This window comes from Ochlerotatus camptorhynchus, unplaced genomic scaffold (assembly GCF_037179485.1).
Source record: "Ochlerotatus camptorhynchus isolate MF236.1 unplaced genomic scaffold, CSIRO-AGI_Acam_v1.1 ptg000523l, whole genome shotgun sequence".
In the NCBI taxonomy this organism is placed as follows: Eukaryota; Metazoa; Arthropoda; class Insecta; order Diptera; family Culicidae; genus Ochlerotatus; species Ochlerotatus camptorhynchus.
Genome location: NW_027041007.1, coordinates 818,310 through 890,398, shown reverse-complemented (window position 1 = coordinate 890,398; position 72,089 = coordinate 818,310).

Sequence of the window (72,089 nt, the reverse complement as noted above, 5' to 3'; positions counted from 1 at the left end):
TTTTATATAATTAAGCTAAATGCCCACTTGTCAAGATTGGGATCCTCCTTTTGAGGTCCCAATTCTATTTTGTAATTTTTAAAAGAGATGAACTAGCCTTAGGCTAAAAATCTCTCTAATAAAGGAGAAAAAAAAATAAAAATCTTAAGTTCTATAATTGTAATTTAGCTGACTTTCTGTCGAGACTACACCACCCACCGCGCTATTCGGGGGCTTCCTCCTCTCCGAATGATCGTCCGGATCGTCCCAACAATGTAAAATTACCGACTCGCTATTTCACTCATATACTCTACCAATCTGGGAGCATGAATTCTCGTGCCACTTTTCAAAAGGTCATAAGTAACGAATGTAAACAAATCGAGTTAGCCGACACAAACTATTGCTCTGCTATCATTGTATGTGATATAAAAACACCCATCCAAATTTACTTTCATTTATCTCAGGTCAAAAATTGTCCAATGTACAGTTTGAAATGATGGGAATATGATTGTTGCTTCGGTCATTCGGACTGCCTATCATGATTGGTGCTCATTTTATAAAGGCGGGGCCAATCTAATGTTAGGTACTCTACTCTGAAATCTGTGTCTAGTATCATGTAGAACGAAACGTCCAATGTAACACTCATTGATTATGTTATTGAGAAAAATCGTCCAATATAACATGTCCGATGTACAACTTGACTAGTCAAAACGTCCTATGTGTTTTTTTTTCTATATTATAGCATGACATTCAAAGTAAAATTGTGATTTTACCTGAATTTTCAAGGTTACACACCTAGAAATAACTAATTTTACACGTGACGGAATCTATCTTTGACATAAAGTATGAGACAGAAACACACATGTCATGTAAAATTAAGGGCTCCGAGACTGAAAAGTTCGATATTCGACGAAAACTACGTTAATTTTTTACAATTTTATGTCAAAATTGACGCTCGTATATGTCAGTCTCAGGACACCTAAATTTACATGAATTATTCTAAGTGTGTATTATTCACTGACTACATTAAAAATGGTATTGCAAAATGTATTTTTTCTAAACAGTTAACAACAACTTCGATTTTCTCAAAATGGCGGATATGTTACAATGGTCTATTTGAAAAGTGACGCGAGAATTGTGTATTGTTCCTTCGGGAAGTCACTCACAGCGTGCCAGCCCAATGCCAATGGGTTGGCCTGGCACTGACTGTCACCGAGCGGTTTTCGGAGTGAACCGTAAATGGCGAGCACTGGCACATGATGTGTAGGTACCTGCCAACTGCAAACCGCTGCCGACTGCCGCCACATCGAGCTTGTTTTGGAATTCGATAATGAGCGTTTGTGTGGTTTGTGATTGTGTGGACGGGTGCATTCTAACGGCATGGGTGGTGGCAAATCACAGAGCATAATTGTTTCGAAAGGAATCTTCAGAATCGCATTGACGGCTTTCTAATCCGTGATTGGCGCTGCTAGAGTATAGGACATGCTAATTATTTGATCATTGCGATAAATTAGCGATAAGACAGTAGTGTGTGGCGGTGTCATTGGCGAGCTGATTGTAATACTTTAATTGAATTATAATGAATGCGTTGGAAAGTGCTTCACTTCACATTGTTAGGTGTACAACTTGACTGGGACTTGCACAGGCATCAGCAGCTTTAACTGAACAAAATTCACAAAAGCTTTCCTTCCATAGCACTGACTCACTTGGAATCTGATATCTATTAAGCAACTTAGAGTTCTTTGAGCATTTCCATAGTGCCATAGTGTTTATAATCCCATTAAAGCCCAAATTATAACACGTGACCTTCAGGGGTAGATCATTATAGTCCAATCACTTTTAAGGCTTAATGTACTGTCCTGGTAGGCCATATGAACTTGCCAATGCAATTGATAGGAAGACATGTTAAATGTTTAAAAAAATGTTCAAACTACGATGTACGGTACTTAAAAAAAATGTACACTGCCGATCATAAGTTTGGGGTCACCCCAAAAAACAATCAAATCTCAAATCAATTTTTTTTTCTCTAATAGGTCTTTTGAAAGGTGCTGAATAAAAATTACTTCGTAGGTATTTTTCTAAACTTTTTTTTCAATTTCTGGTTTACTAAAACTTTACCTAAATACAACATTTTCCAAAATTCACACTGACTGATCTTCCCAGAATTGGGCCGGTCAAATTTTGAAATGAAAGTGGTAGTACCCGATTCTATACCCATTAACACCCAACCGAGGGATGTAAGATTCGCTTACAATTATGTGGGATTCATCATCAGAGGATGTTAGTGGAGACCGCATGAACCGAGGATGCGATATACCTAGCTGCGGTCCAATGCAAGAAAATTGGAGACCGAAAAATGTAAAGTGCATTAGTGAGGTAAATTAGTTATGTCGAAAAAAATAGGAATCCGATTGCCGACTGGACTCGAACCAAGAACGCTTCGATTATCAGACCTGTGCTTTCTCCACTGTTCTCTCCATGCTTCTGAATATGGAGAGCCTAAAAGCAAACATGAAGCGCTCATTTTCTCGCATACTCGACTTCGTATGCTTTTTCTGCTGGAGAGATTCGAGGCAAGTGTGTGCGTAATTCTACAATGTTCTACAATGTGCGTCGTTCTACAAGCTAACTGGTATAGTCGAAAGCGTAGATAGAACACGAAATGAAAAAGAGAAAAACCATTACATCGCCTGTAAGGTCAACTTCTAACATTCGCTTCAATGTTCATGAACAGAGGATGATAGGAAACGGAACTAACATTCATTGTAATAGATTTTTGGTTTGCGTGCAGTAACTTTAGTGAAAAGTTGGTGGAAAAATTTAGAAAATATTTTAAATCAATACAATAGTAACTCAAGTCATTGCTTTTAAACCAAGCAACGTTTTATGTTTTAAAATAACTTTATAGCTGTCTGTATGGAATACATAATAAACTCGTATTAAAAATTAGTTGTATTGTCTGTGCTTCCTGACAACCATCAAAAAACTACATTGCATATTTATTTATTTATTTATTTGTCGTCAATCAGTGTAGACCGTTTAACAATTCTTCCGCTAGTTGTTACAATTCTACCCGCAGTGCTGCCTAACAACTATATTTTCAAAGGGCGTTTGTGTTACTTCAAACGTAAATTTTACAATTTTCAGAGTTGGCCTGAATAGGGTAGGTAGATAGTTCCACTAGAGTATGGCAGGTATGAAAATTGAATAGAAGTAGTGATCACTTTCCAAAACACATTAGAACTTACAACCCACTCCCTGCTACCCTCTCGAAAAAATGATAGTTATACAAGGATGCCGATTGGACCAAATTTAAAAATGTTGTCGCACAGAAAATTCCGGCAGACTAGGTTCAACGCATCAAAAGCAGTAGCTAGAAAAGCGGTGGGTGAAGCGAAAAGAAAATCTTGGGCTGAGTTTCAACAAATATTCACAAACAGTACACCAGGGTTGTTAATCGATAACTCGATAACGTATTTTCGTTAACGTCTGCAATGGGAAATTACCATAGCAAACGTTAACGAAAAGACGTTATCGAGTTATCGATTAATAACCCTGCAGTACACCCACGTCCGAACTATGGCAACGCTTTAATAGGCTGAATGGAAAGAAGAGTGCTAGGGGAAGCGGACTAATCATCGACGGAGAACATGTAAACGACCCTACAACAATCGCCGATCACTTTGCTAATTTTTTGCAGCCTCTTCCGCCACAAAAAAAATAAATAACCGGAAGCGTTTCTGCGATGTAAACAGTAAAGGGAAGATATCGAACTTAAGCTTGACACAGATGAACATACTGTCTTAAATAGAAACTATTCGATTCAAGAGCTCTTTCGAGCATTAGAAAGCACAGCTGGAACATCAGTTGGACCGGATGAAATAGCCTATCATATGCTAAAAGGACTTCCTTTCCATTGTAAGGCTTGTCTCCTAAAAGCCTTCAATCGAGTCTGGTCCAGTGGAGAACTCTGGAACTTGGATCCCCAAAGGTGTAGGAAACAGAAACGAAGCTGGTAACTTCCACCCAATCTCGCTAACGAGTTGTGTGACCAAACCACGGAACGAATGGTGAATCATCGGCTCATCGCGCACTTAGAGGAAAACGGTAATTTGCACCACAGACAATATGCATTTCAGAAGGGAAAGGGATCAACCTGTTACCTGACAGAATTTGATGACGTGATTACAAAGACTGCAAGAAAAGGAGAGCACAGTGAGATCGTAACCCTGGATATTAAAAAGACAACGATAGAGTCTGGCATCATGGAAGCGGTAGTGAAAAATCATCTGGGAAGTAAAATGAACAACTTCATTTCCAACTTCTTGCAGCAGCTTTCAGCAAAATTCAGTTTTGCTGGGCGCATGTCCAAAAGTACCCATCAAGAAAATGGAGTCCCTCAAGGCTCGGTTATCTCAGTATCTCTTTTTCTCCTTGCTATGAACTCTATATTCAAAATAATACCAAAATATGTCCAGGTCTTCCTATACGCTGATGACATCATTATCATCGCCACCGGCAAACAGGTAGGATTCCTTCGTCGTAGACTTCAAAAAGCAGTTACAGCAAGCGAGAATTGGGCTACTAGCATTGGTTTCGAGATGCCTCCTACAAAGTCATCAACCATGAACTGTTGCTAGGTTATCCGTCATAAAAACTGGCATTTAGAAGGGGCTAATTTATTGTTTGGGGACTCTGTTATCTCAAAGACCAAGTCTACAAGAATCCTGGGCGATATTTTTTGACAGGAAATGTAAATTTAATAGATACGAAGCAACTTAAAGAGTATTGCAGAAGTCGTCTGAATTTGTTAAGAGCTATTTCGAAAAAAAAGCAGACCGTAAGATCCTTCTTTACATAGGAAATGCAACGATAACATCAAAACTTTTCTATGGTATGGAAATTCTCAGGAAAGAGAACCTCGAAAACCTTGCCCCGATATTCAACCGAATTCTAAGAATCGCTTCAGGTGCCCTTCGTACGAGCCCTATCTTGCCTCTGGCCGTGGAATCGGGTTGTTTACCTTTCCAGTACAGGGTCATCCTCTCACTAATCAGAAAATTATATACCATGCTGGAAAAACTACCCAACGAGTGCAAACCCGTAACTGTTCAGCTTAGACCTTGGCACAAGCGGAAACCATCAATCGATTGGACAATCAAAGCGAAAGTCAAAACAGACTCCTCAGCTAGCAAGGGAAGCTTTCCGTGAGTTAGTAGGTCACAAATACCAAGAGCACAACCGGTCGTTTACAGACGGATCTTTGGCTGATGGTAAAGTTGGTTTCGGTGTAATTGGTCCTACAACTAGAATTGAACCTGGTCTTTCTGAACAATGCTCAGTTTTCACCGCCGAAGCTGCAGCTTTGTTATGGGCAACTCATGAAGCAAATTGCTAGTTGCCTACAAGCACTAGAAGCAGAAAAGTCTAAGAACCCGTTCGTTCAAGCTATCGTGAAGGAGGCAGATGGAAAGGATATTTGCTACTGCTGGATTCCCGGTCACTCGAAAATAACCGGAAATGATAGAGCGGCAAATAAAGGTCGACAGCGAGAGAAAGCTACAAACAATGTTCCAGCACACGATATTATCGAATGGAGTATAATTGAAAACACATCAGTCAACATGGGATGGATCAGCAAGGAATATTACTAGGATTGTTAAACTAACAGTTTTTGGATGGACCAGAAATAGTTCTGGTCAGAAGAGACCAAATAGTTCTTACGAGGCTTCGACTTGGACACACCTGGCTAACAAAATACCATTTGATCGAAAGGAAACCGCAAGAAGTTTGCAATACCTGTAACAGGAACCAAACTGTTCATCATATCCTAATCGGCTGTCAACAGCTCAACTCACAGCGTCACGAAGTGGGTTTTCCCGACGACGTAGAATTTGTAATAAAAAAAATAAGGATGCCGAAGTGAAAGTAATAAGTTTTTTGAAAATATTAGAATCTATAAGAAAATTTGACATGTTTGAAAAAAAAAAAGAAGTTGAATATGAGCGAAGGGCCATTAGTACTGTCGCATCAACGGCCCTTCGCTCATTTTCAACTTCTAATTAAATTTCATACCTGCCGTACTCTAGCGGAACTATCTACCTACCCTCTTTAGATCATTCTCTAGCTAATTAATGATCACATGTTTGATATCATTTCATTTTAGTGAGCGAGTGGGAGGATAAAAATTTGATCTTTTCCAGAATCTCTGGGCTGTTAACTCTTTGCGAAATTACATCGTTTATAAAAGCAATCATTGCGAACTCTCTTCGCTTTTTGAGCTCAGCTTAATTTATTAGCATACAACGCGATTCATTAGATGGAAGCGGAAAACTCGTCCAACCCAACTTTCTTAGAGCAAACAACAAGAACTGCTTTTAAACTGATTCAACATTTACATCTGACTTCCGACTTTTTCCAGAAGTTTCTTTCGTCTTCTCCAGGAAGTTCAATTAAATTTCTACCAAATGTATTTTCCAGAAATTCCGTTCGTCTTCCTCTGGAACTTTCTCCATAGGCCATTTTCCGTAGGTTTTTTTTCGGCTTCTATTGGAAGGTTTTTCTGAGCTTCTTTTGGCTTTTCCTGGAAATGTACCGATTTTTTAAACTGTCGTTATCGATAAACTGAAAAACAATCGAACAACGCTAGTAACCATAGTAGAGCAGTAGAAGAAATGTGTCGCCAATCCAAGCGTCTGTTCAGCACGGAGGTGCGGCTCAAACAGCGTCTGACTGGCATCCAGCGGCTGAATAACAAATGCTCTTCCCCGGAGGCTACACCTAAGACGGCAGCTCCATTACGGAGATAGGAGGGATGTGCAGGATACATAAGTAAGTAAGTAAGTAAGTAAGTAAGTAAGTAAGTAAGTAAGTAAGTAAGTAAGTAAGTAAGTAAGTAAGTAAGTAAGTAAGTAAGTAAGTAAGTAAGTAAGAAGTCAGATTAAGTTTCCGTGAAACAGCTTCAGAAAGAAACCAAAAAAAAAAAATCTATTCTGGAGTAAGTTTGAAGAAAGTTCTAAACAAGGTTGCAAATACTCATTTTAGCTTTTAGATGAAATGAGTAAATTTGCAACCTAGGATCTGAAAGTCGGAAAATCGTCCGGGGAGCTTCCTAGAAAAATATTGAGAATTTTCTGGGGAAAATTTGTAGAAGCTTTCAGAAAAAAATTGGATGACACCTCCAGAAGAAGCCAGAAAGGTTTGGAAATTAGGAAGAATATTCCAGGAGTTGCTATTTCCAGGGAAAGCCAGAAGAAGCTATAAAAAGTTCCAATAGAGATCGGACAAAAAAAAATTTCGAAGGAACGTAATGGAAAAAATTCCAGAGGAAGACGATAAAAACTTCTGGAAAAATTCGATGGATACTTTCGGTAGGAGTTTAAATATTCTTCCTGGAGAACACGGAGGAAACTTCCAGGAAACGTTGTAAGAAACATCCTAAGGTAGTTTGGAAGAAACTTCTGGATAAAGTTGGAAGCTTCTTCCGGTGAAAGCCAGAGGGCTTACGGGATAGGCGATAGAAACATTTACGTAAAGTTGGGAACAAAAATTCCGGAATAAAGATATTTCTGGGGGATGTTGAAAGAAATTTCCGGTGGAAATCGAAAGAATCTATTAGGAAAAGTTAGCACAATATTTCGGGGGAAAGTTAAAAAAAACTTGCGAAGAACCTTCCGAGGGAATGCAGGAAATAGTTGGAAGAAACTTCACAGGGAAAATTAATTAAACTTCAGGAAGTTAGCAAATTAACATTCTGATTGACCTATTTGGTCACTGTACAAAAGTATGTCACGATTCCCTGGAATTAGCTGTTTCCAATTAATGGATAGCTAAAATTGGCGAGAGAATGGAAACACTAGTCGAAAGAATATCAAGCATAAGACATTTTCAAAGATGAATAAGTTTTTGAGCATTTGAGCAAAATTTGCAATATTCATAAAGACACTTACAATAGTTTTCTCTGATATTTGAGCCGGCAAGAAATAATTATTTGGATTATTTCAAAAATCGTTATAAATCGGTTTAAAATCTCAAAAAAACGGTATTTTGTGGAACCTTTTCTGTATATCGGTATCAATTTCTAATTCGGTATAGTTAGGTGCACCAGCTACGTTCCTATTATGGTGTGTTCCAAATATGACATATGGGATTACCATATGTCATATTTGAAACACACAATAGTAGCAACGAATAGCCATAACTGGTACACATACCCTATCTGGCAATGAATCCAACATTCTCTTAGTGGCATTTTTTTTAAATTTGTTTAAGGTCTGTATCCACATTAATCCGGACACCTCAAAACATAAGTAAAACATAAATTTCGCAATATATTTATATTGTAGTTGTTTATTTCAGATTGATGGGATATGATTCAAAAATTCACGGAGTCAAAACATAGTTACTCGGTATTTGCAGCATATTTTCGAACTTTGCGCTTAACTCCATCCATTACGGTTTGTAAAGACTCCTCAGATACCGTGGTGGTCGTCTTTGTCCAAATTTGTTGAAAGTGTTTGATATCTTTGATTCCTAGTTTCTTTCCAGAAAGCTTCCACTTCATCTGAGCCCAATATCTCTCGATTGGACGTATCTGTGGACAATTTGGCGGATTTGCGATTTTTGGTACAATATTCACTTGATTTGCTTCGTACCACTCCATCACAGTTTAAGCATAATAGCATCATGCCAAATCGGGCTAAAACAAAGGGTTTTCTTTGTGGCTTTTGATGAACGGTAGCAATCGGTTCTGCAGGCACTCCTTCTGGTAAATTTTCTTGTTGATTGTGCCTGTAGTGACGAAAGATTTAGTCTTTCGGCCACACGTGCAAATTGCTGGAAATTTTTGAGAAATTTCGATGCCTTCTTCGTCCTGTAATACTCAGCTGTAGCAGTTTTTGGCCATAGCAGAATAGAAAACCAGCCCTGGAAGCTGCTTGAAATCCTCCGGGACAAAAGTTTCATCGTCCATAACAACGCATGAAAACTTCGTCAAATATTCGCAGCACAAACGTCGAGCCCGTGATTTTCCTGTCAAATTCTGTTTGTCGTTGCGATTTGGAACTGTTTTTACTTTATACGGCTTCTGCCCCAAACGCTGTTTAGATTTTTTAACAAAACCAGGTGACATTCCTATTTTACGAGCCACCATTCGAACAGAGAGATTCGGGTTTTATTTACATGACAGGATCAATGTTTTTTTTTATCACTTTTCGGTTTCCTCTCCTGGACCGCCAAACGTTCCAAAAATGATTTGAGCACACCGTGAACAGTGGATTTAGGTAAACCCATATTTTTGCAAGTTCTCATATTGACAAGTCAGGATTTGCATTACGTGTTTTTCATTCGTCGCCATCTTGAACACTAAACATGAAATGTAAACACCAATCATAGTCTTTTTTAGCAATGACTCCCAGTTATATCTCAGAGAAATTTTTCACTCCTTCGTGCTATATTTCAAAAGTTTCAGTGATTTCAAGGTGTCCGGATTTATGTGGATACAGACCTTAGATCCCTTGTAATTACCTAAGAGGAAGAGGAGGCAACTGGCTTCTTTTTGTCTGTGACGCGTTCTTCTTCTCTCGCGGAAATGACCGTGCATAGTCTATTTTATTATGGGCGTCTGTCAAAACACGAGAAAATAGATTCCCTGTTGTAAAAATTCTCGCGTTTCTATACGTTCGCCCGACCAATCAGGTGCTTGTTTCGCGTTTGACAGAAAGTACCCCTATTTTCTCCTCTTTCTCTTAGGTAATTACGGATATTAGATTTGAAGTATAGTTAGATTTAGTAGTTTCAACCAATAGAGCCAACCGTTTTGACTCAGCCGAGATCTCCGACGTCCAGGTTCTGTTGTATGCTGCAGGCTTATACCAACAATCAATACGAAACTAACGATTTTAAATTGGCTCACTACTTGACTAGCCTATTGGTCCCAAGCAAACGATTAACGTGCCCCATTCTTGTCGAAATTCTAGTACTACGCAATGTTTGTTTTGATTCGCTATGAAAGTTTGACAGATAAAATGAGGGGTTAGTGGATTTTCCTACACACAAAAAAATATCGTTGTTGAAATTAAAAAAAAACGTTGGTGGAATTAAAAGTTTGCGTTGGTTCTTTTTGGTAGAAAGCGGTTAGCTTTCAAAATAAAAGCAAGCCAACTGTCAAATCAAAAGTGGTCCACTCACTACTTTTAAAAGTTTAAACTATCAAAATGAATTGTACTACTGTCAAATCAAAAACATCACAGTGTTGAAATTAAAAGTGGATTATTTTGGATCCAAAACAAGCTATTAACATGAAAGTTCCTTACTGTTACAATAATATGTACCATTTCGATTTAAAAAATCAATATTTTCTGTATGAATACCAGCATTTTCAATCATAAGAATCAAATTTTTCATTTAAAAATCTATTGATTATAAAATTTCAAGTTCAATTTCAAGTTCCAAAAATAAATTTATGTTTTTGTATTGAATGTTTTTACAGTTTACATGATAATTATTAGATTTTTGTATGGTTAGATAGACGTCGTATAGCAGCAGTCAGATTTTGAACTGCATCATCCATGTCTGTTGTGGTCCAGGACGGAGCAACAAAACTCAGTGAACTGGTGGCTTCGCTGAGGACATGTTCTATGTGGGAAGCAGCCAGCGAAGCGTCGTTGATCTAATCTAGAATGGTATATAGAAATTAATGAGAGTGTAAAAGTGAGGGGTAATCTGAAATACTCTTGTCCAAGCAGGGGGAAATTTAAGGTCACTTACTGGAATCCTTGTCGGACATTTGCAAGGTTTGCGTCTGTTTGAGAGTTTCTTGTGCTCGTGTTCCATTCCGCTACCGGCATTGGTGAGCTGCTCGTTTCTAGAGCCGTATAGACGTCCTTCAGGTAGTTTCAGGTAGGTTTTCACGTTCTAATGGACGACCGGATTCTACTGAAAGATGCAATATTTTATTCGGGATCGAGACAGGGAATAATTTCAATACTGAACTGTTGCATAGGTCGATGCACAGGCTGGTGGCTGGTAAAATGTTCCACCTATTGTTTGGCGCGTTTTGTTCTTATATAATCACGCTGCCGTAGAATAACCCATAAAAAGGTAGAAATCTACCCATGAAGAAGTAATTTTGACAGTAAAACAATTTTTGATGTGAAAATTTGAGCTTTTAAAACTACAAGATAAAATCAAAACATTCGTTTTTGAATCGAAAAAACATTGTTAAATAAAATATCTTCTTAGTTAGGGCAACTAATTTTTCGATACTTTTAAATTGAAAGGTCAATATTTTTACTGGTACAATTTTTGTTTTTTGTGTGTATGTTTCGATGGGTGAATCGATTAGTTTGGGACCGAAGAGAGTACCAGAGCTGAGCCAAAAAGTTGAGCACGTTATTTCTGGACCTTCTAGTCTTAGAGTTACCTCTATGCTTATACCTTGTACAGATATACAAAGTACCCTGTGGTACCATAGAGATAACTCTAAGACCAGAAGGTCTCGAAGAAACGTGCTCAACTTTTCGGCTCAGCTCTGCTACTATCTTCGGTCCCAAGCTAATCGATGCACCCCTCGAAACATAAGAAAATACATGAACCTCTCATTTTTTCCGTCAAAATTTCATAGCGAAATGGGATACGTTACCGATTTGCTTGGGACCAATAGGCTAGTTAAGTAGTGAGCCAATTTAAAATCGTTAGTTTCGTATTGATTGTTGGTTGTACCAACAATCAATACGAAACTAACGATTTTAAATTGGCTCACCACTTTAGTAGCCTATTGGTCCCAAGCAAACGATTAACGTACCCTATTCTAGTTGAAATTCTATTACTACACTATGTTTGTTTTGATTCGCTATGAAAGTTTGACAGATAACATCAGGGGTGTGTGGATTCATGCAGAACATGCAGGGGTGAGTGAAATAGCTTGGGACTGCTTGGGACCGTTGTTCTGGTACTGAATGAGCCAAAAATTATAATGATTTTCATTTTTTAAGTTTGCTTCGTTACATTGCTTCTTTCGCAATCGGACAACTTGTTTGGCTGTTTTTCCAAACTTTTACCAAAGAAGAATACTAAGATGAAACAGTCGGAAGAAAAACTTTCTATTTTAGTGTTCTCTTTCACGGTCCCCTTCGTCCAGTGAATACCCCCCGTATGCAAGGTAATTTTGTGGTTTTGCTACCCCCTCGGTAGAGATGAAATTTTGCGCTCTTTTTTATCAAATCAATAACACCAAAATAAGAGATGTCCCATTTTTAAAATTATTCGATTAACATCTAATCGATTATTTTTTGTTCGCTGTGCTGTCATTTTTCCACCAATGAGAGTGCAGCGTATGTTTGAAACGATGGGTGATGATCCTCTGGAGAAGTTAATGCTTATATCAGCATTATATAACCGATTAAAAAAATATTTTACTTTTCGGTTCGTTAATTAGATTAGATTTCAAATTTAAGGCCGTAAATAAATAATGATACAATTTGAAAGGGACCGGGGCTAATCACAAATTACGTCCCCATGGTAACTGAAATAAACACGAGTGCGGACTATAGATACTATAGATTCCATAGATAAGCGGAGGCACAAAAAGTTGTTTTGGCGACCATGAAAAATTAATGTTTTTTACTGGCATCCGCGAAAAAAAGTTCATGCCATCATAGAGCTTTTCGTTGTGCAGTTTTGTTTTGTTTCGTGCGTAATGCGCCCATTACACATATCAATATATTGACAATAAATTGACATACTGACAATATTATTGAAAAGGTGATATTGAAGACGATGATTGATGAAAAGTATTGACGAAAAGTATTGACGAAAAGCTGATTTTAATTTCACTTTGTCAATACTCAGAATGTATTGACAAAAAAAAAACGGCAATTTCGCCATCAATATCATCAATATACGAATATTGACAACATTAATGGCAATACGTTAGACGCCTTTTTCCCTCAATGTATTAAAGCCAATATTACTTTCCTCAATTTCCCCACACAAGAAATGAAAGTTTGCATTCGAGTCCACACACAAACGATTTCTGGACCTGTATGTATCGAAAATACTAGCTACACACTGAATTCGGATCACCGAAGTCTGTAAATTTTGTCGGGTTTTTGAACAGCTGAAAAAATTGGAAAAATTTCATATGACTGTAACTCGAAGGAAATCAGTAAAATCGACAAATTTGATTTGTATCAATAAATGGGGTTAATTATTATTATTTAGCTTTATTAAGGAGGCTTTCAGCCTTGGGCTGGTTCGCCTCCATAAATGGGGTTAACTAAATCAGTATATTTTTGGAATTAATTTACAAATTTTGAAATTTTTACTGATTTGTAAACTTTTATCTATTCCAGGCCTATTCTTAAGTTCTCAGAATGATTTAAAAACTATGTGATTAATTTTGGCATCCAATTTTATTTTAGATATCACTGAACTCTCCTGTTTCATTAGAACAATAATGTTTACCTAATGTTACCAATACATATAATGCTTAGTTTTATCATAATGATACACTAGTTTTATCATGATGAAAAGCCCTACTTTCTGGCAAATAACCAGTGCTGAGATTTGTCATTGTCATTGACATACTTTCGCGCGATATTGACAAAATTGTTCGTCACATAGTCACTGACAGACTTGATCCTCAAAAAAACCTTCGTCAAAAACTCATTCATTTTTTCGTCAATGACAAAGATTCACCTGGTAACAAAAAGTGTAATTTAGTACATTCTGTGTCACATTATTGTTATCCAAGTAGCTCAAGATGTAGATACTTGTTCACTAAAATGGATCCATGTAATTGTTTTGCTCAAATCATTTAATTTTGTTACAAATTTAGCTAATAAACAAATCTGCACATGTTCGTCACTGACACCATTGTCATTGACAATTGACATGGTTTGCCTTGACTATGACTGTTAGCTAAAATGAGTGACCAAAGCAGAATTGTCAATATCACCGTGTACTGTCGAAATTTTGCAGCACTGCAAATAACTATTGATGATTATTAAAGTCAACTAATGACCAGAAGACTTGCAAGAAAGTTAATGTTGATATGTCATATAAACTGTATTAATGGCCACACATATAGTTTATCAATTAACATAGGATGTACCGTGAACTTGGGTTATTCTGCGTGAGCTGTAATACCGAATTGGTATACCAAATGTTGTAACTGTTTGACAGGACACATACAATAGATAACATAACATGTGCTTCCACATTGATCGAATTTAATCAAATCGATTGTAGAGTGCGCGGAATTACTACACACGTGTGGAAAAACCCACGGTACGCAGTTTCCCAAATAGAAACTATCATGCTGATGTTTAGATAAACATTCATAAATGAAAATCATGCATATAATAATAAGTTTACGTTACGTGAAGGTATGTGAAATGCTGATAATATTTATTTTATTTTAAAGTAAAAAAATAGCTTGATTATGCTTGTGATTTTGTAGAAAATGTACATCCATACAAACAAAGCCTGGCTGATTGGTGACTGTAAAAAGATATATTTTCATTTAGCTTGAAATCGATTTTATATTACAAACGAAAATTTAAATAAATGGCAACACTACACATACCTAAATGCATGCGCGAAGGTGCTTTGTGAGTCAGTCGATCTAAATGACGTACGCTCTCCATCCTCTTGGGTAGGGGAAGAATACTGACAAAGTCAAATGAAAATAAGTTTTTCAGCAATACTCGTCATCAATCCATCGTCATCAATATTACCTTTTCAATAATATTGTCAACATGTCATTTAACTATCAATATATTGACCCGTGTAACGAGCGCTTTTGCTAATGTTGTCAATATTTATGTATTGATAATATTCTAAGGAAAATTGACAATACGATGTTTTTCAATATATTGACATGTGTAATGGGCGCTTAAAAGTTCAAAATGAAGTGCAAAGCAAATCTTTGCAACAATGTATCGAGGAATGGTTTGCTTTATCTTTCCTTCTTCCGTTGTCCACAAAATAAATCAGAATGTGGAGTGTGGAACGCGTTTTGTGCTGATAATATTACAATACTTCTCCCTCAAACAACACCATGATGACGTCATGCTCGTTTGACAGTTCGTTTGGCTACATTATACTTTTCCTCCGCTTATCTATGGAATCTATAGTATATAGATAGTCTATAGTCTATATAGTGCGGACCGGTTGCTTTTACATAACAAAGATGTTTAGTTCATTCAGTATTATGAAAATATGGGTGATAAGCTACCATTTACATTGCAAAACTCAGTTACGCAAAATTGGGCCGACTTGCGATGAGTGGCAGTAGAGAGACCCACGACAAGTTCAAAAGTGTGTTTCCTTGGCAGAATGTACCAAAGCTCTGCCGAACATCGGTGAGAGGTAGTCACTCAGGCGATGGTGGACACTCCATAAAACCATTGCAAGTTAAATCAATCGGCAGACAAACAGCATCCTTTAACACACCAATAATCTATGCTCAACATTTAATGAACAGCTTTGTTTATTGAATTAATCGAGTTGGCGAAAGGCTCTGTTCAGTGAATATCCTATCCTGCCAATAGTAATTAATACACTCCAATGTAACCACGGCCACCTGATTTCCCTTTCCCAACTACGAATTTGTATTATAAACTAGAGAAATATTCACCCTTTCCGCCTAATTGTGTTACATTTTATACCAGCAGCGCCATCACAGACGTGCACTACGTGACAAAAGCACTGGACCAGTTTGGATCCATAGCAGCTTCCGGGCCAGCAGTCGGGCAACCGGGCAATCGTCGAACCGGGCAACGCTAGCTATTTTTCCACTCGATTGCTCGCTTCATGTGGTCGAGTTCACGTTTCGGCCATATTAGTTAGCAGGATGGTGGCGGTGGCCAGCAAATTGTATCCCAACCACACATATCGGGCGAAAAACAACCGTGTGAACTTGCATTGTGGCCAACGGTAGTGGCGATATACATCTCAGAATAATTGGTTCCAGGAAAGAAGTAGCACTATCCTGCACGATCCTTTCTCATTTACCTAAAGTGGCAGAACAACGCGATGAGGCTTGTGGCTGCAACATTCTCTGCCCGAGCAGGACCGAAGGCTATTCATATGCATGCGCTGAAAACTATCTCACGATGATGCGGAAAACAAATTCATGATCAAGTTAATACATTAACAGGTACCTAGCCCAACAATGGTGGCTGCTCTGTTGTGGTGGATATAATCGAACCCAGCAAGGGAAGCCTTTCTGCAGGACAATAGAGTACCTATCGAGGGTGTATTCATTGGGGATTCCGAAGCATTCAAATTTTGCTGCTTTTAGGGTGACTCTTCTGCAAATTTTCCGATGAAATAAGAACCAATCAGTATTCAAATCTAGGGTGCAAAAATTGGTTCGTTGAATTTCTAATATCAACCCAAATAAATCATCTATATTCTTTGACATCAAATTAGAACAACTCTACATTATCCGCACCAGTCACGTTAAAATCGCGGAACGTTGGCTTCATACAACAGTTAGGTAGGTACCTGTTCCTGCGGATGGGAACTAGCTATGCTGGCTCAAAATTAAACTATTCGACCGTGTTCATATTGCACCATCGCTGCTCGTTAGTTCAGGCTATGCTTGTAGAACGACCAGCCTTCTTTGCGCCTTCCTTTCATGCCGACCACGGTAAACCGACGACCGACGCCGATGTAGACTCTTCTATCGGTTAATTAAGTCCTTTCTACCGTTTTATGTCACCGTTCGCTGTTGGGAACGAACCCGTCGACCAGTATCCAATTTGCATAAATTCCAACTTGGAAATATGGATGCTAATTTCTTGGCCCTCGTCAAGCTTCCCGTGACAATGGAAGAGATTTTTCACAGATTTGTTCTCAATCTTGAGACGGGGAAAAGTTTTGTTTTAAAGATTTTCTTTGGGCTTGGGGCTGTGGAATGTTGTCGTTAGGTAATGCCGAATTGAATGCTTGCTATTCACATAGAAGAATGATGGTGAAGATTAACGGCCTTCAGGATTAGATTATTTTCAGCAGTATATTAATTCGCAACAGTTTCATCTTATTGAGTTATGCTTTTGAATTTTGTTTTTAGATAACTAAAACCTGAAAGTTTCTATTTCTGGATAAGCATGCCACTGGTTGAACGCCAGGAATATGAGCTCTTTTAAACAACGGGAGTATAGTGTGTACTTTGTATGTCGGAATTAATCTTATAGACGTTCGCTACTGAAAGTCCGCTAGCTGAAACATGTTTGAAACATCAAAATGGCGCAATATCAAAATGTCAAGAAAAGTCAGATGCACTAAATTTAAATACTGGTTTGACTGTGGTCAAACGTTTGGCATATGGACGTTTGACATATGGACGTTTGACATACGGACGTATGGTATACGGATTTTTGGTTGAATGGACGGGCTGACAATTGTATTGACAAATGTGTGCCATACTTAATAATTTGTGGATTCTTAAATAATTTGTTCAGATTATTTGGACTTGAAGACAGTTTTGAGGACTAAGTGAAGTTTTTAATAGTGCTGAACTGTAATTTGTAGTTTTCTCAGAATAGATAAATATGATTATATTGTAACTGTTCGGACCCGTCTTGATGCTTTCCGAACCTTACCTTAAAGTTTTAACGCCATTTGTGCCCCACAAAGCTCCAGTCGTGCCAAGTTTACCCTTTGTTGTGGTGCAGGACAGGATTGCCAGCAGCTCCAATTTGGTTTGTCCCGTTTGGCCGATCGTTTGCCTCCGATGTATCCGAGAAGCAATGGAATTGCACTAGATATGAAATGGGAAATGATCCCCTTTTATGTCATCCTGCAATGGAAGTTGCGAGTAGAATGTTGTACATAATTTCACCAGTTTTTTCCGATAAGGGATCGTCCCACCCTTGGGAAGCTACCCAGAGATACTGCATACGTTTCTTGGCCCACGAGATGACAGGAGCAATGATACCGATGGGGTCGAAAAGTCGAGAAATAACCGAATAAACTTGCTTGGTCCACGAAACGTTTATGGTGGGATTCGTGACGTCAATGCTTAAATGATCCGATCCCGGATTCCACGTAACTTGGCTGGTGGCCCCAAGTCATTTTCTGGAACGCCAACCAAGACCTCCTTCATATTAGAATTCAATTTCCGCAACCGAAAACCGACGAAACAGCTGATCTATCTCTTGCCTCAACATGATTGCTTCTACTTCCGTATTCGCTCCGCCAATGTAGTCCAACACCTGCAGATACATTTTCTTGACGTCTGTTACTAATGCTACCTTGTGCTTGCGAAAATGAAGGAGTAGATCAAAGAGAGGATCCTGACTAACTGGAACGGTTACTAGTCGTATTCGTGGAACCATCGAATACCGGTCTAATCTTCGTCGTCGTACTAGACTCTTTGAATACCGGATGGTGTGGCAAGTAACACACGAGCCGTTTTTCGTCTTCCTCTTCTTCTGATGGGACGAGGTGCATGTAACCATTATCGAGATATTCCTAGATAGCTTTATTGTACCGCTGATGAAGTTCTTGATCTTTCTAAAATCGCCTTTCGTGTTGGACCAATCGCCGTATCGTCATATCCTTCGAGTCACGGATCATTGAATCGAAACCCTCTCTGTTCGGAAGCCACATACCGTCCCTCCTCGTTTCTTGAAAACGTCGCTGCATAACGAGCTTCGCAATTGATTTCCTCCTGAGTGAGTTTTGGTACATTCTTGATCGTCCAAAACTTCTCGATCAATTGATTCAACGCCACATGACAACTGGAAATTGGGTTTAGCCTTTCCAGCAGCTATCCACCCGAAGACAGTGTTATCGAAAAGTGGCAACTCCGACAAACCTTTTGGATCTGTACTCGGCCAACATGTAATTGTAAAAAGTCGAAGAAATACTCGAGCCTGGATCCGCCAAATCCATATCATGCGGAAGGTTCCAACTGCCAATGGGAATTGTCACCGATGGTTGGTCACTTGTAACCTTCTTCAATACCAAGAATTCCATAGGTACAGAAAAGTGAATAGATTGTGGCGGTAACTGAGTGATACATATATTTGCATCTGAGACTGCCAATGCCGAAGATCGGAACGCTGACTTCCTTCCTCGGAGCATGTACTGTAAGTCTGGGAACTGGTTTCTTGAAGCTGGAACTATTCGCAGAGAACGTCGATGAAACTCTTTCCGAGCGTCACAGCGTCGAGGATCCGCGTTTGCTCATCTAAGAATTTCATCACATCAGAGAAAGCTGGCTAGTCCTTCTTGATGACATATTCCTCCCAATTCTTTGGTATAAACAACGTAAATATTTACTTTTTTTTGACAAAACCCAGGTAATCATGACGTTTGATTATTGAAAACAATATGAATGAAGAAAAGAGACCAACTGCTGTCATGATTACATGATTACCAATTCTTCGATACAATCGATGGAAATATTTACATTATTTGACAAATCTCAGGTAATCATGACAGCAGTTGGTCTCTTTTCTTCATTAATATTGTTTTCAATAATCAAACGTCATGATTACCTGGGTTTTGTCAAAAAAGGTAAATATTTACGTTGTTTGTACCAAAGAATTTCGATATCAGCAACTGCATCAGCATCACTGTTCTAGGATTGGGCGATCTTGATCAATATTTCTATTCGATCTTTTTGATCTTCAAAGAAGCAAAATAGTGTAATTTGTGTGCATCGAAGAACTGATATCACCCCATACCTAAATTTAATGAACATACCCTTAAAATTAGCATCAGCATTTTAACAACATTGGGAGCGTTCTATAAAATAGGGCTAAGATCGAAAATGTGATATGTAGCCTCTTTCATTATGACTCATTATGACAGTGAAGTTGACAACAGGGTTATTTAACATTTTCATTCATTTCGCTTAAAAATATGTTATGGGATAATGGAATCATAAGATATTGTGATTATGATGATATTTTGAATTTGTAAGCAGCAAAAAGAGTTTGTATAGTGTGTTATGAGAGTGATGATTTTACCATTTTCTCTCACTTATTCTTTATTCTTTGCGAATAACGATCAAAAAATCGCTGATAGTCACTCTTTGAAAGCAAAATTTAGTGGTTTGATTGGAACAACACATTTTTAAAAATCTCTTATGTAACCTACGCATACACAATATAAAAAACAGAGTTTAGTTCAGAATAAATTTACCAGGCGCTAGTGTGATATTAATTTTGAATTGCTTGCCTTAACTTAACACATGGACTAGATATAGGGTGTCCCAGAAAGTCTAGGCACGACTACTGCACAAATGGTGTACTATCCCCAACATTTCTCTCAGTCAATTAGCGAAATTGAAAGGTGTAAGCATCGGAGCCGTTCAAAACGCAATTCGGAAGTATGGTGATGAAGCAACTTTCCAGGACAAGCAAAAATCTGGACGTAAACCGAACCCTGTTGACCGAAATCTGGATCGGAAAATCGTGCAAGCAAGAAGCCAAAGCGGAGTGAAAAACAAGTCACATCCGTCAAACCGAGGGCTCGGAAGTTATACGACCAATTGCTGTGCGGAAAATCGGTGTGCGTGATAATGGACGATGAATCGTATAAAATACGTTAAATTTGATTACAAAACTCTTCTTGGTGATCAATACTACACCGTTCGTGATGGCCTAAGTGTTGACGACGCGGATAAGTCGATTTTGGTATGCTTTCCAAACCGTTTGTGACAACGGAGACAATGACAACCGATGAACCCGCTAAACTGTCCCCAGGCCAGGCCAATCGAAACTTTTTGGACCCTGACCAAAGCATATTTGCGGAAACATGTAAAGGCAGCGGATTCCATTACAAAGTTTGCGAAAGGCTGGGAAAAAATATCCAATATTGTTGGAAAGGCATCTGTGCTGAATGAATAGCGTGAAGTAAAAAATCGACTCCTTGGCTAACAACTGATTGAATCTCGGATTTTCTACGTTTAACTGTCAGAGAATACTATAGAGAACATGGGTACGAATTAAAAATCGAATTTGCTGTAAACAGAGTCTCGTTATTGTTTTTTAAAATCTTGCTTAGACATTCTAGGACACCGTATAGAAAGTTCCCGTCTTGAGTAAAGTTGTTCAGATTCAAGTTAAAAGTTCAGCTCAGAGTTGACTCACCAGCTGCCGCTCGTATAACATTCATTTTGAATGGTTTGCCCTAACTTAACAGATTAGATAGAAGTCTCCCGTCTTGGGCAAAGTTGTTCAGAATTTACTCATTAGTTCGCACTATTGCTTCACGTTGTGTCGAGCATTTTGGTTTCAGCTGACAGCTTGCCTGAAACCTTCTATCTGTTTTCGGCAAAGTTTTTAAGACGAGCTAAAACAATTATATGGTAATCATCATAGTTAAGAATTCACTCAACAGAGACCGATGGAACTTAACTTTAGTTTATATTTATTGCTTTTATTCTACATTTTATCTAATAATGTTATCGCTCTCTTCAGCTACCTTGTTCAGAAAAAAATAATCCAACTCTGTTCAGAAGATTCCTGTCATCCACATTTTGAAAGAAATACAATTCAATCTAAGCTTTCGGTTATTTAAAAATGTTTTTTTCCAAAGATAAGATACGGTTTATATCAGTCACTTTTGTTCATCAATAGTCTAGGATGATGATGATGGTCGCACCTCTTACTCCTACAAAGGTTTGAGCTGGACGATTTATCTTTAAGATAATTAAATATGACATTTTAACCAGGTTAGCACATAAAATCTAACTGGTTTCAGATATAAATTCCCTCTAGAGTTTACAGTTGCTTTACAGCGATATAAATGTGGAAAAGCTCAGGCGTCCACCTCTTAGCTCGCCTTTTTGTCCACCTAAAATATTCATAAGTATTACAAGCAATCAAGAGTTAATGAACAATCAACAAAGCATCCTATTACACTAGCAACCCCGCAATCTGATGCTATCATAATTTTCAGCAATGTCAGGAATGCTCACGAACCCCTAACATTTGCCTGAAAACTTACTACTAACTCAAGGTATCTTCCAAATAAACTTCAAAATTGATTTTTTTTTTATCAAATGTTAAATTCAGTCCTCTATATCCGTAATACGCGCGTCAAACCTCTGTAGACTAATTTTTTTTAAATTAATCTATTATTAAATCAAATATTAAAAATCCATCATCACCATCGGGGCGAACAGAAATAGTTTTTGCAGTGCTACAATAATTATTAAAAAAGTCGTTATGATAGCTATCCATATATAATCCGTTAGAGGTAACTTCGTCAAGATACATAATTTGTCAATTCATAAAAAAAATCACTGGATAACTGTTCAAAAGACAGTTTTAATGTGTGAAATGAAGTGTCTTTTAAATTCTGTAAGTGTTGCTGAACGTTTGATTTGTCTAGGCATCTAATTGAAAACATTTATTCCTTTATAATATAATGAATTTTGTGAAGCACAACTCAAGAAATACGGTGTTCTTATTTCAACCGCGTTTCTAGTATTATATCTATGAAAGCCACTTCCTCTTTCAATTCGATCACACAAATATCGAGGCAGCAAACCGTTAACTACTTTAAAAATGAACACCATAGTCAAATATACAATTCTTTGCTTCAACGACAACGATTGTTAGGCATCTAGCATCAAAGTTGAGGAAGTGAATCTATTCCATCTCAATATCAAACGCATTATTTTATTCTGCAAGCGCTGTAATCTCGATATTTGTGTTGCATTGGCCAGAAATAAAATGGAAGGGCAAAAGTCAAGATGAGGAGAGATGATTGATTTGTATAGCTGTATTTTACTGGCAATAGTTAAATCGTTTTTCATGCGAAATAGAATTCCATACTTCTTGGTAATTTTCTTGATGACATTGTCAATGTGAGAGTTGAACTTATGTGTGTCATCAATAATCTCGCCAAGATATTTAATCTCCAGAACGGGATCAATAGTCAAATCATCAATTACAACAGAGACGTTCTCATTCACTCTATTTCGTGAAATTACCATAAATTTAGTTTTACTTGTATTTCATTTCAACTGCTTATACTTCAACCATCTACTTAGAGAACGCAAATTTTCATTCAAGTGTGAAATGGCATCATCTAAATCCTTAGCTGCAATGAATAACACACTATCATCTGCAAAAAGATTAATGTCGCAATATCGTAAAACACGTCGCAAGTCATTAATATACATAATAAATAACAGGGCCCTAATACCCTTCCCTGGGGCACTCCAAGGTTATTCTTCACGGGACTGGAAACATCATTAAAAACAGTCCGTTGAGTTCTGTCAGACAAATAGCTTTCAAACCATTTATATGCAGTACTCGTAATTCCAAAGCACTCGATTGATCTGAACAATAAGGGGCTAAAATTGTTTCAAAAGCTCGTTTAAGATAAAAAAAAAAAAAACAGCAGCAATCGTATTTTTACACTCCAAGTTATTTTTCCACTTCGTTTATACCAAATTTAACGGAGTTTCACAAGAATGACCTTCCCGATATCCCGATTATTCTGGTATCAACAAACGATTACTATTTAAATACTCCAACAGCTGGCCTTTAACAACAAGTTATAAAATTTTCTCTAATGTGTGCAACATGTTTATGGGACGAAACTCTTCGGCTTTCATCGTTCCAACAACTTTTTGAACTAAGGATTCCTTCCACTAAGGATTCCTTCCAAATTTATGGCACATGTTTGTAATGATTTATTAATAAGGTCCAGCAAGATGTGGTCAATGACATGGAAGCAATCTTGAATAACTCTAGCATTGACATTATTCACTCCAGCCGATTTTCCTAATGAATAACAAATAACTCTAAGTTCATCTAAGAGATGAACTAGCCTCAGGCTAAAAATCTCTATAATAAAGGAAAAAAAAAAAAAAAATCTAAGTTCATCTAATGTAATTGGGTGAAAACCTTCAAATCTACAGCTACGATTAACTGGCTGTTTTATTTCGTCAGGTTCATCGACCAATTTAATGGATTGATTAATAAATGAAACACTTTCGACACAATAATCACTAAACTTCGATGCAATTACTTGTTCTGACTGTTCTAATGTGCCATTAAAAGTTACGGACCGCGGTTTGCAATTACTAGGTTTTAATAAAGATTTCAAAATTTTCCATAACTCTTTGCTGTTGTTTTGACGTTGATCAATCTTCCTTTGAACATATTCACAACGAGTTTTCTTTATCGATTGTGAATACTTATTACGCGCAATTGTGTACCTATTCTAATGATTGTCATTATTTGATCTACAAAACTTTTTGTACCATTTGTCCCTTTTCCGTTTAAGACGCAAAAGATCCAAATTGTTCCAGCTGTTCGAGTGTTTCAAAGAAACAAACTTTTGCTCAACTAGTTGACTGGTACACGTTTCCAAAGCGTTATTAAGAACAGCTGTAGATTCATTTAAGTTACCGGCCGCGAAGGGAAAATCCAGGCTTTTCTCAACAAGATTCGAAACAGCTTGCTTCGAATATTTCCTCCAGCACTTCAATTTTACAAAACTATCGTTATCGTTAGCATTAATCACTAAGGTCCCATGAGCGGTTACTTTCAAATCAGTATCCATAACTGAACTAATGGAATCAAAATTGGAATAAACGTGGTCAATTGAAGTTCTACTGTGCCTGGAAATACGCGTATATCCGAATAACTTTACCGAAGAAGGAAACCTTCTATCTAGTCCATATGCTAAGTTAGGACAAATAATACAAAGAAAATGTCACACTAATGCTGCCTGTTGAGTGAATTCTGAACTTTACTCCTAACCTTAGGATAAGTCTTGTCCATCTGATCAACTTTGCCAAAGACGGAGACCTTCTATCTAGTCCATATCAGTTAGAGAAAACAAAGGAAAATTAATGTTACACTAAAATAGCGTCACCTGGTGAGCTATTCTGAGCTGAACTTTTTACCATAATATAGGTCTTGTCCATGTCAACAATTTTGCCGAATACGCGAGCTTTCTATCTAGTCAAGAACTGGCGTGCACAGGGTGGGGCAAGGTGGGGCAATTGCCCCACCTTTTATAAATAAGATTTTTATTTCCACGTTAATAAAATTATGATATAAAATAAATTTCTTGATTACTTGATTTGAAGGTAAAATAATTTCATTTCATAATATAAGGGCACTGGAAACCTTTTATTGTGTAAATTCCCTTGAGATGGTGCCTGAAAATTGCACCACAAAGGTGCATGAAGGGACAAACTTCGATGACATTTTTTGGTTAAAAAATTGCACCACAGTGGCGCATTCAAAAAATTCTGGTGTTTTTTTTCAAGGTTCATGGAGGATTAAAAGAAGAGGGTAAATTTAAGGTTTAATAAATTCACCCTCGTGGTGGTAAATCGAAGAAAAAGCTTTCTATTGAATATTTCTGGTGTAAAAATATCATCAAGGTGGTGCATGGAGGAACTAATCAAAATGAATAACTCTGGTGGAAAAATTGAATCACGCTAAAAATTTTGAGTAGCACATTTAACTGAAAATTTCTGGTGGAATGTTCGCAACACTGTGGTGAATGTAGAAGCAAGGTTTATTCATTTTTCTGGTGCATAATTTGCATCGTTCTGATGAATGCAAGCTTAATTGAAAATTTATGGTGGAAAATTTGCACCATTCTGGTGCATGAATAGGCAAAGCCTGAAAATTGCACCACAAAGGAAATGGTGAATGGTGAAACAAACTTCACTGACAATTTTTGGTGCAGCGTTCTGGTGAATGGAGGAGCATGCTTTATTGAAAATTTCTGGTGAAAAATTTGATTCGCTCTGATAAATGAAATGAACAGAATATTTCTGGTGGAAAACTTGCACTGGTATGGTAAATGAAGGCACAAGCTTTATTTAAAATTAAGCTATATTGAAAATTTATGGTGGAAAATCTGCACCGTTCTTTTGTTATTACATTTGCAACAACCTTCTGGTTTAAAAGTTGCACCATTCTGATGATTGGAGGGAAACTGGTTTACTTAAAATTTATGATGAAAAATCTGAAAATTTTTGATGAAAAACCTGCAACATTCTGATGATAGGAGATGCAAGCTATATTAAAAATGTCTGCTGAAAATGGGAAAAGGAAACCTGCACCAAGCAGAAGATTGGAAAAGCAATTTTTATTGAACATTAACGGTGGAAAATTTGCATCGTTCTGGTCAATTGAAATTTTCTGGTTTAAAATTACCTGGGGGCAAGTTTGTATTGAAAATTTCTGGTGTAAGATTTGCAACAATCTGCTGCATGGAGGGGCAAGTTTAATTAAAAATTCCTTATGTAAAAAATTGCACAGTTCTTGTGAATGGAGGGGCAAGCTTTATTGAACATTTCTGAGAAGAACCTCAAGGGTATTGAATTCTGAGGACAGTTCCAAAAGAAAAGATTTCTGGGGATGATTCCATGAAAATTCTGCGAATAATTTCAAGTGAATCCTGCATAGTTCCATGATAATTTTGAAAAGAATACAGAGAGAATCCAATTTTGAATGAAATGTTGAGGAAAATTTCAAGGGAATTCCAAGGGTAATTTCAAGCTCATTCTGGGAATGAGAATTCAATGAAAATACTGTGGATAATTTCTAGTGCATCCTGCAGATAGTTCCAAGATAATTTCAAAAAGAATACCGAGAAAATCAATTTTTGAGTGAAATTCCAAAGGGATTTTAAGCAAAATTTCAAGCGAATTCCGAGGATAATTTCTAGCTCATTCTGGGAAAAATTTCTGAAACTCTAAAGGAATTTAAGTTCCAAGCTGTTATTAAAAAAAATCAAGAAGAGTTCTAAGTATAATTCCAGTGGACTTCTGAGGAGAATTTTAAAAGAGTTCTTAGAAGAGTTCTAAAAAAATCCGAGAAGAACCTGAAGAATATTGCAGGAATTTTGTGGAAAATTAGGGAATTTCAGTTCCAAGGTGTTGTGAGTAAAAGTCAAGAAGTTCTAAAAATAATTTCAGATTGAGAAGTATTTCATAAGAGCTCATAAAGTTCTAAAAATTTCGAAAAGAACCTTAAGGAATTCTAAGGATGGAATTTTTCGCAACTGTACATAGTATAAAGTCAGCTCTTGGATTCCCTAATTGAAAAGTAGGTATTAGTTTGCCATTGAATCTTGGTCTATTGTTGCCTTACTAAGAATTTGCCTAAGAATCTTCTCTGAAAATTTCAAGTCATTTGTTGCCGTCGTTAAAAAGTTACAGCAGTTTCTGTGCGTTGCAATAAGTTCGGGTTTGTCCATGATATCATCTTTATGCTGAATGTTCGGCATCATTTCCTGTCACCCCGGCTGGTACTTTGCGGCAGGGTTGACATGCTCAATCCTTCGCACAAGTCGTTATTCCGTTAACAATCCTGTACTCGCTTGTCAAAATAGTTTTGTGCGCTTTTGTTCCATTGGTTACACATTAAACCTTTTTAATGATCCTTTTAGCTTTGGCATTTAGGTTAAAATTTGAAAAAAAATAGAACTACAATTTTCGCTGAAAATGACCAAGTTCAACGGCCTCGCAACGGTAATAGTAAAGTGTAACTACAACAGCATATAATACCCCATACAAACTATGGCTTATATCATGTAATATAGACTGACTTGCAATGAGCACTCACATATAGAATTTCCAGGGAACACTAGATGTATGAGTGCTCATTGCAAGACAGCCTATATTACATAATATAGGCCATAGTCTGTACTACCCCGTTCACATTACAGCGTATATCACGTGATATACGCTGTCTTGCAATGAACACTCATACATCTAGTTTTCACTGGAAATCCTATGTATGTGTGCTCATTGCAAGACAGCTTATATTACGTGATATAGGCTGTAATGTGAACGGAGTATACGAGGCATCATAAGGCAAAGCGGCTACAAAACCGCTATATAATGGAACGTTTCATCGATATTGTGCGCATACTTAGCAAAGGTGGCCGACCACTTCGTGAACATTCTGGGAAAGTGTGCCTCCTAGTTGGTCTTTCTTTCCTTTATTTAACGTCGGTCTCTGTTCCGCAATCTAGTGCCAATCACCGACGGACATCGATTGCCATCCATTGACGGCAATCGAAAGTGCAGGAAGGCAGCTTCCACACCTGCGTAGAATATCAATGTAATGTTGCGGAACATTGCGAAAACCTTGCGAGGAAAACCAGTGGCAATCATCACTGATCAAGATTGGATTGATCAAGAGCAATATAGTGTTTGTTCACTGCTATGCGCACTGTTTGAACCTTGTACTTGTCGACGCAGTGTGCATGCGAAAGGCAAACATACTTTTGAACATAAAAACCAATGAATGATCCATACAATATTGGAAAACGTTCCATAAAAAACATCCAAATGATCCATAAAACTTCGGAGAAAATCCTTAAAAAAGTGTGAATGATCCATAAAAAATATCAATATGATCCATATTTAATGTAAAATTTAGCAACACAATTGTAAAAATGTACCGCTAAATTTCTAAGGAATGAGCATTGAAATTGTACGAATTACCCATAAACATATTGAAATTGATCCATAATACATTCAGCAGTGAACCTTAAACTAAAGAAAGTGATCCATAGAAAATCATGTTTGCGCACTTAAAAATATAGCCATGTTCGTATTAATGAAAGCAACTTCCTCAGAGCAGTCTCGTTTTGGACAGCTTGAAGCTAAAATAGGTTTTATTAAACTAATATAAAATCAAAACCAATCTTAATGCTTATAAGGTGGCAAAAGGAACCAAGAAGTCTGTCCCAAAGAAACCACCTAGTAGAAATAATAGAGCGAGGAGTGATGCCGCAACCGAATCTGGAAAAGGAAGTACCAATGAGGTCAGCCTGGAAGAATCCCTAGACCAGTTGCTGCAGGAGAAAAGCGCAAATAAGAAAGCGCTGGAGGAAGAGAAATTCCTCCATGAAAAGCGATAGGAGGCTGAACGGGAGATTTTCAAACCGAGAGTTATATTCCGTCACTCTTTCAACAAAGATTTGGCTAGATTTAGCATTTAGGGATTCAATTATTATTTTAGTTAAGCACGCAAACGATGTAGAATGAGCTACTTACTAGTTACTTAGGGTAAATTATGTATATAGCGTTTAGGAACAAATTGTAGGTTACCAGATTTTAGGATCAAATTGTAGTATCTAGATTAAGCAAATATAGGGTTATTAAATTCAATATTTGCACGAATTCCACCTCCAACTAACCTACTTCAGTAGCTACATAGAGGTAACTTTAAGACCAGAAGGTCCCGAAGAAATATGCTCAACTTTTTGGCTAAGCTCTGGTACTATCTTCGGTCCCAAGCTTATCGATGCACCCCTAAAAAACACGAGAAAATCCACGAGCCCCTCATTTTACCTGTCAAACTTTCATAGCGAATCAAAACAAACATTGTGTAGTACTAGAATTTTGACTAGAATGGGGTACGTTAATCGATTTGCTTGGGACCAATAGGCAAGTCAAGTAGTGAGCCAATTTAAAATCGTTAGTTTCGTATTGATTGTTGGTAGCTAGTTCACTACAAATAACTACAATTTAATTAAACGATAGGTATATTAATAAATTTAGGCAATTAAAATAATTTAGCTGTAAACGTTTTTTAGATGGTTTGAAATTGTATCTTGTTTTCCTCTTTTTTTCTCGTTCATACTCCGACCTATCTAAGGTTTGGTTCAACGGAACTGTGAGTTCACAGTTCCGTTGAACCAAACCTGATGTCTGTCATTTCTGACAGCGACCGTTACCGTAGCTCTCTGAATCCCCCACAGGGTTGTCACTGGGATTGGCGGTACAGGGATATCCCGATATTCCGAACAGCCATGATCCATAAATTAGACGTATATAATTCACGTTTTGGACACTGTTTTATTAATTTTGATCCATAAACCATGAAAAATTGCTCCACCCTGGGCATTGGCATAACCTTGAGGATTGCTTAACTGCAACCAGGTCCCAGGGCTTGTCTGTATCTTTACATTTTGAAAGATGCACACTAGTGATGCCAGTTGTGATGTAGCGGACCAAAGTTTGTTTTGATTTAACTATTAGCCAAAATTAAATAATTATGTAGTTTAGAATTATAGTATAAAATATGAATTGTTTCTTTTAAATAATTGAGTCTAATAGTTATAAAAATGTAAAAAATTAATTTCCATTATTTGGCTTAAAACTTTTGGAATGCAACATCACACAGATACTACCTTTGAATTTGGCTTGATCGAGTGGCGATTTTGTTTTCTCTTTTCTTTTATTTAGATCAATACGATGTAGTTTTGAAGAAAACAACGATATCAACTATATTCCTTCTCGGATGAAGACAGCGAAGATGATTTCCTTATGAGCGAATTTGAAGACGACGAGAGCGCAAACAAAACGACTGTTCTACCGCAAATCACTCTTTACTACTACTATTCAATATTACTTCCTCGATTTCTCGTAAAATAGGCAGTCATTCATCGGTTTCATTTATTAGCATTCAGTGGAGTTTTTGCTTTTATTTGTACCACCTTTGGTGCCTTTTAAGTTTTCACCAACCTCGATCATTATTAACAGGTAAATATTCATTTTATTAAATTACTATATTATACTGTCATTACTGTTAACAATATCATTGCAACTAATTCAATTAGGCATATTCAATTGACCTGCATCGGGTTATTATTTTGCATGTAATGATATGGGAAAAGGGGGGACTCACGATTCAGCATGGAGAGTGTATGGGAGCCGTTCTAGGGGTTGGTTGGGGCATGTGGTTCATTTTAGACATTATAGTCTGACGTGAGAACCATGTTCCACTCAAGTTCTGGAATTTGGCCTTGAGACTTGAGATCTGGCCTTCATAAGACCCCCTTCTGTCTCGCAAAATCAAAAATCAAAATCAAATAAACCATGAAAAATTGCTCCATTACTACTTAACTACTTAGATTTACTGTCCTGCCGCGTTTTTAGGTAGATGTGCGGAGCGATGGTCAAGCGTCTAGAATTAGCTTCCAAAAGAAGCTTCTATAATAATCTTCTTAAGAAAAAATGAAAAAAAAATGTTAATTTTATGGATCATACCTAGGGTAGGTGTTCCAGTTGTTGGTAGACGTGCTTATTTTGGTGTGTCCCAATTATAGTCTATATCTCGGTCTATATACATATGTTTTTTAATTTGATCAAAATAAACCTTGGAAAATTGCTACATAACTGCGTAGCTACTCAGATTTACTGTTCTGCCCGTGTTTTTTTTGTCTTAAGAATATTATTATAGAATCTTCTTTTGAAAGGTAATTCTAGACGCTTGCCCGTCGCTTCGCACATCTACCTTAAATACACGGGTAGGACAGTAAATCTAAGTAGATAAGCAGTGGAGCAATTTTTCAAGGTTTATGGATCAAAATTAAAAAAAACAGTGTCCTAAACATGAATAATATACGTCTAATTTATGGATCATGCCTATATTTTTAAGTGTGCAAACTTGATTTTTTATGGATCACTTTTTTTAGTTTAAGGTTCATTGCTGAATGTTTTATGGATCAATTGCAATATGTTTATGGGTAATTCGTACAATTCCAATGCTCATTATTTAGAAATTTAGTGGTACATTTTTACAATTGTGTTGCTAAATTTCACATAAAATATTGATAATATTGATATTTTTTATGGATCATCCACACTTTTTTAGGGATTTTCTCCGATGTTTTAAGGATCATTTGGATGTTTTTAATGGAACGTTTTTCAATATTTTATGGATCGTTTTATCAATTCTAAAGGTGCAAACTTAGGGCTGCCCATGCGAAAGGAGAATGCGATTATTATTGGTCATTCATGTCGGTTTGTCGGTGCTATCACCACCATGTGACGTGACTTCAGCTGAATCCAACCACCAAGGCAACAACATTGCAGCAAATGTATCATTTCGGTTATTATTGCAACCATTTGACGAACCGATCATCATCGACATCGTCGATGGGATTAAACAGTTTGCATTGCAGAAGATCACCGGAGCAAAAAAAAAAGCTAAAAAGAACAGTAGGGAAACAGTGGTGGATGGACAGCACCATCCACCAAGCACTTTGGAGTACTCCCCATCCTCAGATTAAATGCACCATAGAAGAAAAAAATTGCCCCTCCTTAACAAGATTCCTGTGCACACTAGTGCATTAAGTTAAGCAAACAATTCAAAATGAATGTCACACTAGCGCTGCCTGGTGAGTGATTTCGGAACTAATCTATTTTTCTTAAGATAGGTCTTGTCCATCTGAACAACTTTGCTGAAGATGGGAACCATTGATATAAGCAGCATCTGTAGATAGCGTTATATGATGTCTATATAAGATGGCGCAACTTGATCATTTTTGTTTTAGCGAAATTTAGTGAGTCAATTCTGTCATACTATCCACAGTTTTTAAGACCTTGTATTTCTGAATATCATTGCAGAAGAAAGCAACATCCTATTTGGTTGGGATCTCGTGATATAAATATCTCTAACATCAAAATATGCCACCACACCCATGAGTATATTTTTACAATGACCGCTCCCTATGATAGATCCGCCTTCTAAAATAATTTTTGATAATTCAAACTGAAAGTATATTCAACTTATTTTACAAAACATTTGCGATTTAAAAAACCCGTTGAACCTTCGCTGAGATATAACAATTTGATTTTGGGGTCAAATTGACCCCAAGATACAGACAACGTATTTTTTGTGAATGGTGTCTGTCCCTCAATTATCAACTTTTCCCCGATTTACGGTACCGGTAATGAATGGATATTGTCTTTGAACGATACCTTTGCTAGACATTGGATGTACAAGACCAACAGTAATAAAGAATATAAACATATTTCATTACGAGATGCGTCATTGTATGCTGAAATAGTAATTCAGTGATGACTATTCAGAAGTTCCCCCCTGCCGAGAACCCATCAATCAGTATGGGTTCGATTATCGTCACGCCAACATGGAATGGGTTGGCCGTAGGGCCAAACCGGCAAGAGCTGTCGACGATGTTGTTGACATACTGTTGTTGTCGACACTTACGACACCTCTCAAACGGCACGATTGGTACTCTACGGTGTGAGAGAGGATGTAGAAAAAAACACGAACTGAAACGCGGCACTACTATTAACATGTTAATCTCATCATCACCACACACACGGCGTTTGCTCACAATGTTGTTTGCTCTATACAGCTACGAGCGTTGCTTGCTCAACAACGAGCGCAACATAGTGGAAAATAGCTCTATCCGGGAGGAGATACGATGGTGCCTTTTTCTGGTAGTTTTACACAGGAACTTGCACATGAACCTAACAGCATCGTAGCATCGATGCAACAGCCAACAACAGCACCATCGTATGTACCGTTCGGTGAAAGTGCGAACGGAGTTAGTTTCACGGCACTCTTCTGACAGGGTAGAAACGGTTCCTGGAATGATGGAACACTGATATCGTTTTATGGCAGGTGTCTACCATTGCACATCGAAAGTAACATAAACGGGAATTGCATGCTCTGGAGCATGCTTACACTGACATTTACAAGGCAGACTGTAGTGATTTCACCCTATCAAGCGATTGAACCTGTTGCTTGCTTCATTCAACTAGGAGCCGCTGTGCTGCATCGAAATCAGTTGTAGCTGGGGTGGTCACGAGCTTGCAATCAAATTCTCTAAACAACTAAATGCCACGTTCTCGCTTGGCACGCCACCATCGAGTGAAATAGTAAAGCATTTTCACGTGCCTTGCGGTTGAAACTCGAAACCGTTCCAGGATTCATTTTCACATTGACCACTAAGTTGCATGTTGAAATGAGAAACATGTTTATGTCGCAACAGGAAACGATAGCAGCTGAATGCTTGTACTACATGAAAGAATTTGCATTTACATCACTGCGAGCATGCATTGTTCACGTTCGATTTCATTTGACGTCGAGCTTTAAAGGACAACACGTTTGCACTAAAGATGTAATGCTCCAGCTTCTACGAATGTTATATGAAGTATAAAACCGTTAGGAACCAATCCGCGGCAAATGGTCCTTAATCATCATATCACCAATTAGGCAGCCCACAAAGTGGTACGGCACCCCCAGTCGTGTTAGTTGGAATCAGATAGGGTCGCAACCAACAGGTAAGTTTCAGCTGATGATGGTAGGCTCGCAAATAGGAGCCGGTACTTCCGGGGCCCGATTCGACCAACCGTACACCGCCACCGACCGGTTTATCTGCACCGAAAGTTGCATGACTGTTGTATGCAGGTTCGTTGGGTGGATCTAAGTCGCACCGCTTCGAACCGACGACATCGGTATGAGCAGCTGTGCCAGCGGAAGCATTAAAACGAAAACAGAGGAAAAGTTAAGCTTATATTTTCCGCCTGAAATGTCGAGAAAACTTCCTGGCCTCCACTCGGCGACGGCGATGACGACCAACGATTGCCGACGTAGTAAGACCGACGAAAGAGTTGGCTTATGGAGGAGAGGGGCACCTTTATTGGGCCCATTCTCGACCATCAGACCAGTTCGTTGCAATGCCAGAAACAAAAGCCACCTACACTCACTACTGTTCTAACCTCCCTCGTCGATGGGTTGTACAGAAAAAGCAATGATGTTGGATGGCTTTCTATAGGGAGAAGGAAAAAAAAATGCCTGTTCCTTGGAGGGAGAGAACGGGAACAAAAAAAAATTAACGATGGAGTAAAAGAGCGCGGCCCGTTGAAATGAAAGTTGCATTTAATTTTATAAATGGCATTCGAGGAATGCGCTTTCTGAGGTGGAAAAAAAGCTAAAAGAAAACTTTTGCTATTAGCAGTCCACTCGGTGGGCTTGTGATGTGGATAGAAAAGTAGCCTGCTGAACGGTGATTGTAAGCTTAAAAATAATATTAATAAATTATAACCATGAAGATTAAACATATAATATCACTTCTCTAACCAAGGATCCCAAAACCTCAAGGTGTTATGTTAAATCATAAAAAAAGGATTAGTAACTTCCATTGAATTCCACTAGCTTAATTGCTTATCCTTGAAAAATACGCGTATTTTGTCTATAACGTGAAGACTTCATCAGTGTCTTCTACTAAAGATTGTACTCAAAAAAAAAAAATGCAACGCTTTTTTTTTGTGCATAACTTTATATTGCACGGGTATTTTTTTTAAATTTTGAATAAAACTAGTTTAGAGTGTAATGTATACATCTAATCTAATCTTATCTAATCTAATCTAATCTAATCTAATCTAATCTAATCTAATCTAATACAAACGCAGCCAGTACGAGAAAGCATCCTAGAAAATGATTAGGTTAGATGAGGTCTAATCATTTTTCTTGTCTAATTGATGTTTACAGCATATCTGATATATGATATAAACATCAGGTCTACTACGTTGTATTTGCCGCAAAGATGATTCTTGGAAATGAATGGGAACATTTCTTGAATCTACAGGGGTGGAAGGATGTGTGGACATACCGTACCAAACGCTCCGAGTTACTATGTGTAGTTGTGTGTGTAAATGTGCAAATATTTATACAATATGAAAGAATCATAAAATAATGCAATGGAAGGATCTTACCGAATTTTTTCATATGTTGGTAATGATTCTTTTGCGTTTAAAAGTTTCATTGGATACATCCGCTCCTTGTTTATCATGGGGTTTGGGATGCAGTTCCTCGTCATTGCTCGTGGTTATGTTTAGTGATGTGATGGAGATTATTTCTTTCACTATAAACTACTACGCCTGGCTGATCCGTCAGCCTTGCATCTAGCTGGAACCGCAAGCAAGCAAATCAATTGCCTCCTCGCTCGAATCCTTCGTTGTGTGTGGTTCCGATAGATACGCGCCCATTTTGGCTTGCAGACAGCAGCACTTTGCAGGAGAAAATTTGCACGTTCGATTTTAACCTACTTTCACTGGATATCACCGTTACCTCCTGGACTTATTTTGTACCTTCGGGATTCCAGATCGTTATGCACTTGTAACTAAACCCAAACGGACACGATTCAATGCGTACATTAGAAAATTCAGCGGAGATCTGCTTTTTCGCAACGGTTTGTACACTCGCAGTAATCTTAAAAACTCTTTCGATCCTATTTTTTTTAATAACCAAACACAGCACTAATAAACACACGCGAAATTATTGAAAAAGTTTTCAGGTGTCCAAAATGCACCAGCTAAAGGACTTATTGCCGTTTAGAGTGTAATGTATACATGTGCAAAATCTCATAACAATCTGTCGAGTGCTTATCGAGATGGCAAGAAGTGCTTCGACAAATAATGCGGTCGTGGAAAATCCAGGCCAGTCCCGCAGGTGGATCGCGAAACAGTTTTGAATCGACAATTCAACCGTGTCCCGTGTGGTAAAATCGTTCAAGAAGACCCAGACGACCCAGCGGTGAGCTGGCAGTGGAAGAAAAGCGAAGACGACCGATTTCGTGAACGCAAGGAAGGTGAGGGATTACTTCAAACGCAATCCGAACGTTCGATTCGGAGCGTGGCCAAGAAGGTAAACTCTTCCGTCTGATTCATCCAGCAAACAAAGAAGCGGGCCGGACTTCATGTCTTCAAGATAAAGAAGGCGCCTAACCGAATCGATAAACAGAATACAATGGCCAAATCCCTCGTCAGGAAGCTGTACCGCGAGTGGTTGCTGCAGCCGAAACGCATCGTAATGGACGACGAGACGTACATTAACGCGGACACTAAGCAGATCGTTGGCAAGTCCCTGGCCTGGATGTTCCGGAAGAAGAAGGTCGACAAATTTACCAAGAAGTACTTAGTGTGGCAAGCGATCTGTGGGTGCGTCAAATTCAGCAAGTCGTACATAACGACCGGCACCATCAACGGCCAAATATATAAAGAAGAATACCTCGAGAAGCACCTGCTGTCCTTCCTCCGGTCCCAGAAAGATGACACTCTGTTTTGGCCGGATCTGGCATCGTGCCATTACGCGAAACCGGTGATGGAGTGGAACGAAGCCAACGATGTTGTTTTTGTGCCGAAGGAGGCAAATCCGCCAAACTCACCAGAACTTCGCCCAATACAAACATTCAGGGCGATTATGAAGGGCAAGCTCCGGAAAACAGGGAAGGTCTTCAACAACGACAATTGTTTGAAGAAAGAATGGATGAAAGTGTGTAAGAAAGATGGCGCAAGTGTTGTTCAGGATTTGATGGGTAGCGTTAAGTTCAAGGTACGGGCTTTAGCCTAAGAGAAGGGATTGAATATACCAACTTTGCAAAAAATATACTTAATATGTGTTTATTTATTCCCTGAGAGTTGCAAAAAAAAAAGGATTTAAAATGAATTTTTGGTGATTATTTTTGTCTATTGCATTTTTTTCAAGTACAGTCTTTAATACTCCAGTCGAGTACACTAGTCGGCAGGGTTTTACGCCCTTCGACCAAATGCAATGGTTTTTCCTCGCTGAATCCAAATAAGCTTCTTCCAAGGAACCGCTTCCAGTGGTTTCATTGTATGGCAGTATCGTTAATGGGGGCAGGGTGCTTCCATTGCAGCAATAGATGAAAAACGTGGTCAGTACTCACACATTCATCACGAAACGGTTGCTTTCCAAAGTCGACGTCGCATCGACCGAAAGAACTGCTGATGAAGAAAAATGAAGAGGACCACACAATGGTTGCTGCCGAGTAAACAGACGATCGTGTGACACTTATTGAGAGTGCATTCTTAGCTACGATTACCTAAAATGATCGGTATTTTTACCGATAAAAATCGTTACTTTTTACTATAAATAAGCTATTTTTTACAATAAGTAAATTAAATGATTTTTAACGTTAATTATTGGTAATCCATTATTAGTGATAATTTAGGTAGGGGAATTTACGTATTCTCGGCAACCTAAGCAGCGACCTTCTTTCTATAGCCTTTTTCTCTAAGGAACGCACACATATGCAGTATTGGTTTGTTTACAATCTTTTGCTGCCAGCTGCTCTAACAATTTCAGTCGAAAGAATTGTCAAAAACTGTTTTGAAACGCTTTTACAAAGCTCCAATCTTCTCTAGTGAGAGCGAGTATTGTCGGCAACCAGTTTTTCTTCGGCAGCCGTTCCATTTGAACTGCATGTAAATCTGCTGTTCTATTATCGGCAACTCGAAATCAGCTACAATTTGTAGTGCGTGTGTTGCATTTCAAGAAAACCTTGCTAGGTTGCTTTTTCTCAGTGGTAAAAATATAGTAAATTGAAGCTGAAAGCATAAAGAATCGTTTGCATGCATTCAGCGAAGTTTTTTTTCGTAAGAAAATCCAGTGAAAATAGTGTTTAAATTTGTGTTGCCGAAAATAGTCTGTCATGCCGAAGCCGTCATTTCCCCTATGTGCACTTTCTTCGATTATCGGTAATTTTTACCAATATCTAGGTATTCTTTACCGAATTTAAGGTATGTGCATCTTAGCGTGTGGCCTGCTTCTGTCGACAGCCGAGTGAACACGGATTGCCCGTTCTGTCAAGCTGATTTCCTGCTCCATCTTTTGAAAGTTTGGCTTTAATTTTATAGAATGGACCATGTTAAGCCCATACGTGACGGTTGATTTCTTTAATTGCGCACATTTGTTAATAAAAGCGGATTGGAATTCACAAAAGTACTTATTTTCTTGGAAATATTGTGTACTTGTTCTGCCAAGTTGGATTTCTGGTCCGTCGTTTGAAAGCTAGGCCGTCCTTTGTTTGGTTTTCCAAATCTGCAAACTCAATAATCTTCGTAAATATGGCTTGGGGGGTGTTTTGTTTTCCAGATCCTTAAACCCACCCCACCTCCGTTGCTATTTGTCGCAGACGAAATGTGATGGTACATCAAGGGGTAAGTAACTCATCACAGTGTGCCAAAAGTAGATTTGGCACAGCTTGGGCACATCCATCGGCACACCTTCGGCACAATCTCATAGGCATTGGATTTTTCATTAAATAAAATGGAGCACTGCATGCCAGCTGTCATTGAAGTTGTTCAAAACATTACGTGCTGTTTGACTGTGTATTAGAAACATACTCTAATTGAATATACTGGCGGAACTCAGACCAGCAATTCACTTCTCGGTTCACATTTAAATTCGAAATGTAGCCTTCCGAGGGTTCTCGATTGCTATCGATGCCGGTGACAAGTCTTTCTGCTACTGCACTAATGGAGTGTTCTACGAACCGGAATGCAAGAACAATTTGGGATGAATTGGATCATTGGCGGTTGGAGACGGAAAACTCAAAGGAGAAGATTGCTGGCTAATAAAGAACTCCTGGTCCAACTACTGCGGCAACGATGGATATGCTTTGATAGCGGTGAAGGATAACAACTGTGGCCTTACCACCGATGTAACGTATGTAAATTGAGATTTCTGTTTAAATTAGAATTAAGTAAAAAAGTAGTTTTATTCTCGGATATGAGTCATCTTATACGAGATGGAATAATTGGTTTTTAATTGGTCATCTACCAAACCACTGGTACTACGATCGAATTCTCCTGGCACTCCAACCCGATGGCAAAACCGAACGTCTTAGTTTGGGATCATCCTTCTTGGCATAATGCATTCCGACGTCGAAAACCTCCGAGAGCTTCTTACCCAGAATCATCACCATCAGCAGTTCCTCTTCCAAATTGATCAGAAAGGTGTAGTGGTTCTGAATCGTATCCATCACATTGCCCTGCAACGTTCGAACGACATTGGAGCAGTAAGACTTGTAACGCGCATCCAGAGCACAGATGATCGATTCGAAATGCAGATAGTTCTTATCTCTGAATGCACTGAACTTCAAGCTGCAATTGTCACTCGACTGGATAATCGCCGGGTAGCACATGTCCTACTAGTTGGTATCCGCAACGGAGACGTACTTTTTGTCCGTCAGAGCCTGCTTGACACCCTTCGACAGTTTAGCATGTTTTAATTTCTTATCAGCATCGATAGTCTCCATGATGTGATCCTTGAGGTACTTGTTGAATACGTCTACCGTCACCAAGCAGGCCTTCTTGATGATGATAACCTCGGAGCCCTCCTTGAAGCACAAAATGTACCCGTCTGGGACGCTGATGTCCACCGTGTCGAAGCTCTTGTCCTTGACGAAGGCTCGCCACGATTCACAGAATTCATCCGAGAAGTTGTCCTTGGAGAAGACGCCCAACGTTTTACCATCCTTGGATCCCTTGATCCCCTCCAGCGGCTTTTCAAAATTGGCCTTGTCTTTGTCGTTCTTATCCCGAACCAACAGCTTCACCGACAGAATGCCCTCCTCACCGTCCTTCTCGATCTGTTTCAAGAAGTCGATCTTCTCGTATCCCAGCAGCCAGGTCTGCAGCGAGGTGGATTTGCTGTAGATGGTTTCCTCGTCTACGTCAACCGCCGTCAGAATGCAATCCACCTTTTGCAGCGAATCATCGTGGGATAACTCAGTTTCCTTCCAGTTGGCGTAGAGGCGAGCATGATATTGAACATTCTCGGGGCCGTTCATCGCATCCAAGGGTTTTCGATGCGGGGACACTTCCGGTTGTTCTCCGGCTTTTTTTATTTGGTACATCTCGCCAGCATTCCTTCTTGGTTGTCGCTAGACCGATGTTATCCGTGCGATTGTAAACGAAAAAAATTCAAGCTGTCAGAAATACAGGACTACCAAATATACCATAATATTCGTATTTAACAAAAAATCGCAGCTTGTTTTATGACCGGCACTGCTTTCACAATCGGTACACTTGCGGCACACTTGCGAAACACGCATGTTGACGCAAGATTGGTGTGCGGAGTAACCTACACCTTGTGGTACATCATATTTTAAAAGTTACACAAAGTGCAACAAAGGTATAAAGCCATGTTGCCTAGATATAAAGCCACGATTTAAAGGGTGTACGATATTTTAATACCCAATTTTTTTCATAAACTAGGCCTAAATCATGATTATGGTTTCCAAACCTTTAAATAAACTAGTAAATATGGATCAATCGCGATTTGAAGGGTGTTTAGGTGTTCGAGATTTTATACTCGATATAACGTAACTGTCACTTTTGACTTACATCGCTGATTTCTCGCAAACAATTATTCAAACAAACAAAGTAATAACACCATCGGACAGATAAGATAGTCTCCCATCTAATTTTGTCCTTTTTGGCAAGTAATATTTCACCATATTTTTGACACGATTGAAGTGCATCCACTTTGATGTGATATCAAAAAAAAAATTCTTCTGTGAATGGATGGATCTAATGTCACTGTTCTCTGTGGAAAGTGTGGCAATCTTCTACGCCATTACCATGCACGCCAGCAAACCACTTTGTATTCTTTGGGACTCTGCAAGTGTTCTAACAGCTTTGGAATCCCCGACATCCTTGGATCCAAGGGAACTTCTTACGAATTTGGATTCCTAAAAAAATGCACGAACGAACGCATGTTTGCATTGCCTCCAGCCTTGTGGTCAGACACATTAAATCATATGGGAATTCAAGAGAAAGATGATTGGTGGCCATTTGTTTTTTTTTTGTAGCCGGCTATTTTTAGCTTCTCGGAAAACGGAAAACAGCTGCTGACTCTTCGGGAATTGGGAAATATTGTGGTTAATAAGTTGAGTTTTGACAGTTAATAATAAGAATATTATTTTTTTTTATCTTCTATAAATCATAGAAAAGATTAACCATTTATTTCAATATTGTTGCATGTATCGAAATAGCTATCAGCACGAGTCGATGTTTATCCAACGAGATTTTCCGAGTTGGATAATTACGAAGAGTGCTGCAAAAATTGTGTTTTGCAATGAGTCGCATACAACATTTTTTGCACTCAAGGGAGTGTCGAAGTGTAGTATTTTCTGAAAAGCAGTTCGAAAAGTAGCATAACTCTAGATAGAGCTGGAATTAGGGGGTAAAAGCTTTTTCAAATTTGCTGGAGTTCACCTCAACATGTATAAATCACTTGGAAAATAGGGCTCAAGTAGATACCGTTTATACCGATCTGAAAGCGGCATTCGATTGCATCGATCATGGTATTCTTCTACGGAAAATGTCTCGCCTGGGAATTTCGGATGGTTTGGTTGATTGGCTGAAATCATATCTTTCCAACAGAACACTTCGTGTCAAGCTGGGTTCGTGCACTTCATCACCATTTGCTGCAACCTCCGGTGTTCCCCAGGGCAGCAATTTAGGACCATTGCTGTTCACAATCTTCTTCAACGATGTGACGCTCCTCTTGCCGAGTGGTTGTGTGCTCATATACGCCGATGATCTCAAACTATACATTGTTGTCAAGAACGTCGAGGATTGCCGTCAGCTCCAAGCAATGTTAGACCAATTTGTTGATTGGTGCCGCTTAAACAAGCTTTCCGTCAGTATATCAAAATGTGTGGTCATGACATTTAATCGCACAAGAACGCCAATCGTATTCGATTACTCAATTGATGGATTTCTACTAGAAAGAGTAGAACAAGTAAGCGACCTAGGTGTAATGCTGGACCCTAAACTTACGTTTGACTTACACCGTTCAATGGTAATCACTAAGGCTAATCGTCAGCTTGGTTTTATATCAAGAATCTCAAGAGATTTTTCGGATCCGTACTGTTTAAAAGCACTGTACTGTTCACTCGTTCGTCCGATTATCGAGACTGCATCTGTTGTTTGGACTCCCTACCAACTTTCCTGGAACATCAGAATAGAACGTATCCAAAAAACAGTCATTCGTCGAGCATTAAGACAACTTCCTTGGAGAGAACCACTAAACTTACCTCCGTATGCGGAGAGATGTCGCTTGCTAAGCATGGACACGTTACAACGACGGCGACAAATTCAACAGGCAACATTCGTCGCGAAGTTATTAAGTGGTGAAATTGACTCTCTTGCTTGAACTTTCGTGCGCCAAGCAGATTTCTACGCTCAACGTTCCTATTGCGTCAAGACTCACACCGCTCTTCTTTTGGACAACATGAACCTGTTACGAGTATGATTCGCACGTTTTCTACAGTTGAAGAGTTGTTCGAGTTTGGGGAACCTGCTGCTCAATTCCAGAGACGTATTATTAACTCCAGATACATTTAGTATTTGTTATGGCTTCTGGTTCATTAAGACTTATTGTCAGATGGATGTATTAAATAAAAATAAAAATAAAATAAAATAAACAATGACTTCTCTCGATGATTCCTCGAAATGGCTCTCGCTGGCAAATCGACATCACCATCAAGTAGAGGAAAACTTCTGCTACCCGATGGATGTGTTGGTTTGTGTAGGCGTGCCTTGAATTCCTAGAAATCAACGATAGAAGTCATTGTTTACAAAGTATGTTACGCCCTAATTCCAGCTCTATCTAGAACTATGCTTCTTTTCGACACTGTTATTTTAGCATGGAAGAGTAGGCCGTTACGTTATTCAAATGAGTAAAAAGTACCAGTTTTCAGCACTGAGTGTCAAAAAATGTTGTAAGGTCTGTATCAACATTAATCTGGACACCTTTAAATCATTGTAACTTTTGTAATATTGCACGTAGGAGTAAAAAATGTTGCTGAAGTATAGCTGGGAGTTATTGATGAAAAAGACTATGATTTGTGTTAAGTACGGGAGCTTGCAAAACAATTGGATTTACCTAAATCCACTGTTCACGGTGTGCTGAAATCATTTTCGGAACGAGAAGTGATAAAAACATTAGATGTGCTGATCCTGTCATGGACCGAAAGGTGAAGAGGATATTCAAAGAAAACCCGAATCTCACTGTGTTTTTTTCAAAAATCAAAACAGAGTTTGAAGCTGAAGTCGTATAAAGTAAAAACAGTTCAAAATCGCAACGACAAACAGAATTTGACAGTCAAATCACGGGCTCGACGTTTATACTGCGAAGATTTGACAAAGTTATCATGCATTGTTATGGACGATGAAACTTATGTCCTGGAGGATTTCAAGCAGTTCCCAGGGCTGGCTTTCTATTTTGCTATGGCCAAAAACTACTACAGCTGAGTAATGCAGAACGAAGAAGGCATCGAAATTTTCCAAAACAAAACCTTATTTGGCAAGCAATTTGCACGTGTGGCCGAAAGAGTAAATCTTTAGTCACTACAGGTACGATCAACAAGGAGATTTATCAGAAAGAGTTCCTGCAGAAGAGATTGCTACCCTTCATCAAAAGCCACAAAGAAAACCCTTTGTTATGGCCCAATTTGGCATGATGCCATTATGCTAAAACTGCGATGGAGTGGTATGAATCAAATAAATATTGTACCAAAAACCGCAAATCCGCTAAATTGTCCAGAGTTATGCCCAAACGAGAGATATTGGGCCCTGATGAAGCGGAAGCTTTCTGGAAAGAAACAAGGAATTAAAGATAGCAAACACTTCCAACAAATTTGGCCAAAGATGGCCACCACGGTATCTGACGAGTCTGTACAAACCCTAATGGATGGAGATAAGCGCAAAGTTCGGAAATTATATGCAAACACCGAATAACTTTGTTTTGTCTTCGTGAATTTTTAAATCATATCCCATAAATCTGAAATAAGCAACTACAATAGAAGTATGCGAAATTTGTGTTTTACTTAAGTTTTGATGTGTTCGGATCATTGTGGATACAGACCTTATGAATGCACCAAATGAATGTAAGTGATTTAATCATTTCCAGTATTAAAAAACAGGTTTTTTTTCGAATATCCGACACACAAAGTTGTTACTTAGCTAAATTGGAGGGTGAGCTTCCAGGTTTCATGGCATAGTGCATCTTAATCGAACATCCGTATACACGAAAAACTAAAATATTAGAAAAATCACATTTTCCCCAATGAATATTTTAAACTACACAGATTATGGAACAAGAGGTATGTTAAAGGGCGAACACGAAATTATTGCGACACCGAAAATGTCATGCCAATTTTCTTATAATGTTTAGAATCAAACCAAAATTTTAGGGTAGTTTTATACATATATTTACTTCAAAAATCAAAAGAAAAGTTAATCGATGGAGACTTGAGTGTAAAATTGAACGCATTTTCGCTTGATGCCCTCCATCAAAGTCTTTACAGTGTCATCCGGTACCAGTTCCTCAGTTTTTTTTCCATTTTTTTAACATGTCCTTCTCGACTTTGACTGTCTTCTTGCTCTTCCGAAGTTCCCGCTTCATTATTGCCCAGTACTGCTCCACCGGGCGCAGCTCCGGACAGTTTGGTGGATTCATGTCCTTTGGAACAAAATGGACAGAATTGGCCTCATACCACTCCAGGACACTTTTAAAATAGTGGCATGATGCCAAATCTGGCCAAAATAGCGGAGCTTCGTCGTGCTGCTGCAAGAACGGCAAAAGGCGCTTCTCGAGGCACTCAGATTTGTAGATCTCGCCATTTACTGTGCCCTTTGTCACGAAAGGCTCACTCCTCAGTCCGCAAGAGCAGATGGCCTGCCAAATGAGATATTTGGAGGCGAACTTCGACATTTTCTTCTTCTTAAATTTGTCGTCCACATCGAACTTGCTCTTGCCGGTGAAAAACTCCAACCCCGGAATTTACTTAAAATCGGCTTTTATATACGTTTCGTCGTCCATCACACAGCAGCCATATTTTGTCAGCATCTTCTCGTAGAGCTTCCGTGCCCGAGTTTTAGCCGTCGATTGTTGCCGCTCATCGCGGTTTGGGAAGTTCTGTACCTTGTATGTATGTAGTCCAGCTCTCTTCTTTGCATTCTGGACGTAGCTCTGCGACATGCCGATCTTTTTAGCCAAATCACGACTTGAGACGTTGGGATTTGCTTTAATCATCCGCTTTACCTTTCCCTCCGTCTTTTTGTTCTCCGGTCCCGGTTTTCTTCCAGCTCCTTTGCCGTGGTCCAACGTCAACCGCTCCTGGAACCGCTTCAACACTCTGGAGACGGTTGAATGGTGAATGTTCAACATTTTTCCCAACTGCCGGTGCGACAGGTCAGGAAATTCCAGGTGTTTGGAAAGAATTTGTTCTCTCAACTCGCGTTGGTTCACCTCCATTTTCGTTGAATCGAAAAACACGACTTCGAGTTTGACAGCATGTACACAATACACATCAATGAGAAAGTGTGCAAAATTTGGTTGATTTTTACCCAATGGTAAAAAAGTTATGCCCTGTTGAATGTGTCGCAATAATTTCGTGTTCGCCCTTTACTATGATCATACGGAATACATTTTTAGGCAAATTAACTTTTTATAGAAGTCACCTTTAAACAAAGCATGCTTCATATAATCGAAGAAAATACACTAAAGAGAGAAAAGACTCTTACATTGCAGTATCCCTCTACTTTGCTCTAGGATACTACATTGCTGAACTGAAGAAAGCTTTAAATTTTTATGTTAGCCTTATATCACCATCATATTGCACTTTTTGCATTAGAGGGCACGATAGTAACTTGGGCGGTTTAAGTATTCTCCACAAAAATCCCACATCGCCAACTCGTCAAGCTCGCCATTCCTTCCGCAGACACAGAAACTATACTCAGGTAGCCCTCTTTTCCGAGTAATGAAAATGTATAGTGAAATTGCACCCTGTCGATGGGCGCTACTGGCCGGCTCAATTACATTGCTTTCACCGGCGATTCCAAGCCAAGAGCGAATGGATGATGAAGAACCTACTAGAGGCGTATTTATGGCTTAGCACATGCTGCAAGTGGTGCACTGCAATGGCGATGGGTTGGTGTGTAGGTAGCTACCGGCAGCAGATGGTTGGAGATAAAAGCTCAAAAGTTAACGCTAGAGGAGCGAGAGGAAAAACTGGCACTAACTTTATACTTTATACGACTGCGGCAGCCAGGTCAAAGTTGAAATTAAAGGAAGTTCCGAGGTGTAACCAGCCAGTAAAACCGAAATCATTAGAGTGTTCATAGAACATCGCAAACATGCAAACCATTTCGTCCGCTGAAGTCACGCAATCGCATCCTGTACATGTGAGCGAATGAAACCATTCTCGTGCTTTTTTCACACTCATCCAATTCCAATTCCAATTCCCGTTGTGTAAGGTAGGCATGCTAATGCTAAACACCTTTAATGTTGTTAAATCAACGCCATCATCGGCTCTACCGCATTATTATTGTGTAGCGTCAATATCAGCTTTTACGGCGGTAATTTGCAGGGAAAGCGTCAGTTTTAAAAGAAACAATAAGCCAATTATTCTACATGCTTAAACGACCATGAATAAATCAAAACCATTGGCACAGCGTCGAAGCAATATAGGTACGGCAGCGTGTGTGTGTGTTTGAATGCATGGCACAGCAGGCACTTCATGTGTTTATGTGAGCACAATACTCGTCTGCCATACATAGCTGTTCAACAGTTACTTGAGGGGGTTTTCGCTGGTATGCATGATTTATTTTTTACCCCGCGGTTTTTTGTCATGCCGAAGGAATACCACACACGGTGTACTTTGGCATGAATTGGACCGTTTGACTGCCTATCAAAGCAATAAGCATGCATGATGATTATTTGATGAATTCATTTGGGGGATTGTAAATTTTTTATGGATCGAACAAATGGTACCTACATGGCGGTTCGGGGGAAGATATTTGTGGATGGCAGTGTTGGATAGAACTTTGAATTTTGCATTTGCTTGCATGGTTTATTAATTGAAGAAAGAATAAGACAAAAACTGTATTATGTTGGTTGTTGTTGTTGCTATACCTAATACATGGCTGGTCACAATTTCTGAAACCAAATGATTTTTTTGAAAAATATCGAATACGCCATTTTTAAAAATTAGACAAGAGTCAAAATGGCTGAATTCTAGCATAAACTTGGTTCATCGCCTAGTGAACCGTAAACCATCATGGATCTTGGAGTGGGTTAAATAAAATCGATTCGTCAGTTGTCATGGATTTGCTCGAGGGCCTGATTGGCGGCCATGTATTTTTTTTAATTAATTTTTGACGAACATTTGTGATGTTTTTTCAGTGTGTATTTTTTTGAAAAGGCAATCCAGCTTCCTTCAAATTGATGTCACACGTCATTTTGATTAAATGAGCCGTTTTTAGAGCTATAGTTTTTTTTAGAAAAATATCAAATACACCATTTTGAAAAATTCTTCGAGAGTCAAGATGGCGGAATTCCTGCACAACCTTGATTCATTGCCCCTAGCGAACAATTATGCAAAGTTTCATGGAATTCGGAGTGGTATGATTTTTTGTAATTGTTGCTTATGGGCAATGATCCACATTTTTGAAACAAAATTCTTCCATTTTGGATCTTATTGAATTTTGAAAATGGAACCTTAGTAATTTTTCAAAAAATTGAATCGTGATCAAAATTTTGAGACACAGTTGTGGATATGGATGGATATGATGATAGTGTCCTTCTGGAAAAATGATCAAAAAATGATTCAGTCCGCATGTGCTCTCTTGCCGTGCGGATCTGTTTGCTTTTTGCTGAAGGAAGTGTTACTACTACCTAAAGCTACAACAAATTTAAACAGCACTTTTCAGTGCTCAACCTGTAAAATTTCTACCTTTTTCAACTCTTATTCCTCTTCGATCCTTGTTTGGACCCTACCCGTGGTAATCCTGCTTGGATATCGATTTGGAAAATTCCTCTTCGATCCTTCAGATTCTTATAGTAATCTGCTTGGAAGTCGATTTGGATAAAAATTTACTGCCGCCATGGCGCCTAAACGCAAAAGAAAGGGGCAAACTCTTGACCCCCCTTCTGATGAAATTAATTTGAGTAATCAATTTGATTTGCTCACGGATGATGAGAATGATCCATCATCCAAGAGAAATTCTAGTAAACTTTCCCGGCTTAATGCCAAGAAGGAAAAGATTCCCCCTATTGTGATAACCACTTTCGATTTCCATGCTCTTCGCATGGAACTTTTGAACTTCGTGAAAGTTTTGTTTTCACTACAAATTGGACGTCGGAGTGAATGCCGTGTATTGGCTGAAACCTTGGACGGATTCAAATGTCTTCTCAATTATCTTACTGAGAAGCAGCACAAATTTTTTACTTACAACACCAAAACTGAACGTGTGTTCAAGGTTGTCATGAAAGGGCTGCCCAGTGGTGAATCCCTGGATCACATCAAAGATGAACTGGCAAAATTACTTGGAGTTGTGCCACTCCAAGTAATCAAAATGAAAATGAAATCCCGTCCTGGCGATTCGCGCAACGGGATTTCTAATGATTTTTATTTAGTTCACTTCAAGTCTAGTGAACTAAACAACCTTAAGGCCTTAGAAAAAGCTAGCCTTATGCTCCATGTCCGAGTGAAGTGGGAACACTTCAGGAAGACTGGAGGAAATTTCCAAAACCTCACCCAGTGCCGTAAGTTCCAGGGATGGGGTCACGGAACTAAAAATTGATACATGCCAGCTAAATGCATGAATTGTGGTGATTCCTCTCACGCAAAGGACGACTGTCCTGTGAAGGAAGATCCTAAGAAATTTAATTGTTCAAATTGTGGGGAAAACCACAAATCTAATTTTTGGGAATGTAAGACTCGCAAAGCGATCCTTCAATCTCGTTCTAAGCGACAGGTAGGAAACGCTCCACGTTTCCGATCAGGTATAAATTACTCTGCTGTTAACAACGGTCAGCGAGGAACAAATTCTACATTCGTACCCGTAGGTACAAATATCACCCCTGCTTCAAATTTTTCATCTGTACCTACTAACCCTCGCTGCTAACAATGTTCAGCGAGTTAATGGAGCTATCTATGCTGCTATTGCAGCGGGTAGAAATCAAAATACTAACCAACGTAATTCTAACGGAAATTTTGACAATTTTGACTTAGGAAGCACTACTGCCCCTGAAATGGAATTTTTACAGAAATCATTAATTGACATGATTTCTGATATGATTAAATCTAACTCCATGTTTGATGCTATTCAAACTGGAGTAAAATTTGCAAACCATATTGTCATGACTTTAAAATTCAGTAATGGATTTTAAAGCATTAAATATTTTAAATTGGAATGCTCGATCTCTTAAAGATAATGAAGACGAGCTATTTAGCTTTTTGAGAGTTCATAACGTGCATATTGCCTTTATAACTGAAACGTTCCTTAAACCTGACCATAAGGTTAAGAAGGACGCAAATAACTTGGTTTATAGAAATGATCGTCTTGATGGACCCTGTGGTGGCGTTGCCATCATTATTCATAGACGAATCAAACATAAAATTCTTTCTTCATTTGAAACCAAAGTTTTTGAAACTTTGGGAGTTTCTGTTGAAACAAAATTTGGACAACTTACGTTTATAGCTGCCTATTTGCCATTCCAATGGGTAGGTCAGCAAAAGAATTTTCTCAAGGGTGACCTCCAGAAACTTACCCGTCATAGGTCTAAATTCTTCATTATTGGTGATTTTAATGCAAAACACCGCTCATGGAATAATGCTCAAAGCAATTCCAATGGTAATATTCTGTTTGATGATTGTTCTGCAGGTTATTACACTATTCAATATCCAAACAGCCCAACATGCTTTTCTTCTGCAAGAAATCCCTCCACTATTGATTTGGTCTTAACAGATTCATGTCAACATTGTAGCCAATTGGTTACCCATGCTGACTTCGGTTCTGATCACCTTCCAGTAACTTTTGAAATATCCCAAGAAATAATTTTTAATCCCAACAGCTCTACTTTCAATTACCATAGAGCCGATTGGGAGCAATATCGAACATTTATGGAATATAACTTCGATCCAAACATTCCTTTGCAAACCAAAGATGAAATTAATTATGCTCTTGAATCTCTGACTACTTCTATAGTTGAATCAAGAGCTGCCTCAGTACCAAAATGCGAGGTTAAATTCGATTCAATTATAATAGACGACGATCTTCAGCTCTTGACTGAAAAATGTCCGTAGGAGACAATATCAAAGAACACGCGATCCTGCCATGAAAGTTATCTGGCGGGATTTGCTAAAACAAATTAAAAAGCGATTCTCTGCCCTGAGGAACAAAACTTTTGAAAATAATGTTTTTAAATTAGACCCGAGTTCCAAACCCTTTTGGAAACTCACAAAATTTTTGAAAAAAACTTCAAAAGCCTATTCCAGCGCTTAAAGAAGGTGGTAAAATTTTGATCACAAATTTGGAAAAAGCTCAGAAACTTGCTAAGCAATTCGAGAGTTCCCATAATTCCAGTTTGGGTCTTACTAGTCCTATTGAGAATCAGGTTGCTCGGGATTATCTGAATATTTTCTCTCGGGAAAATATGTTTGATGATTTCTGGGGGACTAATTTGGACGAAGTAAGATCCATAACTAAAAAGTTTCATAATATGAAAGCTCCAGGTGATGATGCAATTTTCTATACCTTCATCAAAAAACTTCCAAAGAGTACCTTGTCTTTCTTGGTAAAATTATTTAACAGATGTTTCCATTTGGCATACTTTCCAGATAAATGGAAAAATGCAAAAGTTGTTCCAATTTTGAAGCCGGATAAAAATCCAGCTGAAGTATCTAGCTACCGTCCAATAAGTTTGCTTTCTTCAATAAGTAAACTTTTTGAAAAGATAATTTTAAATAGAATGATGCTTCACATCAATACGAACTCAATTTTTGAAAATGAGCAGTTTGAATTTCGCCATGGGCATTCAACTACTCATCAACTCTTAAGAGTTACCAATTTAATTCGTTCAAACAAATCTGAAGGTCACTCAACTGGAGTTGCTCTTCTTGAAATAGAAAAAGCATTCGACAGTGTTTGGCACGAAGGTTTGATTGCTCAATTGAAAAAGTTTAATTTTCCACTTTATATTATGAAATTAGTTCAAAATTATTTAACTGACAGAACTCTGCATGTAAATTATCAAAATTCCAAATCTGATCGACTACCTGTTAGAGCAGGAGTTCCTCAGGGTAGCATTCTTGGGCCTATACTGTATAACATTTTCACTTCGGACCTCCCTGATTTGCCTCAGGGTTGCCACAAATCTTTGTTCGCTGATGACACAGGAATTTCCGCTAAAGGAAGAAGTCTTTGTGTTATTTGCAGCAGACTGCAGAAAAGTTTAGATATTTTCTTTTCTTATTTCCAAAAATGGAAGATTTCTCCCAACGCTTCCAAAACTCAACTTATAATATTTCCACATAAGCCTAGAGCTTCCTTTTTGAAACCTAGTAGTAGTCACATAGTCACTATGAACGGAGCTCCTATTTCCTGGTCAAACCAAGTGAAATATCTTGGATTAATACTTGACCAAAAATTAACTTTTAAAGATCACATTGAGGGCATTCAAGCCAAATGTAACAAATATATAAAATGTTTGTATCCTCTTATAAACAGGAAATCCAAACTTTGCCTAACGAATAAACTTCTAATATTTAAACATGTTTTTAGACCAACCATGCTTTATGCTGTTCCAATATGGTCTAGTTGTTGCACTACCAGGAAAAAAGCACTTCAAAGAATTCTGAACAAAGTTCTGAAGATGATTTTGATGTTACGTCCGTGGTACAGTACTACCGAGGTTCATAGAATTTCGAATGTTGAGACTTTACAACAAATGTCCAACAAAACTAATTAATAATTTCGAGCAAAAATCGTTGCAATCCTCAATTGCAACGATTAATTCTCTTTATACTTAGATAAGATTTAGTTTAAGTTTTTAGTTTTAAAATTTCAATTGTTATACTGACATGCAGGTTTAAAAAACCTGTTGAAAATACTGAATTGCCAAGGCAGGAACAATAATGCATCTAGACGAAAATGTCGGTGATAGTTCGGAAAAAAAACTGTAATCTATTCGCAAAATTTTTTCAAGAAATTTATACGACATTTTCTGAAGAAGATCGTGACCGCGATTATTTTGCATTTTATCCAGAATTTTCAAGGGACATTGGCCTCAATCAACTTCAAGTGCAGGACATTTTGCAGGCTTTAAAAAATTTAGATGCCTCAAAAGGTCCTGGACCTGACGGAATTCCTCCAGTATTTATTAAATGTCTAGCAATGGAACTCACTGCTCCATTGTTTTGGCTTTTTAATATGTCCCTGGAATCCGGAACCTTCCCTAAAATTTGGAAAAGCTCATTTCTAGTACCTATCTTTAAATCTGGTCGAAAATCTGACGTACGTAATTATCGTGGTATAGCCATTATCTCTTGCATTCCTAAGCTTTTCGAGTCAATTATCAACGAAAAATTATTTCTCCAAATCAAAAATAGAATTACTGACATGCAACGCGGCTTTTTCAAGGGTCGTTCGACCTCGACCAACTTACTTGAATTTATAGACTATTCATTGAATGCAATGGATAATGGAAACCACGTAGAAGCTCTCTATACAGACTTTAGCAAGGCATTTGACCGCATTAACATACCAATGTTACTCTTTAAACTGCAAAAAATTGGAATTAAGTCAGGGCTCCTGAAATGGCTTGAATCATATTTAACTAACCGCCAACAAATAATTAAATTCAACGGAAAGAAATCGAGCCCAATTCAAGTCACTTCAGGCGTCCCCCAAGGCTCTCATTTGGGACCTCTCCTTTTTATTCTATACGTAAACGACATATCTTACATTCTCAAAAAACTTAAATTGCTTATTTATGCCGACGACATGAAGCTCTTTTTGGAAATAAGAAATGAAGAAGACATCAATATATTCCGGAATGAAATACACATATTCTACATATGGTGCAAAAAAAGTCTACTAGAATTGAATGTAAAAAAATGTAACTTAATATCATTTAGTAGAAAAAGAACAACTTCAAATATTTCAATTGCATTAGGAAATCAAACTGTAGACAAATGTGAAAGAGTTAGGGATTTAGGAATTATCTTAGACTCTAAGCTAACTTTCATAGACCATTACAATACAATTATTCACAGGGCAAATAACATGCTAGGCTTTATCAAGCGCTTTTGCTATAACTTTCAGGACCCTTACACAATTAAAACACTATATATTGCCTATGTGAGGTCAATACTGGAATATTGCAGTATTGTATGGTCTCCATTTTCAATCACGCACGAAGAAAGATTAGAATCAGTACAAAAACAATTTCTATTATACGCTCGTCGTAAATTAGGTTCGACTTCATTTCCTCTTCCATCATATGAAGCACGCTGCATGCTTATAAACATACAAACATTAAAAGAGCGTCGTGAATATGCAATGGTTTCATTTGTAAATGATATCGTTTCGCAGCGAATTGACTCAACAGAACTTTTATCAAAATTAAACTTCCATGCACCCACTCGGCAACTCCGAAATCGAAATTTATTTGCCATAAAACATCATCGCACAAATTTTGCAAAATATGGGCCATTAAACCGCATGATGGCCTCTTACAATAAACACTGCGAAACCATTGACTTTACAATGTCTCGGCATAAACTAAAGCAATATTTTTATTCCATAAGAAATAACAACTCATAAAAGAAAAGACAAGAAAGCTGACACTACTTTTTTATATAAATATATATTTAAGAAAACAAAACTGTATTAATTGTACTAGTCTACGTTGGTTGACGAAATAAATAAATAAAAAAAAATAAATAAAAAAAAAAATGTAAAAACACTTAGCTATATATCATAACAATTAAGGCTGGCAAGTTACTGTAGTAACTGGAGCGACCTAGGTTAAAATGAAATGTAATTCATTTTGAATTTGGAACAAATAAAGAGTTAAAAAAAAATCAAAAAATGATTGAAATTTAAATTTAAAGCTAGTTAGACATTTGTGTTCATGAGATTGTGCTTGGCGATCTCTATAGGCACTCTACTGACAGATCGATCATCAAATTTTAACATTCCTGCATTATCGACAGTATCGATCAATCGATTTTCTAACAAAAATTAATCATAGTTGCCAGAACTTATGTTCGATCGACGCATTTTGTAATTAAATAAATCTTTAGTTAGGTTGGTAAAATCCAAGCAATTTACCGTTCCACAATAATTTTTAAGTGGCGAATTCCACCATCGCTACCTGCTGAATACGGTGATGGGTAGGAGTGCTACTTTTGTTTTTGTGAAGAATGTGTGTAAAAAAACTTTGTTTTCTAGCTTTTAAATTAAAGCTACGCACCAAACATATAATCGATTCATTATCTACAAAGTCATTGGTGTATTTTATGTTTTCTGTTTGACATGACGAAAATAGGTGCTTATACCGAAATAGTTCTCTATCGTATTTCATCCAGACCTCTTCAGTGTATTGATATTAATACTGGACACTCATAATCAAAATGCAAGGCACTAAATAAGTATGTACTTAGTCGCTTATTAGCCTCCGTACAGCATTCATAACTTGCCTGCACATGTATAGGTGGTATGGTCGATTGATCAAAGCGTTTCTTTGCCTACTTCACCTATGGTCCACTTCTTTGTTAATGACATCCTTCAGATAGGTTTAAATAACGATCAAAGAACGCAAATTGATTTTCAATCCTGAGCTACTATGACCGTTCTTTCTGCTTCAAACTTAGAATAACGGTTTAATTGCTCATTCCATTTCCACAACTCAACACTGTTGCTATTGCCGTCAATGCCCGCATGCATCAACCAACAAACCAAGTTTATCATAATTTACTCCCCCGCAGGCAAACCCGTCAAAGCAACATATCACACTGCGGTAAACTATTCACACCTTCGGAGATGCTGCGATGCTGAGAGAAATCGTTCATCACCGGAGTAACTCACTCGGAGATACGGCAAGCTGCAGGCCATCATCAAACGGGCACGACGGTGGTGGCGCACCACAAAGCTGATGATGCTGCTCCTGGTGCTTGATCTATCGCCCACCACGTTCGCTCGGAGGAAAAGGTTCCAATGGAGGCGATTCCGAACCCCCTGCGGTAATTATAACTAACGCACACATACACACCGCATCCATAATCTTTTACGATTACAGTAATTACGACAACCGACGACTGCGCGACGGTACGGCGATGATGTGGGAAGTGTAGGCCAGACGCTTGTGTTTGGTACACACAACACTTTACAAATCCGGATGTGCTGCTGAGCATTTCCCATAAACTGTGACGCCCCATGGAGGTGCTTGAAATGGTCGCAATAAATAGGTTCGGCAAACTATGGGAATGTGCTGCATCGTTGATGGAAATGAGCATCATGAGCGTTTGAGCCTTGTAATTTCCGTTTGAAATGCGTTTTGCCAGGCCATACCTACACGTATTTGCATCGCACTTTGCCTGAAAGGGCAAGCAGCACGATGATGTGATTAATCTCTATGACAACGTCCGATGTAATTAGTCACCTTTGAAAGGAGATTCCATTTAGCAGAAGATGTGCAGGATAATTGGGTGGGATCGATTTGATGGGTTGCAGTAGAGTGGAAGGGAAGGAAGAAAGCGGCAAACTTGGTACCATTTCTACAAAGTGGTGTCCTTCAAGTTCTGGAATATCTATGTTTATGACTGGAATACATGCTAATGATTATTTGCCTAGATTACCGGGATTCAGGGATTTCTCGTTAAATCAAATTTATATTTCCCAAATCCAGGGACGATAAAAACTGATGGAAATTGAAAGCTGTAGCAGTGACAGTGGACAGTAGTGGAGAAGGTCGAAAGCTTGGCGGGTCCAATACATCATAGGTGCAGAGAAGGCAAGGGATACCAAATAATTGGAGATCAAATCCAAATCAGTTAACGTACCAAAATCCAGATTTTTTATTCATACTTCAGCTAAACATGGTGCATAAATATATGCGGAGTATATGTATTCAGAAGTCTTCATCATGCGATGATCGTCGATGTCATCAGACGCCGATATCAACAGAAATCCGAGGACGGAAGTGGAAGTGTCGCAGACACCAGTTTAACCCCTGTCCAGCAGCAGACGGGCCGAGACTATTGCGAGTGTCCAATCATTGAACCGAAGAATATGGGATTGTCCGGTCCGATTTGCTGATCCAGCTGCCTACACGTCATCATCATCTTCCAAAGGCTTTAAGTCTGTACTTCCATCGGCCCTTTTCAGGGCCATCAAGATTTGCCAAAATAGTTAAATTTCTGAACATGTCCCAACTAAAATTCATATCAAAAGTTTCTTTTCAGGGCAATCATACACACTTAGAAAAATTCATGTAAATTTAGGTGCTCTGAGACTGACATATACCAGCGTCAATTTTGACATAAATTTGAGTCATAACAAACGCGAAATATAGCTTAATCAAACGTACTTTTCGTCGAGCAACGAACTTTTCAGTCTCGGATTACTTAATATTACATGACATGTTTGTTTACGTCTCATCTTTTATGTCAAAGATGGATTCCGTCACTTGTAAAATTAGTTATTTCTAAGTGTGTAGTCATACTAAAGAGTATAAACAGAGAGAATCCCGCTCACGGTTGTTTCTAGTGATGTCCGATTACTACTCGGTTAATCGAGCTGATCAATTATCTGTTAAAATCATCGATTAATTTTTAATCGATTATTCAATGCCTCGATTAACTGCTAATCGATTAATTGACTTCTATTATTGTACGGTTTTTTAAATTTTCATTGGAAGAGTTGAATTTATTTTAGTATATATAGATCGCCAAGCCAACAGAGCATCGACTAAACTATGTTCCATCCCAACTTGAAGTTCAGAGCGTCTATTATCTAAAGCAGGTCAGACAATAACAGAGCTACACTCAAAAAATTTGTTACATAAATTTCACTGGAAAAAAAAACACGTAACCTAATATTATAAATTATCTGAAAAGTACATGACGTTAATAAAATTCATTACAAATTATATTAAAATCAATGTGATAAGCTTTGAAACTTAGATGAAATATACATAAATTTCAAGTGAATTTCATGTCAGATCATTTCACTTAGATTCTACATGAACTTATAGTGTGAAAATTTCTAAGTGGTGATAGCATAAACAAAACCTTATGTGGCGTCCGAGCGGTGCATTGCTGACGACCGGTTGCCAGGTTTGCAAATTCCATTGGATTTGTTTAATTTTCTGAATAGTAAGTTGTTTTATTTTCGTCATCATACAACATTTACTAATCATATATTTTTGTAGAACGAGGAATCGACTAGTTTGATTTCCTCACCATCTCACCCGAAAGTTTGGCAGAGGAAATGCAGCTGGCTGGGAGCGGCTGGCAGTTGCATTGCATTGAATTGTATGTTTTTCCGTGTGTATAAAATGTTATAGCGCTTTCTTGATGGTGGTTTCTGTGTTGCAATTATTTGACAACCGTTATAACATGTTATAACTCTCCAGTCTGGACAGCGTTTAAGGGGCTGTAGACACCCGAATAGAAATTGTAATGAAGGAAACATCAGCAGACATCTTCAAAACATTAGATTTTAATGTGTGTTGCCGTACCCTTAATGTATTCTGACTTCTATGTGACGTCCAAGTACATATCAATACATTAGCCTCAAACGTTACATTAGAATCAAACGTCTTGGCGATGTAAAATTTGACATCAGGAAACATACGTTCATATCAGAATTAAACGTTACATGAGAATCTAACTTCATTGCGATGTAATTTGTTGCACACCTAAAACATCAGAATACATCCAATGCCAACAGAACCATAGGTTACATTAGAACCAAAGTTCATGACGATGTAAATTGTTGCACGCATAAAACATTAGAATACATATCCTACTGCAGTTTTTTTTTAACTCATGACCCTCCCTCCTCCTGCGTAGACAATAGTCCATACAAAATTCGCCCTCCTAAACTGTCTACGTAGTTTATGAAAAGCCCCTAAATAGATTTAAGAAACCATCTGCATTAAGCTGAAAAAGAAAATAAATAATCAAATATCTATCCAGTTATTTTTATTATTTCAAAAAATCATTTTAGAACGCCCAACAACAGTTTGGATGCTACGAAGAAATTTACTAAAATTTAAGTGAAAGTGTAATAAAATTCAATAGAAAGTTCTATAAAATCTATGTTGCTAGAGAGCTTTTTGACGTTCAATCGGCGCACACTAATGCACAATTTAAATCGAACGAGTTCGAGCAAGAGGGAAACAGATTAGTGGGAAAACAAACCATTCCTTCATTCCTGTGTGGTAGATGGAGACAAACGATTAAACGTCAAACAGGTCTAGTGGATTGGGGAACGATCTTTTCGCTTTGAGTAATTTTCATTTAGATGTTACATGAAAATATAGTGAAATTTACTTCAAAGGCCTATAATCTTTAAAACCGATCTACATATGAAAAACGTTAAATTTAAGTGAAAAACTAGATGGAAAAAAATCTATATATGTTTTCATGTAACATCTAAGTGAAAATTTTTCTGAGTTTACTCAAATATGGACCAACAGGTCTGTGTCATAAAAAGGGAGAATAACAACGCTGAGAAACCATTTGTCTGGCCCTCATCTCAACATGATACTATTGCTACAATCTGTTGGAGAAGATGTTTGGTTCGAGTATTTTTTTCCAAGCAATGAGATTGCAGTCCAAAGTCAAAATCAATTCGTCATAAAGATGCATGTCACTATATTTCTAATAAAAATGTCAATAAGCGTTAAAGAGTAAAAGTGTATTTTATTGAATTGTTACATCACGAAACCATGATCACATGTTCCAAGGATGAATAATCTACAGCTAGTTAAAAGACGTTGATTTTCTTTGCTATAATTCGATGTCGATTACTATCAATAAAATAAATAATCTATCAGTAAATAATCGATTAGTTAGGTAAATCGGACATCACTGTTTCAGCATTATTATTCTACGTATTTATTAACATGTTCTCCTATCGATTTCTTGTACTTTTGTGTGTTCGTTCCTATCTCATATAGAGTTCTCCAGATGCACAGAAGTGTGCGTGAGACCGCGCGCTACCTTTTCAAGTAGTTGTGATAACGGGATACCTTTTCGTTTCTTCTTCTTCTTCATTTTTATATATATGGATGTTGAATTCTAGTATTCGTGAGATTGTGCTTGGAGATCTCTATATGTGTGCGATTTCTCTCTCCCTTAAGCTGGGTTTAGACAGGGCAAGTCAATTGAACGCGAATTGAACGTGTAAACTATGCCATTTGACTGACTTGATCAACTCACTTGAATTGAAAAAAATTGAACCAGGCTCAACTTTTCAAGCCAATTAAATTCAACTGAGTTGATCATTTGACTTCCCTAGTCTAAACCCAGCTTTACTTAAACTGGGCTTAGACAGGGAAAGTCAATTGATCAAGTCAGTTGAATTCAACTGACTTGAACGTGAATTGAACGTGTAAACCATGCCATTCAACTGACTTGATCAACTCACTTGAATTGAAAAAAGTTGAACCAGGCTCAACTTTTCAAGCCAATTGAATTTAACTGAGTTGATCATTTGACTTGCCTAGTCTAAACCCAGCTTAAGTGCTCATGTGCTATTACATGTCATGTGTGTGACGTCATTCTATCGGCAACTCAGCTCCAAACGAGTCTGCGCTCCTGGTGACAACGCGGTTGGCGTCGAAAATGTTACGCTCGCATATTTTACAGGCGGGAATGCCACATCCCGAGTTCCGGAAAAGTGTGTCACGGAAACTCGGCGCTACTCGCTCCTCAGTCTTAAACTGCACGGCGAATGAGAACGACCCAAATTTGAGTTTAGTTCACTCATAATCACCAAAAGTGCAGTAAAATTTGTCTCATGGTCTCCTGTGGAAAACCTAAAACATCTGCCGGAAAATGAGGAAATTGACGAAAATTTTATTCAGTCTCGAAGTAGTACCAATAGACTGAGTGAATCCAATCTTTACTTTTCTCAAATTCGGGAATTTTTCCCTGGAAAATCCTGGAAAACCTGGGAAAACAAGAGACAAATTTTACTCATCGCTGAGTTCCTGCACTTTTGGCGATTATGAGAGAACTAAACTCAAATTTGGGTCGTTCTCATTCGCCGTGTGCTAAAAAATCACGCCGTGGCACCCTCGCAGGACGACACACTTCAAAAAATAAAAAGGGCTTGACTCACCAGATGTTCGTTGGCTTACGCGATGGTCACAGTCGATGACCTATCGACGGGTTCGACGCACTCGCACGCCTTGGTGATCCGATGATGTCTTCCTACTGCCTACACTAAGGAATTTAATTCAAAATAGTAGTAGTAGTAGTAGTAAAATTTCGTTTATTTCTGTTGATTATGATGTATACATTGATTTAACATTTCAATTGATTAGCATATCTGGCTCTTCATCTTTGTTCATTGGATACTAATTTACAGAATACTCCTTGGTGGGTGTATTTTGTTTTAATTGAAAAAAATTGATAACCTACCTAACTACGAGTCTAACTTAACTAACGTGCCAGCTCACGTATGATCTGAAGATCTGATCTCAGACAGGTGTCTCTGAACCTTTCCAAGGAGACCGTTCGGCGCTCTTCGAGAGGCTGAAGGCCAGCCAGGCGGTGGACCTCAGAATTTCGGGTCCGTGGAGGACTGTTTAGGATCATGCTAAGGATCTTGTTCTGGATCCTTTGGAGTTTGAGGTGATAGCACATAGCACAACTCTCCCGGATTGGCGTTCCGTACTCAATGGTGGGGAGGATGATTTGCTTGTGGACGTCAAGCTTATTTTTAAGGGAAAGGGTGGACTTTCTGTTGCTAAGTGGGTAGAGCGACCTGTCCACATGGGACCGGTATAGCAACTTGCAGTCAAGAGTGAGACCAAGGTAGACGACTTCACTCGACCATTCAATGGGAGTGTTATCAAGGTGGACTTTTGAGTTACCAGGCGGAACAAGCCGAGGTGAGTTGGAGTGCGGAAATAGTATGGTCTGTGTTTTAGCTGCATTGATAAAAATCTTCCAGCTTTTGAAATAGTCGGATAGAACATCCAGGCCTGATTGGAGTTTTCTCGTCAGAGCACGGATCACTCGACCCTTATAGATGATGGAGGTGTCATCTGCGAACATTGACAGGATACCACCACCCGGCAGAGGAGGAACGGCTGACGTGAAGATGTTGAATAGGATAGGCTCAAGCAGGCTACCCCGAGGGACCCCTGCATCAAAGTTGAACGTATCAGAGGGGACATTGTTCAAGTAGACCTGGAATGATCTGCCCGACAAGTAGTTTTTGATGATCTTCACGAGGTAGATCGGAAAGTTGTATCGATGCAGCTTGTACACTAAATCATCATGCCAGACATTGCCGAACGCCTTCTCGACATCCAACAATGCCATGGCAGATGTATTGGAAACGGACTTATTCTGCTTGATGATGTTAGTACCCCGTGCGAGTTGGTGGATGGTAGAGTGGCCTTTCCTAAACCCGAATTGTTCTTTGAGTAAGATGTTATTTTCATTTGAAAACACCAGCAGACGGCTGAGTATCAATTTTTCGAATAGCTTCGAGATGGAGGACAAGAGGCTGACGGGGTGATAGCTTTTGGCACTGGTAGGGTCTTTTCCAGGCTTGTGAATTGGAATGACTTTGGCTAACTTCCAGCATGCAGGGAAGTTACCTAATCATCAAACACTTATTGAAGGCCACTGCAAGGTGCTTGAAGAAGTCAACACTCAAGTTTTTCAACTCGAGGTTGACCACTCCATCGACACCAGCGGCCTTTATGTTTTTGGTTGATTTAATCGCTGCTTATTACCTCATTAGCCGATATTCTACTTTCGTCAGGGACAACTACGGGGGTGGCAGCGACTCTAGACATTGCCTCTGATACTGCAGGCTCGTGGGGACTCACCATGGCGTGGCCAAGGTTATGTGAATTCACAAAGTGTTGCCCAAGAGCATTGGCCTTTTCAACTGGGGTTATAAGCAAAGATGGATCCGAATTTTGGTTAGAAGGGGAAAAGGGAGGAATGGGCCTCGGCTTATTTTTCAAAATCTTTGCCATTTTCCAGAATGGCTTAGCACCATCTGGGAGAGAGTGAATTTTGTTTGCAAAGTCCGCATTTCTGAGATCCACCATCCTGGCTTGGATGATTTTGTTCAAACGGTTGCAATTAGTCTTCAGGATATGCAGACCAGCACGCTGGTACTGCCTAAGAATCGTGTTGCGGTATCTAATGTGCTCCCTGGCCCGAGAAATTGCTTCATCGGTGGAGCGCAGACACCAGTCAACGTCTTCGAACGATTCCGGTTGGACATCGTAGTCTACAGCGGTGTCGACGCAGTGTTGGAACTGACCCCAGTCGGCACGATGATAGTTGCACCGGAAAGCTTGAAATCGGTTAACGGTGGATCCCACCACAGCCACCACCGGATAGTGGTCGGAGCTGAGTTCTTGAACGACGACTGGTTTAGAGATGTTGGCCAAATTGGAGATGTAGAAATCGATGGTTGAATGAGCTCCGGATCGACTCAACCGGGTGGGAGAATCCGGGCTCAAGATGTTGTAGCGACCTTCTTCAACGTCGTCGTTTAATATAATGCCGTTCCTGTTGTTTCTGCTGTTTCCCCAGGCTTGGTGTTTCGCGTTGAGGTCCCCAGCGATAATATACTTGCTCTGCCGCCGAGTTAACTTCATGATGCCCTGTCGCAGTTTTGATGCCGACCCGTCGTTTATGTTGACTTGCTTGGGGCAATATGCAGCGATGATGGTGATAGAGCCAACACAAGTGCGGGTTTTGCACCTTTTCATCATGTTGTGCATCTCGGTGAAAATACTCCACATTTCCACAGAGGTGTACAGTGACGGTTCACTTTCCTTTGGAGGGAGGGATGCACCATCTTGTCGCCATTGAAACCTGGGTGGGAAGCCAGGTGTAGTGTGTGCGGATGAGAACCAGAGGGGACCGATGCAGCTTCGGCTGACAAACGTTGGTTGAGCGGCAGTGGAGGAAGTACCGGAATCGACCGGCGTGGTTGCAGAGTTGGATAGTTCCGATTGTTATCTTCTGGTACCGGGTTACTTCTCCGTTTCGGTTGGTTCCTCGTTGATGAGTTTTTGCGGATTTGAATAAATTCCGCTCGCTTTGGGAAATCACGGCTAGTGGCTCGATAATGGTTGGAACCACAATTGATGCACTTTGGCTCTGCCTCGTCGGAAAGTTTGCATTCCTGAGTCTTGTGTGCGTCACCGCTGGACCCACATTTGGGCAGCACGTGACAGTTCCGGGTGCCATGTCCAAAACCATGGCAGTTTGTGCACTGCGTGACGTCACGGTGCACAGGCTTGTACCGCTTCCATTCCACTATCGTGCTGAAAAGAGCGCGGATGCTACGCAACTTTTCCATGTTCACTGAATGTATGGTAAAGTGGACAAGGAAAAGAACGTCCCTGTAGTCCACACCGGTGTTGTGTCTCATCATCCGGAACACCTTCACTGGCTCAGCTCCTGCAGTTCCTTCAGTATTGTATTCGGCTCCGTATCCGCAAGCCCATGCAGCACTGCTTTGAATGGCTTGGATGCAGCCACGTCGTGTGTGTAAAACTCTTGCTTGTGCTGTTGCAGAAATTTATCGACGGCTTCGTATTCGTCAGTTGTCCTGCACACAATTTTGGTGCCGGTGATGCAACGCTTGAAAATTGGTTTCAAGTCACATTTTCCAACTCATTTTTCAGAGTACCACTGTCCCGTTGTGTGGTGAAAATTGGTGGAAGCTTGATTTTTGCCATGGTAGTATCCGATGCTTGCTCCTGGTTAGCCAGAAGCCGATTTACGACCTCTTCCGAGACCGTCTGCTGAGTGCGGACCCTTTTCGAAGGGCCTGGTGCTGGCGGCGCCTCCTCACTGTGCCGTACCATTTTGGTTGTAGCTAACAGCGGCGTCAACGCGAGAACGAAAGTTACGATAACGAGTGACTGTGAATAACCTGAGTAAAGCTTAAAGACACGTCCGAACGTGTCCGCTAGTCAGACTGGAATGATCAATTCAAAATAGTTTTTTTTTACATTAAATTTATTTTTATTCAGTTGTTTTGTTTTACGATAGTTTCACATTGTAAGTGATCAACATTTGTTATTCATTCTTTACTAAAATTACTGAAAGTCATTGACTAATTTTGCTAATTGGTATTTATTATTTTACAGTGTGAACATTTGTTCTATTTTAAATTTTTAAATTTTAAATTTCCTATCTTACTACATTAAATCCTAACTAAACCTACTATTAACAAAATTATGGGTAAAGATTGCTAATTTTTTCGTACTCTGAATTTAGAGTCCTAGTTTGGTGCCAACTGGTGAGCGCAGTCATTCTCTGGTCGACTTGATCGAGATTTGCCAGCCGGTGAACGTCGGCTATCCGTGTGCGCGGAGGCAGATTCAAAATCATCTTCAGGAACTTGTTCTGCAGGACTTGGAGCTTCTTCCGATGTGTTTTAGCAAAACCCTTCCATACCGGAGACCCATACTCCAGCATGGGCGCAACAATCTGCCTGTAGACAGCCAGCTTGTTGACGGTGGATGCTTTCGAGCGACGGTTGATGATCGGATACAGACGAGCGACTGGAAGAGGAGCTTACTGTCGAGAATTAGGCCAAGGTAGCGTACCTCGGGTGACCACTCAGTTTCAGCGTTCAGAACCTTTATCTTTGATGACGGTTTGAGTTGCTCGGTGTTGCTATGGGTTTGCGTTTTGGCCGCGTTCACACATATCAGTCGGTGAGATATATGGTGTAAGCATCCAATCCGTTTTGGAGCTTCGATACGAGAGTGCGCATTACTCGTCCCTTGTAGCTGATTGCCGAATCGTCAGCAAACAGCGACAGTGTTCCACCTTGCGGCAGTGTCGGTACGTCCGATGTGTACAGATTGTACAATATGGGTCCCAGGATGCTTCCTTGAGGGACTCCAGCGGGTACATCATACGGTTCCGAGAGACCACTGCCTTCGCATACTTGAGACGTCCTGCCGTAGAGGTAGTACGAGATGATTTTCACCAGGTAGCTAGGGAAACGAAATTGCAGAAGCTTGTGCACCAAGCCATCTGCACGATCATCTTGCACACACGTTATCGAATGCCTTTTCGATGTCCAGTATCGCCATGACCGTTGTCTTCAAGACCGACTTCGCCTGATTGATGAGGTTTGAGACCCGCTTGAGTTGTTCCACCGTCGAGTGACCTCGTCGGAATCCAAATTGCTCGTCCAGTAGGATGTCGTTCGCCTCGGTGTGCTCGAGGAGTCTGGCGTAAATAAGTTTTTCGAACAACTTGCTAAGCGACGAAAGCAAACTGATCGGACGGTAGCTTGACGGGTTGGTAGGATCCTTTCCCGGCTTCGGTATCGGTACCACCTTGGACCGTTTCCAGGCAGCTGGGAAGTGTCCGTGCTCCAGGTAGCGATTGAAGACGATCACCAGAAGAGTATGCGCTTTCGGTCCCAAATTCTTCAGGACAATGTTGAAGAGTCCGTCGAAACCCGGTGCCTTCATGTTCTTCGTCGACTTGATGGTGTTCACCAGCTCATCAAATGTGATTTTCCGGTCCGCCGGAAGCTCGCTAGGCTCATTAGCTAGCTGGTAGACGCTCTCAAGCACCGGACCCTCCTTCTGGCTGACAATATATCGACCCAGATTATGCGAAGCCATAAAATGTTGAGAAATGGATCAAGCTGTTATGTGAACCTCATTATCAAGTCTAAGAGGCGGCATGGGCTGTGGTTCATTTTTAAGCTCTTTTGTTAAACGCCAGAAGGGCCTAGAGTAATTTGGTAAACTATTAAGGTCTTTTGCAAACTGCCTGTTCCTATGTTTTTCCACCCTAATGGCAATAATTTTGTTTAATTTGTTGTATAAAACTTTCCTACTAACGTTTTGCGTTCTTTGGAACTGCCTCCTAACACAATTCCTAAGAGATATTATACGCTTGGTCTCATCATCAAGGTTGGTAAATTTACATGTCACCGGGGTTGTCGGGATGAACCGTTGTTCCGCTTCGCCAATGTCATCGGAGAGCGCTTGCAGCACGCCGTCGATTTCTTCCGTCGTCGTTAACGCAGGATTTTCGACCACTCGATCCTCCATAAACCGCTGGAGTTGAGGCCAGTTCGCTCGATGATAGTTTCGCCTATAATGCTGCTGACGTTGGTTGATGGTTTGATTTATCTCGAAAACCACCGGTAGGTGGTCGGATGACAGATCGGTAATGGCACGGGGCTCAGAGCAACCATCCACCATGTTGGTGAGAACGATGTCGGCTGGTGAGTAGAAGGTAGGCGAGTCCGGATGGAGGACCACGTAGTGTCCCGCCTGCAGGTCCGTGGCCAGCACTGCTCCATTCTTGTTACTTCTTGCATTGCCCCACAGCGAGTGGCGTGCGTTGAGATCACCGGCGAGGAGAAACTTACCCTTCCGACGGGTCAACTTCTGGATGTCATTCTTGAGATGATCGATTGTTCCATCCGACTCCTTACATTGGGCAGGGCAGTAGATGGCAATGAGTGTGATGAGACCATCCGGCGATGTCAGCTCGACTCCAATGGCTTCCACGAACGATAGACGAAAATCAGGCAGCATCCTGTACTCCAGTCCTCTCCTGATGGCAATGGCAACGCCACCACCCCTCTGTGCTCGAACTCGGTCCAGTCTAGCAATTGTGTGATTTGGCAGGCTAAAGTTGAACTCCGGCTTGAGATACGTCTCGGTTAGAAACGCGACATCGATGTTATGTTGGCGCAGGAAATCTACGATTTCCAGCTGTTTTCTCGCCACTGAATGGGCGTTCCAATTAAGGGCGTTGATGGTGAACGTGAAAGTTCGTATGAAGTTTCCGGTTAGTTGCTTCTTTTTCTGCTGTCTCGGCTGGCTTGCTTTCTTCCGTAGTGCGATGAATTCGGCCCGCTTGGGATACGATCGACTAGTCGATGTGTGGGCATTCCCGCAGTTGACACAGGTTGGCTGCTTGTCCTTCATGTCCACGATGCATTGGGCAGTGACATGTTGTTGGCGGCATTTGGAACAACGCGATTTCATATGGAAGTTGCGCGCGCCATGTCCGAAATTCAAGCAGCTGGTACACTGCGTCACTTCGCGGTGGACCGGCTTGTACCGCTCCCACTCGACGACGACACTGAGCAGCGTTCGGATGCTTTGAAGCTGCCTCATGTTTGTGGATCCGCCAACCAAATGCACCAGGTACAGTTGGTCGCGATACTTGATCGCCTCGTTGTGGCGTTTGATCACGAAAACCTTCACGGGTTGAAGGTTGTTGCGTTTCAGCTCTTCTTCCACAACCGAAACATCCAGCTCGTGCAGCCCGCGTAGAATGACCTTGAAGGGCTTCGTCGATGGCACGTCGTGGGTGAAATATTCCACCTTCCAGAGTTGCAGTGTCTCCGCCACGGATTTATAATGTTTCACCGAGGGGACGGTGATTTTCACGCCATCAGCGCAGAGACGGAATTCGGCCCGTAGCCCTTTACGGACTAGCACATTCAGATTGTCAAGCAGCTCGCGTGGCTGTCCCTTGACATAGAAAGGAGGCAACTTCTCCTTTTTCTCAACGCTTTCACGCCTTTCGCCTTCATCCTCCTGGAACAGCGAGAACTGGTTGAGGGCTAGCACCCGCTTCGTGTGTCTGGCATCGACATTGTTATCCGCCGGCCGCTTGCCGCCTTGCTTCTGGCTACCACTTGGGCCCGGTTTACCCATGCTTGGGTTGAACGAAAATACGGTCGACAACGCGCGAGAAAAAACTTGCGAAAACACGGGAGAAAAGAAATCTTGCGTTCGACCACACTGAGTGCTGATCGTAGTGTGTGTCTGGTCCAATTCAAAATAGTTTAAACCTACTAAATTATATACAAATTTATACAACATGACGCAAAGGCTAAAATAATATTTAGAATCAAATCTTGAATTAGCTTTAGCATTTTTCAAATTACACGTTCCGAAAATAACGGTATTTTCACATGCCAGTACCGGTATTTCGGTACCGCACCATCACCCGGTATTACTGGTAAAACTGGTACCGGTACTACCGGTACTACAACCCTAATCCTGACCATGCAAAATCTACTACTCAAGAGCCAACTATAGACTTGAACTTTGCATACTACTTAGGGAACACGAATTAAGTATGTACCAGTCTATGGGAAGAGAGGTAGATTAGAAATCAGTGACAACCAATGCATATATAGGAAGAAGCATGTCGAGCATGTAAATTTCATGTAAAAACAAAATTCATTGACTTCCCAACCTCCGGGAATATGAATAGTATACCTTCCATATGAAATTTGAGTGGTTCGCCGTACTGGAACAATCTTAACTGAAACTCATTTTAGAGAAACGTGTTGAGTTTATTTTCCAAAACAGCGTGATTTCATTGTACCAGCATTGGAAGAAAGCTCCGTTGAAAAAAATTACTAAGGTCAACAATTGGAGCACACCGACGTCCAATAAAGGAACAACTAATGTCAAAACTGGAACCAGAATAAAAAAAAATTTGATGTTATTGTGGTGCAAATATATTTCTCATAAGCTTATAGTGCAGAATTCTTAAAACTTTAATTCAATGGTATGCGTTGGTATACAAATTCAGTCTTTTAAATTTGTCAAACCTCTTAATGGAATCGTTTTATGAAGAACTTTGAGTGTATTGGTTTAGTTCCTTTAAATTCCGTTATTATTTGCTTATCTTTTGACACACACATAAAAATTCAGATTTTCTATTTTATAATACGTGAAAACTAAATATGCTAAGCAGCTTGTGAAAAAACTGGCTCATCGACCGTATTTGACTTATCAACGCTATTTTGGATTTTTTACTTAAAATTACAATAAAAAATAACTTGAATATTTATTAATATCCAGAAATACTATTTTTCTCCACAACTTTGTCCCTACAACTAGTGACGTGTTCATGCTACAATTTATTGAAAATGACAAAGTCGCCATTTTTAAAAATGGGATTGATAACAATTATGGAAAGATGCTTGCAAATTAGAGATCATGGATTTTTTTCCGATTCGTCATTTCATCTTTCACTATTTTATCAAAACATAAATCATAACCCACTTTCAGGCTTCCTATAATCCCATTTGAATGTCCCTATTATGAAACTCATCAATTTTCTGTGTCACCGAGTCATTTGGCTTCTCTGAGCCACCGTCCGTTCCTCTCCTTTCCCCGGAAAGTGCTAGATTATCCTGTATTCAAAACTTCCAGTTTTGGACAAAACGCATGTTAATTTGTCGATACAATAATTTGAATAACCAATTAAGTTCAAGTTCGAACTAGTGCCGGTGCTGTTATGCGTTCGTTCCCCGGATCCACCTGGCAGCAGTCAGGCGGTAAACCGGATTCCGGAGTTTGTTCAAGAGTCATGTTTGAAGAGAGATCCAAATTGCTCTCCCGTTGCCAACCCGCCATCCCAATTGAGTCGCTTCGAATTATGTGAAGCGGAAAATCCTATAGACCTAGAAACACACACACATGTGTTCGTAAAAATATCGAAGCCCCGTCTGTGTTTTTGCAGCATGTGAATAAAAATACGCGCCAAGCAAATAATTTGTTATTGTATCAAATTTATTTTATTCACTGTTTATAGGCGAGAAGAACACACGGGCGGAAGTTGAGAGAGCCGTAGAAAAAGCTGTTGTTCGTCGAAATCGTCGTGTTATAAGTGGACTGATCCAAATGCTACTCAGGGGTGCTCTTCAACCGAATAGCTCGGAAAATATCGTCGATGATTCAGTTCAGTATTGTGTTCACTGGACGAACGGGGAAAAAAACAGGAAAAACAGGAAAATAAAATTTAGCATACTGAAAAAAAAAAAAAAAAGTTAAACCCGAGATCGACAGATACTTTGCTATGCCAACGAGAACGTGAACATCGGCGAATATGTGACTAGTTTCGCCGATCATCACCGGGTCCCGCCAGTTCCGTGTCACACAGTCAGTTTGCAAAGTGTTGTACACGCAACCCGGGTTTTTTTTAGTTTCGACAAGTGTCACCCCTTCACGAATGGGTGTCCATTTGCAACGTGATGGAAGTTGGGTGTTTGGCGGGGATATCAGGCGTAACATTTGAAAACGGCCCATAAGCTTTTGTAAACACAAGTTGTAAGGCGCTTTACACGCAAATCGAAGTGCAGGCAAACCAACAACGTGTTTGGGTAGGGGGAACTCTTCCCTTTACAATAGTGATATTGGTTTGCGTGGGCGTATTTCGGTTCACGTTTAAAGGGCCTTACGTCTTTAGTGCCGTTGTCAAATGTTGCGCCAGATATTTGATTCTTGATATGCACACGTCGTTTCCCCAAATGAATTCATCCGTAGCAACGACGACGACGACATTCGATTTTTGCAACTTGATTGTTTGGTCAGTGCTAATGGGATGCCATTTCTCTGTAGAGAGCACATGTTTTACCTAGTTTAAATAGTTTCCTAAAGCACGAAACGGAGCACATTTTTCGTTTGAAATGTTTCAGAATAGACACACTTTTGATTGGATTGCTGATACTTGCCGGTTTGTCCATCCTCTGTGCCGGATGATAGACAACTTAGATTGGACATCCATGCCATTCTATAGAAATTAACAGACCCCCGATATTAAGAACGATTGAAATTGGATATTAGGTCGGTCCCGGACTTGCTTTTCTGCAAGATTCTGTATAGCAGAAAACAAAAGTGTGTTCCTGTCCTTTCTGCAATGTCAATGTATCCAGCGGGACAAACTTAACAAACTTTTGGAATGTACCAATAGTGTGTCATTTTTTTTTCTCTGTTGGGGACCTAACACTACTGCGACCAGTAAATTGATCTATTGTAGTATATCCCGTGTCCTTAGTTTAGTGCATGTCGTATTACTCCATCACTATTGAGAAATGATGAAGTATTCGATTTTTTTACAGTTGCCACTCTTGCATTTATCGCAAGGATCCGACTCTAATTGAAAGGTCCCGCTATTTATACCCTTCGGAAAATTGGATTCCTTAGCAACAAAATTAAGGTATGACACCGATAATGACCATGCATCAGAACCCTAGTCTTAACCACTTCAAACTAGGGAACAACGAATAGAAGATTAAGAATCACATAGATGAAGACAGCTAACTCATTTTTTTCCTTGTTTCAAGATCATCCTCGGTAGATAAAGCCGAGTCTTGTCACTATCAACAAGGCATTAAAAGTAACAAGGACTAAGATGTGTTCCTTGGATTACTGAAAAATCCTGTTCTTCTAGTTTGAAGTAGTCAAGACTAGGAATCGGTGGACGATCTTACATCCCGTAACGTACCACGAAAAGGTGATCTACCCACGTTACGGGGCAACCATAGCGTACCTTCGAGGATTTTGAACGTACCGTAAAACGGGGTATCTTTGACAATGCTTGTAACTTTGATAGTATAATGTAAAGATTAAATTTATAAAAAATAGTTTTTATAAAGTATGTGTTACATATTTTTCAAACATATTAAAAACATTTTTCGTACTTTTCGC